This window comes from Phalacrocorax carbo, chromosome 26, assembly GCF_963921805.1.
Source record: "Phalacrocorax carbo chromosome 26, bPhaCar2.1, whole genome shotgun sequence".
Taxonomy (NCBI): domain Eukaryota; kingdom Metazoa; phylum Chordata; class Aves; order Suliformes; family Phalacrocoracidae; genus Phalacrocorax; species Phalacrocorax carbo.
The window spans coordinates 2809473-2879501 of record NC_087538.1 but is presented as its reverse complement, the minus strand read 5'-3'; the positions used below and the strand labels follow the sequence as shown (position 1 = coordinate 2879501).

The 70029-nt window shown below is 48.4% G+C and overlaps 1 protein-coding gene across 1 annotated transcript; it reads left to right on the top strand.

Annotated features, from left to right (window-relative positions):
- Nucleotides 1–34961: 34961 nt before the first annotated feature.
- On the top strand, nt 34962–60351 carry LOC135317488 (protein ELYS-like). Its single transcript, XM_064473781.1, has 25 exons — nt 34962–35082; nt 36289–36542; nt 39111–39291; nt 40079–40286; nt 41557–41673; nt 42611–42695; nt 44676–44826; nt 47266–47398; nt 47486–47667; nt 48142–48197; nt 50347–50437; nt 50525–50614; nt 50777–50921; nt 51422–51426; nt 51692–51787; nt 52554–52647; nt 54128–54251; nt 54378–54434; nt 55648–55794; nt 56546–56733; nt 56905–57049; nt 57144–57257; nt 58905–59052; nt 59138–59269; nt 60239–60351. The coding sequence occupies exons 1-25, from the start codon at nt 34962–34964 to the stop codon at nt 60349–60351; spliced, it is 3177 nt and encodes a 1058-aa protein (XP_064329851.1).
- The last annotated feature ends 9678 nt before the right edge of the window (nt 60352–70029 follow it).

Below are 70029 nucleotides of genomic sequence, written 5' to 3'. Positions count from 1 at the left end.
CCTTGGAACATCGAGCGTGGTTACAGCAGTAGTTCTGCCAGGAAGGGTAGGTGCTTTTTAATGGGGGAAACGTTGTCAGGTGCTGCATAACGCTGTTTCAGGAGCAGCTTTGGAGCGTCTCTTTGCTAGGACGTCCATTTCCTCTATTGTGTCATCATCCTGTCAGTGCAGAGTGTCCAGTCGAGAGCACCTTGATGTGAAATTATGGGGTTAACGGTACCGTTATCCTTTGAGTTTGCTGAGAGAGTCAAACAAGTTTTCTGGTTTTACAGTAGAGCACGTAGTTACCTCATTCTCCACTTTGACAAAAAGGCCTTGAAAACTACCTTTTTTTTTTAGCCAGAGTGACAAAGAACTCGTCCTCACCCTGCCTTTCAAGTGTTGGTAACATACATGTCCTGAATGGTTCATTATGTCAGAAATACTGTCTTTAAAACATCTCAGACTTCCATGGCTGTGCTGTAGCTGACTTCGGCACATTCCCAGGAGTCTTGGACTAGCAAGCAGGTGACTTTAGAGCAAAGCACATTTTTCTGTTGACTTAGGATGGGAAAAAACAGGCTTCACTGCGTTACCTGGCAGGTGGTTACAGACTGACTTTCAGCCTGAAGCCCTTGAACCTCTGCTTATTGCATATGGTGCTTGTGCCGGTGGGATACTCTGGTGTAATGTTGCTAATTTTCCCTGCCTTCTCTAACCCATAAACTCAAATGACGTCCTTTCCCCTCGGCTCCTTATCTGAGTGTAGACAAGAGTCACCTTAAGGTAATGGAACATCAAGGTTCCCTCTGTCTTTACCACCTTAGAATCTGCGACAGATAAATACTTCCGTATTACTCAGCTTTCCAGAGCGTGGTTTGGTTTGACTTGCTAGAATCCAGGCGGGGTTTGTTTGTCTGTAGCGCTACAGTGTGATTGCTGACAGTGAGCATTTGTGTGGTGGTGATTTCTAACGAGCTGAGCTGGGTTGGTGCTCCGCTGTGTGGGTTTGCTGATCATCCTGATAAATCTCAGCGTTTGAGATGGAAAGGCAAGCTGTGTGCTGGCATAGACGTGCAGTCATTCAGACTTGTAAAAGCAAATCTGAATTGAAAACATTAACGGTATTAAATTGGTTTATAAGGGTTGCATGTTTCAGAGCTCTGGAATGGTATTTTCCCCACTCTTGCTGGTTTGTGTGAGGCAGAAGGGCAGCATGCAGAGTCAGGGAGCTGAGACAGGATTTCTGCGTTCGTTCCCAGAAGGAGCTGGCAGCAGTGTAGGAGAGCGTGCAAAGCCCAGCAACAGCCTAAGCATCTGTGTGTTATCTCAACAGGTTTTTTTCCATGCTAATTTCAAAGCACAGCACTATACCAGCTAGAGTGAAGAAAATTAACTCTATCCCAGCTGAAACCATGACAGAAACAATATAAATTTGTCTCAAATACTGCGGGCACTTCTAGGAGTAGAATTCTTGTGGCCCAGGGGAAAGGTAAATTCTGTAGCAGATTGCCAGGCAGCGCAGTCACAGCAAGTGCTTGACACGGGAGAGGAGAGAACTTTGGGGCTTCGAGGTTTGGTCAATTTTTCCCCACCTCTGGGGAGAAAACCCAATATATTAAAAAAAAGGACTCCTTGTGGTGCTCACTGCTCTGTTCCGTTGTCGTGTAACAGGTTGCTGTTGATGTAAAGCTCCCTGGTGTCACTGTGTGACATTATGCAAGGAGGCTGAAGGGCAGCCCGTGTTCTTTTGTTGTGGAGCCTTAGTGCAGGAGCCCTCACGTGCTGGTGTCTCTGCTGGAGCCGTCAGGGCTGTCCCGGGAGGGGCTGCAGGTGCGGAAAGGTCTGTCTTCATCAGGGCCTTGTACTAAAGCTGCTGGCAGGCGGCTCCACGTGTTACAGAGCAGCGTGCGCTTCTCCTCAGCCGGAGCTGGCTTTTGGCGAACCAGCTGCTGGGCTTTTTGCCGCTGTTTCGGCACTGAAAACTTTTCTGCTTTCCCTGGTTGCTCTGTTGATTCTAAATGAGGACTGGTGTAACTTTCCCTAAGCTGGTATCTCCCTTCCGCTCTCTGTAACAAGACTCCCTTGCCATGGCAGCGGTGTGTCTCCCCTGCAACTTGGCCGCTGCCGCGTCTGACTGAGAGCCGAGATTTGCCCTAGTACCTGTTTGGCAAAGAAGGCGTGGGCTGTATCCCAGTGCTGACGGGCTGGGGGCCGTGGGAGAGCGAGAGTGAGTTTGGCCTTTCTTACTCCAGTCCCTTAAATACGGTCAAGTTTCTTGCATTTAACGCATTTTCTGTGTTGTCTTTGAGTTAATGGTTTCTAAGTAGAAAACGGAACTTGGTAAGCTGTGATAATAGACTGCACCATTGCAGTTGGAGTGAGCTCAGCGAAATCCCTGCAGGAAACCCCGTAAACGGAAGGCAGTAACGGATGTTTGTACAGGACATTTTTGGGGGTTGGTTGGTTTGTTTGTTTTGTCTGGATATAATTGGGATCAATGCTGTGTTTTTAAGTCTGAGAAACCTGTATTTACTTTCTTGCTTCTGATGGGCTGATTCTGGCTTCACTTTTGAGTGATTTCTATTTAGCTTGTCAAAGAGCTTAAATACTAACTTGTAGTTTTCCTGTAGGTAACTGCTGTAGAGCCCATAACTAACCCCGGAGGAGCCAGCGCGAGGCCTTGGCACCTGCACCGGGCTCTGCAAGGGTTTTGTGGCGTGGCAGCGGTGGCGACAGATGTTGGTCATCTGCTTGTGGTGGACCTTGGTTTGGATGATCTCTCTTGCAGTCAGAGGGAGAATGAACCATCGGGTGAGCTTGCGGTTTCTAAACTTGAACAGAAAAGTAAGAAAACTTGTGTCTTTTAAATCAACAACACGCATCCCACTTTGAAGCTACTGCTGTGCAGACGTTTATGACTGCTGATGACAGGTGGCGGTTTGACATCGTCTGGCCCTGAAAGGATTAAAAATGGGAGTGGCTTCATACTCCTCCTAAGGTTACAAATACCCCCTCCCACCAGGGTCCCTCTGTCACGGTGATTCTCACCAGTGAGGGGTAGGAATCTGACCATCTGAGTCGGTGCAGCTGCCTGACAGGAAGGTGTGTCGGACGTGCCCTGTTTCCTGGGAATGTTCTTCTGCTTCTGTTCATTGACTTGGGGCAAAGTTGAGGCTTGTTTTTTAAAGTAAATATGCCTTACCAAAATCCCTGCATTTCACCAAACGGAACCTGTACTTGGTGTACTCGGATTGCATACGCTGTTTTTGCTCTTACAAGAGTGGCCTTGGGAGCTGGTGTCACTTCAAGTAGCTTCACCATGAGGCCCAAACTGCTGATGTGCAGAGCCCAGGAAGAATTTGTCTATGGAGGTTTCGCTTTCACCTGGTTTTGAAATAGGAGCGAGGATACCTGTCCAGTCAGAGAGTTCCTATGTGCTCTGAATGCGTACAAAATGGGAAGAGCAGACAAAGTATTGCATCAATGGGTATTTTGCCGGGGACGGTAGAATTAAATCTTACATGTTGTCACGTCAGTGTTTCAAATGCAACCTGAATGGCATAACACATTCCTTTATTGTGTGGTTTTGTGCGTGCAGGTCTAACAGTTGTCACTAGAGCTGCTGCTGGCGTTTCACAAGGAAGAGCAACCGTGACCAGAGCAGGGAGACATCTCTGCCTTCAGTTACAGTGTCCTTCAGGAACAGCAATATCGACCCTGTGCTACATCAGCAGAAGCAACCAGCTCGCCGTGGGTTTTTCCGACGGCTCCCTGTCACTGTGGAATATGAAAACTCTGCAGTGGGAGTAAGTCGGCCTTTGCACTTGGTCACGCCTGGAGGTGCAGGGCTCTCAAGGCTCTGCTTGAGGAGGAAGTCTGTTAATTTAAAGAGCCCTTTTTCAGGGAGGGAAATGTGGAGTGTAATCTTGGCCTGTTTAGGAATCCCCTTCTGAAGTAACCATTGAGCCATACCTGGATTCAGTGGGCCGCCTTCTGCCCAGCGGGCTGGGATTGTTCTCCTTATTGTGCCCGTGGGCTGAGGAACTGCGGAAAGCTCCCTTCTCTGGGTCCTGTCAAGCAGTCAGGGTGTGAGAGAGCTGCTTTCCATAAGGCAGTTTGTTCCACCAGCAGTATTCAGTGACAGCAGGAGTTGTGTGTGTTTCAATGAAAGAGATTGTAGACATTATTTCTCAGAACCAGCTCCTGCAATGAGGGCACCCATTGAAAGGCTGAAGTATGTTAATGATGGGATTGTGGTGATCATATTCTTCAAAGCGTCCCGGTTGAAAGGAGTGAGACGTGAAGGATCAAGAGCTGATCTGTGGCTGAAAAGACATTCTCTCCCACATTTCAGCCTCGACCAAAAGAGGGGACTGACCCATGCCAAGGCAGCGATGCATGGGAATGAAAGTCTGCTTGGAACACTTGGAGGGGGAATAAGGGTCATGTCAAGGGATAAGCAACAGAGAAATGAGGGAGATGATTTCAGCTCTGCCAAAGAGCAATCCCCCCTGGAATATCTGACCCAGTTCAGATCGGGATTCACTTAAGCAAATCTGCAGTGACTCACCGGGAACTATTGGCGGCATGAATAGAGAGTGGAGGGATAGTGAGGTGGCAAGAATAGATTGTGAAGGTGCAAAGAAGGTTGAGAAGTCTGGAGGAGAAAGGCTTTAGATAGTCCAAGTAAAGAAACAAGACACTACTGGTGTTTGGCGCTGTTTTCAGCTTGTGCAGAAGAGAGGCTGCATTTTCAGTTCAATATTGAAGCAGGCGACAAGAGTAGGAAGAATCTTTTGCCTGGCAGCTGAAGGAATCTTTCATGTTCCTGCTCCGCAGGCAGAGGAGGAGATAAAGCCAGGTTATTGCCCGTGCTGGACAGTAATTTCCTCACCTCGTGGCTGTTGCATCAAAAGCAGTCGCTCCCGTGACTCCCTTGTTTGAGACGGGAGTGTGACCTTCTGTGCCTTGAGGAGAAGCACGTCAGGGGCTCTTTGCTCAGAAGATGCTTCTCCCCTTCTACAAACAGGCAGGGCCACCAGGCTCACCTGCTTTCTGTTTTTGTTAACCCTGCAGGCACCACTGTCAGCTTGAAGGAGGAAGGATTCCTGTCTGCGCCGTTACTTTTCAAGAGCCTGAGCACGATCCTCGCAACTGCTGCTACTTGTGGGCTGTTCAGTCGACGCAAGAAAGGTGAATAAAAGCTTACTATCGGCCACTGATTTTTTTTTTTTTTTTGAGTATTTGTTCACCTAGAGTTGACCCACGTGTATTTGTTTTGTTGAATTAGCCGTGCAGGAGATTCTCTCCGGTATGGAAGGGGCTGACGGTGCGATTTGTACAGGATGTAACAGGGATGGAGAGGGACCTACTAGTTCCTCCCTGCTGAAAGGCAGCAAAGCGACAGTGGCTCGATTTCTGTGCTGGCATTCTTCAATGGCTTCCTTTGTTTCCTGATGACTGCTTCATGATTTGCCTGATATTCACACCGTGGTATGAAAATACCATGGAGCGCAGTGGAGGCTGCAGCTCCAGAGCACTAAAGGTGCGGATCCACCAGCCTGCTGCCCCTAAAGGAGGAGGTGACAGCATGGCCGGTTCCCTGGTGCCAGCCTGAGCCTTGGTGAGCCAGCTCAGCTCGGCTGGCAGGGAAGGTGCTCAGCAGCCAAGTCGGTGGTTTCCTGCTGGGCTAATGACTGAAAGGAGGGTGTGGAAGGTGCCGTGTGTGCAGGGGAGGGACTGGAGCTTTGGTGGGAAGGGAAGGGGAGAAAGATCTGCCCCTCTCGGCATCAGCAAGCTATTTACTCAGCTCGGCTGCTCATGGAGTGGCAATCTTTTTCAGTTTGACTGTAAAGCAGTTTTGATTGCGAGCTCTTCAATGCCAAGAACTGTTCCCAACCATTTTTAGTCCATAGAACATCTTGAAGCTTCCAGATTGTATGGGTAGCCTTTGCCCCAGAAGCTGTTAGTGTCCATATTTCCTCCTTTGTGGTTTAGCAGCTAAATGTGACCAATTCTTAGGTTTTGGGAAGGGCTGTTTTTCTTTTCAGTGAGACAGTGCTATTCAGGAAACCTCAGCCTAGACCTAAGGAAAGGGTAACGAGGACTATAAAGCAGCTTTGTAACCAAATGTCACCATTTGTACCTTTTCCAGTGAAGGCGATGCCGTGAGTTTACATCTGTTGCAGTTAGCGTTCGCAGACAGGAGGCGCTCGGCTTCAGGACAAGCCATGTACGAGGTAAGACGTGCACGTCCGTGAAAGGATGGAAAGAGTCCTTTTCCCTAAGGGAGTATCAGTGAAGTTGGCAGGGGGAATATTGACCATGACAATTCAGAGATGACTTAAAAAGAAAGAATCTTTTGCTGAGTCTTCCTGGGCACGGCCTTTGTCCATACTTTTTGAAAAGAAGTCGTACAATTTCATACCGCCGTGTCGTGTGTTCCAGGCAGGGCCGTCTGCAAAGAGCCCGTATAAATTCAGTTCCTGAAGAGGCAGCAGCTTTTACAAAGAAAATGATTCTTCATTTAAACACCAAGTGAATGGCCTGTAGGAAGAGAAGACAGGGCTTTGAGTAGCTCTGTTTAACCAAACTGCAGAGTTGAATAAGGTTCTGTCTGTCTCCCTTCCTTAAAACACGGGCGTACAGCTTTATTCTGTTCCGGTCTTCAGGTTTAAATTCTTGTTTTCCCTTTGAGCTCTGTCAGCAGGACTTCACATGACGCTCACCTGCAGGGTCTCTTCGGTGCTGGTCCTGAAACTTCGTAGCTCTAAAGAGAACTCTTTCTACTTTTTGGCTGCGTTACCTACGAACTCTGCTCTTGAAGCCAGCAAAATACGCAAATACAGTAAAGAGTGGTCTGATTTGGTCAAAAAAGTATATGTAAATTTTTAGAAGTGGCTCCAAAGAGGTTGTGTTTAAAATAGAGGTGAACTAGCCTTACCTCTCTGTTATCTAACAGATAGAAGACGCGTTTTTAGAACGTATAGTTTTATTCAGTGTTACGCCTGAAACCCTTGCAAAATCTTTTTGATGGGAAAGTAATCTTAATTCAGAGCATGTCTTTCCTGTTGAGGTGCGGTAGGAGAGGATCTGTGCTCTACAGCCTTGATATTTATTAGTAGTATTTCCTAGAATGGTTAAGAGAAAGCTTGCCTGTTCTCAGAGTAGGTGAGTTAAATGTAACATATCAGGTCATACGAGAATGGATTGTCTCATGCCAGTTCCTTCTAGAGCTGTGAAACTTTAGGAAACTTGGGTAGAATGAGGTACAAGCAATTTTTTTATTCTCTGGTAGGTTTTTGGAGATTTTTAGCTGCTTAGCTTTCGGTTTTGTTTGGTTGGTTTTTAATTGTAGAGCTGCTCTTTGTCCACAATCCACACACCCATGTGTTGTAGGGTAGAGCATTTGACCAAGTGCTGTATTTGGAAAGACAGTATTTCAGTCAATGCTTGCTTAGCAAATGGTGGTCTCAGAGGTTCCACACAATCCTGCTGGAGTTTCTGTAGGTCTCAAAGTAGTTGGCTGACTCTGTAGGAATTCGTGCCCCTACACGCCTTGCCCACGTGCATGCCATGTCCGCTGGGTTGTTTTGCTGTTGGCTGCACTTGGTGAAGGCAGGGAGGCATATTTCACCCTTTAGTCCCTGAGGAGGTGAGAGGAGGAGCTGGCAGGAGCTGACGTGGTTTGAGAGAAGAGTGTGACTCAGTAAGACGTTCTCATGGCTACTCCCGAGGGATGGGCTTTCACTCTAGCGGTGTGTGCCTATAGATAATGCCTCGCAAGAGAGCTTTGGCTGCTGGAAGGCCGTGACTCCTCTAACTTCATCAGTTCTGTGATCAAGTCATGGAGCAAAGCGCTTTGCATGCCTATGTATGGCATTATTTCAGATCTCCCTTTCTAGATAAATAAGTAGGTTTGTGAAGAAACCGGGATGGTGCAAGGAATTCTGCAAAACACATTTAGAACCAGTAATGCGAGGGAAATGCTCAGTTCTGAAAATGTGCAAAGCTTTTACGACCAAACTTACCCGTTACGGTTTGACACTCAGTTCTCTTGCTTGTCAGCTGTAGTTTCTCTTTACCATCAGATTAAGCGCCTGGGAGAGATACAGTACAATATGCAGGTTCTATTAGACATAGACATTCTTTCCTACTGAGGTATAATGTCTGCTTTTCTCTCAGAATGACCTTTCTCTCGCCTGTGATTTTTTCCGCAGGGTTTGGCATCCTGTGTTGAAAAGTACAGTTTGGATCTGACGGGTGGAGCCTTTCCCTTGAGAGGGCAGGGCAGCAAGGCCAAACTACTCAGCTGTCAGGCTGTAGAAATCTTTCCCAACTGCATTGACAGAGAAGGCAGCGTTGATGAAGGTTTGTTCCTGATGCCCGTGTTTGGTTGTTCTAAACTAAATGGCTTTGGCATCCAAGCAGTGAATGCTGTTCCATACCCACAGCCTGAAAGTCTTCAGTATCTGTATAGACTAACTTCTTGGGCTTATTTCAAAGGAAAAACTGGGTGCTTAGGTTCTGTGGGACTTGTTAAAATAAACCCTATTTTTCCCTTCAATGCTTGCTGACATGCTGTAGCGATGTATGGTGGGGTCACCTCTATAACACCTGTCAGTCATTTTATTCCTCCAGCTCTCGTCTTTGAACAGTAGGATCATCCCCTCCATTGCTTAGGAATGTTCCCTCAACTTTCTTTTTTCCCCTCTTCCAACCTATGCCTGCACCTGCATCCAGCTGGCGGCCGGTCACGAGTGCTGTTCCCCAGGGCTCGGTCCTGGAGCCAGATCTGTTTGATACCTTCCCCAAGCACCTGGATGAGCCGGCAGTGTGCCCGCGTGGCCAGGAAGGCCACCAGCATCCTGGCTTGTATGAGAGATAGTGTGGCCAGCAGGAGTAGGGCAGTGATCGTCCCCCCCTACTCGGCGGTGGTGAGGCTGCACCTCGAATCCTGTGTTCAGTTTTGGGCCCCTCACTACGAGAAAGATACTGAGGTGCTGAGTGTGTCCAAAGAAGGGCAGCGAAGCTGGTGAAGGGTCTAGAGCACAAGGTTTAGTTGGGATCTTAGGGAAAATTTCTTCACAGAAAGGGTTGCGAAGCAGTGGAACAGGCTGCCCAGGGAAGTGGTGGCGTCACCATCCCTGGAGGGAGTTAAAAGATGTGCAGACGTGGCGCTGTGGGACAGGGTTTAGTGGTGGACTTGGCAGTATGAGGTCTACAGTTGGGCTCGATGATCTTAAGGGCCTTTTCCAACCTAAATGATTCTACGAGTCTATGATCTGCCTGTGCACTTTGCCCTCTCTGTGTCTAATAGGTTCCTACACCTACAAGCTCTTAAAGCAATAGCTTCTGGCTTCCCTTGTCCGGATCGACAGTTAAAACTCCTCTGGTGTCTTTCATTACCTTGCAATAATGAGATGTGCATCTCTGGGTTTGCACATCCAGTGATGCTCTGAGCACATCTCTGAGCCGGCTGCAGTGATAACTTTCACAGCCTTTTGTTTGGGTGTGTGAATGCCCTTCCCTCTCTTCTTACTGGCCTTAACTTATGTCTGCTGTTACAAAGACGACAGTGGCATGACTTTCTAGGCTATTTGTGTTTATTAGCTTTGTCTTAGTCCTGAAGAGGCAGCTTCCACCTCTTTTGGGGTGCCATCCTCTAACAACAGCGTGTCAAAATCTAATGAAAACCCCTTTGGATTTTCTCCACCTGTGGCATGATTCTGAGGAGAGGGCCTTCTAAAACCTTGTCAAAAACAACCAACAGGCGCACCCACCAAAAAAACCAAACCCAAACCAACAAAAAAGGCCCTTTCGGTCCCCTTTTCATGAAGTCTGAGGCATGGAAAAATGCTTGTCATTTTTCTGATGGCTCCTCATTAGCTTTTATCCAGAAACTATTCAAGTTGTAGGCCCACATGAGCTTCTGTTGGATGTGGGTTGAGGTTAGAAAGGAAGCTGGCTTCTGATTTATGAAACTACTTGACATCTTCAAAGGCAGTTTCAGCGGCTCACACAAGTGAAAGGGCACAGAAGTTCACGATGACACACAGTAAAGCGTGGGAGGCTCCCTGAGCAGCCCTGATGAACTCAGCAGAGAACAGAGACCCATTTTGCCAAACGACCTGTCTCCTGGTTCCCTGCTCTGTCAGGGTAAAGGATGCACCCCCCACTTTGCTCACATCTGGAGAATGCCTTCTCCCCAGAGACGACAGACCATGCCACTTCTTGAGAGAACCCGAGTGTAACATGGTCAATGTTTGATGTTAAACTCTTTGTTCCAACCTCCTGTTTGTTGGGGTTGGGTTTTGGTGTTTGTTTTGTGTGATAATTGTGTTCTTTCATTCTGACTGTGCTGGAAAGGAGCTATTCGTAACACTCGTAATCGAGTCGAATCTGGAAATTAATAATGCCAGCTGAGTGATCAAGTGTATACGACAAGAATTTGTATGCTTTCTAAAAGCAGCAATGTATGTTTTCCTAGGGTGGTGGGTTGTTTTTTGGTTTTTGTTTTTTTCTAACCATCTTGATGCACTCTTACTGTATGGGAGACTTGATTACCTGACAATTGTGTATTGGATTTGTCTTAGGACGGATACAGGTTGAACTCGCAAAGGGGGGCAGCATGACTGAAACCTATCACAGAGGTGATGCTATGGTGTACATTTTTAAAATTCTTCTTAGTCAAGTGTTGTGTTTCATGAGTGACGTAACAGAATGAAGCCAAACTAGAAAGTGATGTTTTGAAAATGTCAGATAGATTGTATTTTCTCCCAATAAGAAACAATGTCTTGTCTTTTCCAGTCATATCTCCTGACACCAGTGTCTCCGTCTTCAGCTGGCAAGTGAACACACGCGGCCAGGGAAAACCATCTACTTATTTGGGTGTATTTGACTTTGACTGCTGGTATGAGGCTCAAAAGCCAGGCTCACTAAGGTAGGTTTTTATGAAGCTGGTTTCAGTATCCCTCCCCATAATTCACTGGAAACTCGGCGTTTAGCTTCTGCACTTGTTTTCTTTCAGGCCAGAAGAATCCCTTCAGGACTGCCCCTATTTTGCACTGTGGTCACTGGACGCTGTGACAAGCACGACTGCTCCAAACCTCCTTCTGGATGTTGTGGTGCAGGAGCGCAGCCTAAGCTGGAGAGTTCCTCCTTCTTACCCACAACCTGAGCTGTGTTTTCATCCAAGCACCTATAATTTTGGTAGGTATTACACGGCTTTGAGTAGTGATAAGCTTAAACCGAGCTCAAATGCCATTTATTGGTTCTCCTGGTCACTGTTTGTCACGCAAAAACCCAACCAAACCGAAACACCCCAACCCCGCACCCACCCAACTGTGATGACGTTGTACTGACCAAGTGTGTGCTGTTGTGACACCTGCCTGACAGGCGGCTGGGTCTGGGGGTTGGGTGCTTCTGTAACGCAGCCCGTGAGGTGGTGCTGGTGATCAAATGAAAGGACTCTGGGCTGAAGCTCAAAGCGCAGCACCTCGATAGCCCCGGAGGTAAAATTTCTACACTCAGCCATTATTTTTCTAAAAAAGGCTGTAAGTGATGTCATGAGGAAAACGGGTACTCAGTTGTACCTTTCCAGAGGTTGCTGTGACAAAAATGTAAACTGGTGCTACCATCACGGTGAGAGTATGGAATGTTGTCCAACGTTCGTTGTCTCTGCAGATGGCACGTGCCTGCTGAGCTCTGGAGTTGTTCATGTGACGTGCAGCGGCTTCCAGAAGGAGGTGAGCTTTTACTGTGTCTTTATGGAGAATGTCAAGAGATGGACCTTTCCTAAGCTTTCCATGGCGCTGCTTTCGGTGTCAGGGACCATTTAATGCTCCTCCTGCCCATCCACACGCGTAACTGCAATTGTACCCTGCCAGTTTTATCAAATGTAATGTTTGAGGTCCCCTCTTGGGAGTATAAACCCACCGTTGCCTCCCGTTGAAGCACGATCAGGGCCTGAATGTCTAGAAAGGAAGAGAGCGCTGCTCTAGGAGCAGGAAGAGAAAGTCGGGGAAAGCTGTTCCTTCTCTCTCATCAATGAGTGCAACTGCCTGCGTGGTCCTGAGTTCGGGTTTTGATCCCTGATGAGCTGGGAAAAGAGGACAGAATGGAGAAAAGGAAGCATCGTTCCCTCAGAGCAACCTTCAGGCAGAGGAGCACTTGGTAGGAAGGGGAGAGCAGTCTTTCCCTGCCCTCATCTTCCTCTCTACTGGATTCCTCACCAGATCTGTGGGGGTGCGTTGGGGCAAAGAGCCCTTGTGCACAGTGTGGTAGCTAACATGAACGTCTTGGCAGGTTGGCCTGGCCCATAGGCTGTTTCTTTTGCAAGCCTGATGTAGGCTCTTCCATTCAGATTGGGTGATCTGATGTCAGCTCCACGTTGGAAATAATTGGGAAATGCAGAAATTTGTCATACCCTTTGCTGAATTGAGACTAGATCATTCAGAGGCTTGTTAGGGATTTGAGCAGGAATTGCTTGTGAATGTGAGTAAGACAAATCTCAGAATTAGGGGCAAGAAGCTTGGTTTGGGGTTTTGTTTGCCACCGTAAGTCGTACTCGGTGTGTTTCCTTGTCTGAGACTGGTTTTCAGAAAAAGATGGAAATCTGATGTGTGTATTTGAACGTGTAGAAATGGCTTTGAATGTGATGATTTTATTTAGAAGGGAAAGATACTTGTGAATGAGCTTAAAAAGCCAAAGAAAGAAGCAAACAAAAAGCAAAAGCCCTAAAAAGGACAATTTGATGAGGGCTCAGTCTTGGGCCCCTCGGGACAAGAAGGACATAGAGTTGCCGGTGCATGTCCAAAGAAGGGCAACAAAGCTGGGGAAGGGTCTGGAGAACAGGTCTCATGAGGAGAGGTTGAGGGACCTGGGGTTGTTTGGCCTGGAGGAGAGGAGGCTGAGGGGAGACCTTATCGCTCCCTGCAGCTGCCTGACAGGAGGCTGTTGTGAGGTGGGGGTTGGCCTCTTCTCCCAGGTCACTAGCGATAGAACGAGAGGAAACGGCTTCAAGCTGCACCGGGGGAGGTTTAGGTTGGATATTAGGGAAAATGCCTTCACTGCAAGAGTGGTCAGGCCTTGGAAGAGGCTGCCCAGAGAGGTGGGGGACTCACCATCCCTGGAGGTATTGAAAAGACATGTAGACATGGCACTTGAGGCCTGATTTAGGAGACATGGTAGTGTTGGGTTGACAGTTGCACTCATTGATCCTAGAGGGCTTTTCCAACCTTAAGGATTCTATGATTCTATGTTTCTATGTTCATTTCACCTGGAAGAAGTACCACAACACCAGCTGCACTAAGCTACTCCTTAACAGTGCACGTCTGTGCCTGCCTGTGCTTTGCCCTTCTGAAGGATCGCCACGGCATTAGAACACAGTGTTTGAAGTGCCTAAAACTGAAACCTATTAGAACATCAATGTTTCACTTCTTTTCTGTCATTTTGGGAAATGACAACTTAATGTTTGGGGTGTCGTAACTGCTTCATGTCTTCATAGCCTGGAAAGCTGCTTGATCTTGGCTTCACTGCTTCCATGCAAACGTTGCAGAGTTCTGTTTGTTCTGTCCCCTTCGCGCATTCCTGATGGCAAACTTCTCTGCACCCCATGTGCCATGGGTATAAGCAGGGCACGTTGCTGGGAATAGTTAATTGGAACGCAGTAAATTGAGAGGATAATGCAGAGGCATGCAAATAAAGATTAGAATTAGCCTTTGGGAAGTTGATGTGTCAGGGGAAAAATTCCATGTGCTCCTCACAGCAACAAGCAGCCCAGCCTGTGATGCCTGAGTGAGTGTAGGGTTAGAAACAAGCACTTACTGTTGGTGGTTGGGATGTTGACAGCAGGTGGGATTCTCCTTTGATTTCGCCTGTTACTTTTAGGAGGAGCAGTTAGACGCGGTCTTGTCAGCTGCTGCCCAGACAGGTTCTGTAGGGCTTCTGACTGGCTGCATTAAGCTTTGGACATCTAAAGGTAAGACTTGTTATGTTTTTTTTATGTTGCATGGTTTCTTCGTTTGGAATTCTTGATTCATTTCTTTTTTGTTCTCTCTTTTTAAAGAGCAGCCAAGTTCTGCTGCTAATTTACAGTTTGCCCTTGACTGGACATGGAGCAGGGTGATCTATACACAACACGAATTTGATGACATATGTGAGTACTAGTGCAGCCATGCTGCAAACCTAGAATCAGTCTTTCCAGTTGAGCTCATTCAGTGATCTGCTGGTAGATGGTCTTGCCCGCAGATCTGGAAGTGCACTTTGAAACTCTGCAATGGCTCTGTAGGCTAACGATTTCATACCTGTTCTTGAAAAGGTGTTGCGCTGTTTGACGGCTCCTGCAGCTCCACTGACCCGCAGAGGTTACAGGCTCTGCAGCACCGCCAGTTGCTTTTGAGCAACCTTAGCACAGTCTTGAACTGTTTTCTAACAGAGGCACAAGAGCTCGCCGGAGAAGGTTTGTCACAGTATTTCTAACTCTCTGGTATGTCTTATGAAGATTTGGAACGATGCTGGGGCTGTAATTGTGGAAAGAGGAGCTTCTGTTGGTTTTGCTGATTGGCAGAAAGTCAGATGTAGCGGGGAGAAGGGGCTTAAATGGAGGGGTTGGGGCTGCCACTTACCGCGCGTTGAGCTCAGGGCAAGAGTTTGTTGGGGAGCTGGTGCGAGTGGGTGGGGAGGCTGCGGTCAGCAAGGAGCTGTGCAAGCACCCGGCTTGAAATTACAGCAACGGGATGTGGCACTGTGACAAATACTCCCTTTGATTGTCAGCCAGCAGTGCGTGATTGCATGCAAATATTGGATTGGAAATGACTAAAATCAGAGAGGAAGCCTAAATGAGTAACATGTAAAGTGAGTTGCATGAGTTTCTGTAGCTGTTTCTATTACAACTTGTTCCTGGCATATTGAGGAGAAAAGAGAAAATCCCTTTGCTAGAGTAAACGTCTCTGCTACGTGAAGAACAGGTGCCTTATCCATGAGTGGATTTAGTAGTTCCAACTTCACTTTTTTTTATTAAACCTTCAGTGAATCTTCTTCTTTGTAAGGGTTGCTTGTGATTGTGGGCTTTTACTTCAGAGAAGGACGTGATACAGAGTGCAAAATGCACAGGCAAAGATTTCTACCGTGTTATTTTTCTACTTTCTCTTTAGTGCAATGAGGGGAGCTTTATAAAAAACAAAAGAAATTGCACACCAACAGTCCTCTTAAGCTTCTTTTCATGTTTTGCAGACTTGACAAATAAGCTGGCGGTGACCAGCCTCGCAGCTTTGTATGCACGAGTGGTCCTCTGGTTCTGTGGGTCCCGCCTCCTGCCCGAGGGCTCAGGTAAGCCTAAACTGTCACGCGTCTGTAGCAGTCAGTGCTTCCTATGAACACCTGCTTCCCCATGGTTTTGTCAAGGCTTCATCAATACCAAGTCGTGCCCGTTCAGTGACAGCAGATGCTGAAGTTCTGCTGCTGAAATTGAGATTTCACTGTTTTTTCAACTGCGTCGTGTAGAATGATGGAAGCAGTTTCTTTCCGGGGTGTTTCTCAGAACCAGCACTAAGCCTCTGAGGGAGGGAGTTGCTCGTGCCCACAGCTTGAAATCTTTGGGATTGTAAACAAGTAACTCCTAAAGCACCAACACGGGAATGCTTGATTTTACAGTAAAAGCCTGACGTGCGTGTTTTGAACTTTTTACGGATTGTTTGAGGAAAAAATACACCTTGGAAATAGTTCATCATTTGGATGGGTTATAAATCCTATTGTCAGCCTTAACTGTCTTACGCATGTTCACATGACATGTTTAAAAACCCATTCCCTTTGAGAACTGGGGTTTTTTTTTTTAGAGTGAACTTCAGCTGACACTACATGTTCTGGATGCTACATCACCTGTAAGCTTGAAATGGCACTTAGGACAAGGAGGAATTGAGTCCTGTGTCGTAGGTCTCTTTTAGCAAAGGCAGAAGGAGGCTGGGCTTCTTTCAAAGTCGGAGGCTTGCCTGTGCTTTTGATGCTTAGCTTGTGTGTTCTTCTGTCTTTTTAGTCAAAAACTGTAGGTTGAAAATGGGATATGACTTCTTTAACTTACTTCTTATTTATTGCCTGTAGGTGATGAGATGCGTTTCTCTAGACCTTTCTACAATTATCCTCTGATTCGGAGCTACTACGCTGGTCATCGACAGCAGCTGGAGCGTTTATCAAGGTAGGATGTGCAGGAAAGCTCTAGAGCAGTTCCACTGCAAATTCAGAAGCGGCAGCAAGTGGCTTTTCCATCAGCAGCTGTATTTGCTACGCTTCATGCATTTGCTGGCAACACTCTTGACTGGAGTGATGCGTGTGTCCTGCTGAACAGAGAGGTTCCTTTCCCGTGTTGAAATGTTGATATATACCTCTGCTTAGTGCCCTTTGTTGGTATCATCATTGTTTTGAGGCGCACGTAATTCATTGGCAATTCTGTGTCATTTGTTACCACTGGAAAAGGTCGTGTGGTGAGGACAGGATCCGTCACGGCCAGGTCAGCAAGGCACGGCCTTTGCAGAACAATTGTTCTGGGCACAGAAGAAAGCGTGTTTTAGGAAAAAAAAAACAAAAAAAAACAAAACCAAAAAACAAAGCAAAAATAATCTCTCTCAATGACCAGTGATAGATGGCGATAAGGGGATTGGCCCAAATCTCCCACTCCCAAGCACCGCGGTGTCGTTGAAGGAGATGGGCAGAGTCACATGCAGCTGGCACGGCCAGCGCTCTCCTGGCTACTGGATAAAAGCCCCTTCCTCACGGGAACTCCCTTTCCTGGGCTGGCTCACGAGCATAATGGTGATGCGCCTTGGGTTAGGTGAGAACAGATTTTTCTTTGGCAACTGTTCTGTAACCTAAAGAAAGTCCTCAAGTAGCCGTGGCTGTGGCACCGTGAGCAAGGTGCAGCAGGAGGAGTCCAGGTGGAAGCTGCTCTATGTCAGGCGCTGGCTTTCAAGCTCCTCTTCCTGCGCGTCCTTCTCAGGTAACTCTCGTACAGGCTCACGGGCTCCTTAGAAGCACCACCTCCAGCGTGCTGCTTCTGCTCGTCCTCCTCGGGAAATGAAAGGCTGGCGTCGCAGCCCGCAGGAGCCTGCGATGGGCTTCTGAGGAATGCAGTGTTTCACAGGCCAGCCCTCCGTCACTGTGATGGCACGTGCAGAGGCGCAAACGTGCTGCTTCAGGGGATACCAGAATTCAGCTGCGGGCTCAGCTTTCTGACCGTGACTGTTTTTCAGTAACAGAAGCGAGGTGCTGAGACCAAAGCCTGACATTGCCGTGCTGGGGTCTCACCGCTGTGCGTGGGAACACTCCCGCTGGGGGCGTGAGGTTTGGGGTAGCTTTGCTCACACTGCCCTTGTATTACAAGTAATGCGGCACAAAAGAAAAACTGAAAACTAAAAGGTCGCTGCAACTTTCCCCTTAATAAGGGAGCTTTTTGGATTCCTATTTGGAGCTCCTTTAATAATTCACTAGGATCTAATGAGCACCTTTCACCTGACTCCGAAATTTCTTTCCAGTCTACTTCAAGTCATGATCATGCCTTTGTCTGTTTGTTCCTTTCTTGGAGTCGTGGGAGCTTTAGCTGGGTTTGTTCTGGCTGGAGGAAATCTGTGACACCGAGAGGCTGCAATTAGTGTTTTCCTCTGTCAAATCCTCGCTACGTTTTGTTCCAGAGGCAAATGGGACTCTGACTGCCTGATGATCGATGGGATGGTTTCCCAGTTGGGAGACCAAGTTGAGGAGATGTGGCAGAGAGAGGAAGGAGGAACTGGGAAATACCCACCTCCTAGTTTACAGGTGAGTGTTGTGTTCCCTGAAAACAACCACCACCACCACCACAAACCCCAGCCCCAGCCCAGCCCTCCCCCAAAGCCAATGATTTCTCAAAGAGAGGAGTTTTAAAAAGCTTCTACCTTTTCATTCCAGGCACTGCTGGAGCTCTATTTGCTAGAAGGCGTTGAAGAAAGCCACAAACATGCAATCGTATCCCTTGGAGTTATTTCTGTCACACCTCCAGTATACGCACATCAGGGGTCTGAAATGTCTGTCACCTACGCGTTCGATGCATTTTCTAATTTGTGCTTCAAACACACTGCGGATGAACACGTGTAGTTAAGAATTAAGTCGCAGACAGAAGCATTGTTTGATTTCTTTGTACTGTGGATTGTTTAGGAATTTTTAAAATGTTTTGTTGCAAAGTCTTTTCTGATGTGAGAAAACAGGTTTACTAAGCAATGTTAAAGGTAGAAAGCTCCCCTAGATTGTCTCAAAATGTAAACTGTTTTTCATTTTTGAAGCACCCACAGCTGTAGCAAACAGCTGCTTCCTCGAGCGATGCACTAGAATGTGCTGCTTCAGAGCAAAAGGATTTCTGACAGCGGTGTACCAGGACCTGATGTTGCTGAAATCATCCATTTTCCAGCACAGCTAAGAGGGCTTGCTTTTGTGCTGTTACAAGTGCGGGCACACAGAATAATAGAGAGAGAGAAGGGAAAAGTCATTGGGCAGAAACTGAACTTTTAAGCTGCCGAAATACACTGTGTTGCTTTGGTTGTGTGTTGTCTGACCCGAGAGGGGAGCCTAGAGAGCAGGGGCTTTAAAGCTGTTGCACCCCGGAGCTCTCTGATGAGAACAGACCCCCCAAAACAGCTGTCAGAAAGAGAGAGTGACACTGCCAATGAGTGATCCACATACTGGTTTAAATCCAGTTTTAATCATGCAGAGCTAAGCTGTGCTGTAAGGACACCCTAATTTCAGTTGTTTTATATACGCTGGAAAGGAGGGAAGAAACCAGCTGTAGAATTTGTTTGCTTTAATAATCAAGCATTGGCCGTTCTCGTGTTTTGAATGTCCAGCTGGTGGCTCCAGTGACTAAAGAGGGAGCCTGTGTTTCCAACGGAACTGTTTAAATATCGAAAGGCAACCTTTCTGAATGCCTTAGAGAAATCAAAGAGTCTGTCTTTCTGGTTATTTATTCAGAATGCAATTTTGTTGTTAGGGCCTGACTATCTTCAGTTTTCAACAGAATAAAATGGCAAGACTAATACATGAGTATTTTCTGCGTCCTACCACTATGATATTCTTATTTCCTTTTATTATCTATTAATATTCTATTAACAATAGTAATAATGTTATTTCATGTGATAAATTGTTGGTCTTGCAAATCTATTAGCCTTAATTAGATACTTGATATCAGACAATTTACTTGCTGCTAGACATCACGCATCCCTTTCCGAACAAAACAGAACCTTCCGTCGACTCCTTCGCAGCTGCCTTTGCCATCCCTTCGGGCCTTGTTAAGCTTATTCGAGGTTTTTGGCTTCTAGACCACAAGGACTATGAAGTAAGCATGTGACAGTTTAGTTGGGCACACATTGCAATACAATGCTATGATCTATCAAATGATGTAAAAACCCTGGTGCTTAGCTGATACCAGGTGATAAAACATGGGAAGCTTCTTTTTTGTAATGCTGCTTCAGCAGCACCTTCAGCAATACGTGATGATCTGCAGTTTGGTTTTAATTACGTTGAGAGGAAATGGATTAAGACAATGAAGAAGTCAGCGTTAATGCTTGACGTGTGACTTGCCAAAGCCGTCTGTTCAGGTTGTTCTCAGCAGAGCAGTCGAGCACTTTCTCAAAAGCGGTGGTTTGGGCACTTTAACTATTCAAACTGCCATCCTGGCAGCAAGACTTGAGACAGAAGACCGCAAAAGTGACTTTTCAATCTAATTCATGTTCCCTCTGATGCTGAAGGTTGTTCTTTGCCCGTCACAATGTTAATATAACCTGTTTGCCTGGGAGAATGACTTGTCTTTATGAGAGGTGATGTTTGCCTACGGAGATTTGGTTATCCTGGCCAGGTGTGAATCCCTCCTGTCAAAGGACTCCCTTTGTTCTGTACGGCTCACGGAATATCTTTTTTCTGCAGACACTTCAGCATTTATATTTACCTGTCCGGTACCAAGCCCTTCATTAGTCACCATCTAAGTTTATTCAACAGAGATTCACCCTCACTGAAGACACTTTTGAATCGTTTTGTTGTGCGCGTGTGTGTCTCTATATCTTAAGAAACCTGATCTCTACCTTCTGCAGAGCTCCCTGGCCCTGCTGCTTGAACCAACTGCAACCAAACCTGTGTCGTGGCAAGGCGTGCGAATTCTTCAGTCCCTCATGTGCCAAGGAGAGCATAGGCGAGCCCTCAGATACACGCAGGTGATGAAGCTCTCGGCCTCCAGCTGTAGCGAAGTGCGGCTTTTCCTCACTGTGCTGTTGTCCAATAGGTAAAGAAATATCTGCCACCGTTTTGGCACTCAAATACTGTGAGAGGTGGAGAACAAACACTAGAAATCACAATCCCCTACACTTCCTTTGAACTTTGAGCACAATATCTGGGGGGCATCTTTTTGGTGATACCATTAATACGCCTTTACGTCTCACAAAATTAACTGCAGGTGCATGGTGGAGGCTTGGGCTCTGCTGCAGGAGCACACCACTCAGTTAAAGGAGGAAGAGCTATTAAAAGACATGTATGACATCTGTCGGGAGATGGGACTAGTGGAAGACTTCCTGAGGCTGCCTTTCACAGACTCTGAACAAGTAAGTGTGGGCAAGAGGAAAATCTGAACCCCGTCTTTGCCAAGAGAAGAGGCAGGGTCATCATATATGTTTTCAAATGTGTTATTTCTCATAGAAGTGTTTGGAGAAATTTTTACGGACTCATGAGATTCTTTTAGTCCGGCACCTGCAGCGTGCCAACTGTACGGCAGCCCCACAGCTGAACCAGGCGATGAACGTTCATCTCATGGTAAGCGTAAAAGTTCTGCCAAGTGTGCAAGGTTCTCTTAGGGGTTACTAACTAGATTTAACAGTGCTCAATAAGAATCCTGCTTTCTTTATCACACCCTTCTTTGAAATACTTGCAATAAGCATCTGCACCTTTCGTTACAGCTGAACCTAAAAGTTGAACAAAAAATTTCACTTCTCCAAAGCGACCCTGTGAAGTTGGAAATTCTGTGTTCCAGGCTGTTGTTGGCTCCACGTCAAATAGTTTGTTTGTGTCTGAGGATTAAATAAGTGTCGTGGTTTAGCCGGCAGCTCAGCCCCACACAGTCGCTCGCTCACTGCCCCACTGTTAGATGGGGGAGAGAATCAGAAGGGTAACGCTCGTGGGGTGGGATAAGAACAGTTTAATAATTAAAATTAAAAGAAACAACAGTAGAAATGCAATGTAAAGGAGAACAACGAGAGGCGCAAAGCCCCGCGGGAGGGGGGAAGGGAGGGGAGAGGGGGAACGAACCGCCGAAACAAACCACACGCGCCGCAGCCGCCCACCGACCCGACGCCGCGCCACCTCTGCGCTGCCACTGCCCGCCCTCAATATACTCGTCATGGTGTCACATGGTATGGAATGAACCTGCCATTGGCCAGTCAGGGTCAGCCGCCCCACCATGGCCCCGCCCCTCCCAGCCCCGCCCCCCCGCCACGCGGCAGAGCGCGGGAAGCCGGAAAGGCAGCCGCCCCCCACGGTGAGGAGAATTAACCCCTTCTCATCCAAAACCAGCACAATAAGTATCTTTCCTGTCAGCCACTCTTACCATTCAGATATTCAGGCACGTACGTTATGTAGGAACGTTCGGATGATTGGAAGTTGTTTGGGTCACTGTGGAAGGAAGAGTGTGTTGTATGTCATCTTCTGTATCTCACACGCAGCTCTGGGTGCCAACCCACAGGCAACATTTGCATCATGGGTTGTTCTTTTTATTATTTCCTCAAGCTATAGCGTGAGGTCTGCAATTCCACAGCTTTCGTTTTACCACTTTTTGGACAGAAATTCTTACCTAACTTCTGAGTCTCAAAATAGGCAGGTCAAATTCTGTGTTATGGGAACTTCTGTTGTGGTTCTGTGATCCATCTGCTGCTTTCCAGAACCATAGTTTCCCAGGGAAGCAAACTTGTGGGGTGGTTCTGGAAGGCTGAGGTCCTGCGTTTGAAAGCTTTCATCCAGGGGGAAGGGGTGTGTAGGCAGCTTTCTCTTCCTCATTTTAATCCTCACTTCCTCTTGTCCAACGTAACCCACCGCTGCCCTGGAGATTCAGTCACCTCGGGCAGTGGCGTTTCAGGAAAAACAAGGGAAAGGCACTATTTTGTCAGCCATGTGAAGCTTGTGGGTGCTGACAAGCGTGTCAGAATGAGGTTCTGCAGGGTGCCGGCATGGTTTTAGCTTAAAGTTGTAGGTTCTGCTATTATTCTAGTCTTCCTTCCGCTTGGCTAAAAATTCCGGGTGAAGCTGGTGTGCGCTGATGGGCAGAACTGGCTGCCGCTCTGTGCAGGGGGTGTATTTTACTGCACCTGTAGAGGAAACATATTCCCTAATTCGAAATAGCACCGACAGCTCCGTGCAATGAACTTCTTGTAACATTTAACTTCTTGCTTTACGCTTCTCGTTCATCAGAACGACTGTGCTCCTCGCTGGAGACAGAGAGCAGTTGCCAGAAATTCTCTCTCAGCCCAGCACGGCAAGACCCTTCCTAGAGGTCAGAGGCAGCTGGCTGTAGAGAGAGCCAAGCCTTACCATCTGCCTTCGTCCGGACCAAGAGAAGGTAATTTTTAGGGGGGGAATATAACGCACAACTAACCATCGCTTTGATTGCACAAGGCTGATCGTTTTTCCCTCGTGCTTTACAGCTGCAAGACCAAAGCCAATCTCGACAGTAACAAAACCAGCTAATGCAGGAAATGTGGATCCAAGGGCACCTTTCAGCAGTCGTGTGTTGGCCAAAGTTAGAGAGTTATGGGTAGGAAACGAGCAGAAACCCAGTTGAGAGAGAGTTTTTCTGTTATGATAATGTTTGCTATGCAAAATACATGTGTTTATATTATGGTAAATGTGTTCAGAGAATTTAAGATGGCTAAAACTAAAACCCTGATTACCATCAAGCTATTGGTGTACACATCTTGCTAGACTTGATTGTGTGATCAAATAGTGATCTCTTCCCACTTGCTGACACATTTCTGCTTTGTTTCTGCCTCTTTTACTTAAAAATAGGCAGAACGATAAAGAGCAGGAAAGAGGCCTGTAGCTGTCAGATGAGTTTCCTACAGGTGCTGTGGCCAAATCAACCCCAGTTCTGGTATATTTGGCCTTGAGGGCAATGAAGGTCAATTACTGCCCTTCTCTGCTGTCCTTTTGCCATGAGAAAAGACCAAGGCCTTGGGCAGATCGTACTATAAGGACATGCCCGGCGTGCAAATAAGGCTGCAGATAACTAAGTAGTTTAATCCCCCATCAGAACCCCTTCTCATGGAAGATGACTCTCAGGGTTGTCAGCGCACTCCATTTATTTGCTGCAATTCATCCCTTCCCATGTAACCAACCATAAATAGCTTCTGGTGGGGAAGAAGCAAGCTCCAGGCAGAAGCCAGCCCATAGCCTCTTGTGAGTTGTTAGGCAATGCTTGTAACGTCTTAGCCTAGGCCAGTCGGAAAATGCTATGAAATAATAGAATTTCTCGTAGTAAGTTTGCATTTGTTTCTTATGTTGTTGGTACTTTTGTCTTCTGTGCAAAACTTGCAGGTTTCCATCGCAGGAATGCTGTTCTCACCAAAGCAGTCGCGATAATGAGTGCCTTTGAGATGCTCAGAGAGAAATGTTCTGCGGTTCCTTCTGAATTACAGCTGTTCCTCAAATAAAAAGCGTTTTCCAATGCACTGAGCTGTGTGGGTGACCCATACGTGAGGCAGAGGGAAAAATGCAGGTGACGGTGCCTGATGTGCCTGTTGGTTCAGGTCACTCACTCCTGGGCCGTGCATCACCCGGCGTGGTTCAAGAGCAGACTCACCCCACAGCAGCCATCGGTGTGGTGTGCCTTGCTCTTGAACTTGGTTTAAACCCAGACTAGACCATGAGTTATTAGCGAAAGCCTGATTGCTGGTAGTTTGACGCTGCAATTGTAATGTTAATGGACAGAGAGAGAAGGATGCAGGAGGGAGGTGTGTGATTTCTGTGAACACCGACAGCACAAGCGTAGATGACCCTAGGAATCCAGGGCACAGGAAAAGCTTCGCTTCTGATCTAGCCTATTGGTCTCATAGCAGCTTCCTGAAGGACGAGAACGGCACGCTCATCTCCACAGGATCCAACAGTGATGTGGGCCAGGTAAGCCTTGAGTCAAAGAACCAACTGGAAGCAGCTGTCAGTAATACACAGTTGTGGGTCAGTCAGTTAGTTTATCTCCCATTATTAACATTCATGTAAATGTAACAAACAGGGGATGATTCCTCCAAGCGTGCACACCTGCCATAGTTCCTTTCTGACATTCACACATGGAAGTTAACACACCGCACCTCTCTAATACATAATCATTGACCTGGCTGGGCACCCCCTTCTTCCATGGGTCTCTATCTCCGCCGCTTAAGTTTAAAGGTACAGTGTGATTTTAATTCACTGCGCATGCTCAAGAGGAGTGGGATGGGGGTCAGCCCTTTCATCCCTCAGTTGAGTCGGGGGTCACTATCTCCCGCTGTTGGAATTACCTTTCCCCCAGTGACTCTGCGTGGGCAAATGTGCAGTTTTTCAGGGCCTTCTGGGGCCAGAAGTTCCCTTTGATCACTGCTGACTGAGTTGGGGCCTTCCCTTCACACCCTTCTTTGTAGCAGGATGTTCCCACTGTCAGTCCTTGAAGTTCTACTGATTTGTATTCTTTTAGGAGGTTCCTGTCAATGGGGCAGTCATTGCTAATAGCCTCCTCTCTGGCCCAAGCATTGTTTATTATCTTGTTAAAATTCTCAGGTGTTACCTTCTCCTCCTGACTCACTCGCTCTCACTGCTATTCTCACTTGCATAGCAAAGGCTATTAAAGACCAAGGGAACAAGCTCAGCCAAGACCTGCTGAGCAGACGCCCAAGCTGCCCACTTCTCGGAGGTCTCCTCTTGTGCCCGCAGTGGTTGTGTCTGCTGGCGCTCGCAAGGTTCCTGCCAAGACAATGCTGCCTGTAAAACCTTCAGGCTTTACCTGTTGCTCCTCTGATCTGGAAGACTGACTCAGCAAACAACACAACCATCCAGGACATCAGTATATGCAGCGCCTGGTCCCTCCTGCCTCTCTTTCTGCAAAAAACAGTCACAGGAGAAAGTGCTGGAAAGCAGGCTCACATTCAACCTGTGCAGCAGCAAATCCCCCGCGGGCTAGAGGGGAACTTCTTCCTCGACGTACCCGTTTTCTTTTGGCTAAGTCTGAAAAGCAAGTCTCTTGTGACTGGCCAGACTAAGCCTTTCCTGCTGCCTTAGCACGCCCTGATCTCCAAACACAGTAACAACGGATAATAAAAGCTTGCCTTTTCTCCTTACTGCCGGTTGGGACCATCCACTGCCTGCTTGGAAATCAGGGGTGCACGTGTGCTACTGCTTCGGTTATAAGGTAGGAAGATGCTTGTTTGTATTTCAGAGCCTTGCAAGTATTCATTTAGGGAGTTGTCACCATGAGCATGGCTAAGCTGGCTGCTTGGCTTACAGCTGTACGGGGCACAGACAAAAATTGCTCTCAGGCTTGTCCTCTTGCTCAGACATCTAATGAGGCAAAGTCACCGCAGCATGACTGCTTCTAGGGCAGCAGTCTTCTGCCTTGCTTTTGCCTCAGAAACTGGCTGCAGATAGGGGTGGGGTTGTTTTGCCACAGGGTTTGTGAGCCCAGCTTTGCCTCATCCCCCTCCTTCTTCAGCTTGCCTGGCTGTGGCTCCTCCTCCCCCTGCCAGGCTGGAGAGCAACGAGGGTGGTAACATCTGAAATGCGGGCACTTGTTCTCCATTGTACCTGTCTCCTACGGGAGAGCTGAGAGACCTTGCTCACAGAAGACGGGCTAGGGAGAACACAAGGCAATCTACATTAGTCAGGTGGTAAGGGGCCAAAATTTCCACCACAGACCACCTCCTCCTGGGTGAAATGCTATTGCCAATGGCGAAAAGCCTCAGGTTTTTTTAAAGGCAAAACCAACAAGGAGACCAACAAAAAAAAAGCTGGATGATTTTTTTCCCCCTCAGCTGGGCTTGTTTTCCCCAGCCCTGGCCACTCTGCAAGGCGATGCTTGTCACCAATATGAGGGTGCAGGAGAGGGCCCAGAACAGGGATGTTGCAGGCAGCACATTTCTTGAGGCTCCCAGTAATGCAGTCGCTGGGGATTGATCAAGAAATCGGGCAGTCGCCCAGAATTTCTATTTTTGCTCTCTCCCCAATTCCCATGACTCTTTTTTCCCTTTCTCTTTCTTCTCTGCCTGACTCCCCGCCTGTATTTCCTGACTCCTGTCTGTCTGTCCTGCAGCCTGTTGCTATGTTTTCCTTTCCCCACACCTCTCTCCCCCGCTCCCTGGCCTTCTCCTTCCTCTGTCACCGCGTCCTGGCCGCCTGGTTCCCCTCTGTGCTGCCGCCTGTCCCCTCTCTCCCGCCTGTATCCCCCGCTCGGCCGGCCCTGCTGCTCTCGGGGCCTGCGGGGGGGCGGTTCCCGCCCAGGGTCGGGAGGCAGGAGGGCGCGCCCCGGGGCATGCTGGGAGCTGTAGGCCTGGGGCAGGGGCTGGGGCCGGGGCAACATGGCCGCCCGGCAAGCTCACAAGCTGTGAGGCACCCGTGGATTCCCTGAGGTGGAAGGCAGTCGAGTGAGCGGGGCTGCAGCAGAGGGAGGGAGGCAGCGAGGGAGGGAGGGATGGACAGACCGAGAGAGACAGAAGTGCCTGAGCTGTGCCATGTGCGTGGCAGTGCAGAGAGCAGGAACTGCGGTGAGTCCTGGGCCCCTGGGGTCATGTCACCCCTCTTCCGCACCCCAGTCCCTCCTGACACCCCTCTTCCCTTTCCCTCTGTGGATTCTGTGGTGGGATATGTAGGTACATATGTATTTATGTGTATGTACGTAATTTATATTATACATAGACATAATACAAATCTTATAACATGAAATACTTGTTTATACATACTTTAATATTTATAAGTATAGAATAGTAGTATTTTACAGAAAAAATACACTGTTCTGTATGTAAGCTATGCCCGGCCCAGCTCAGCCACCCACGGGGTGGGCAGGGGCTGCATTAACAACCCCACACTCCCTCCCGCTGAGCAAATGCCCGCAGGCAGAGAGAGGTGCTGCAAAGGCAACACCCAACTCTTTTAATGAATTTTAATTAGTATTTTCTCCCCCGGAGTGCCCCAGGTCCTCTGCACAAGCCTCTAACAGGGTCACTTGGTCCTGCAGTCTGTGTCTTCCCAGTCAGTGTGAAAACTGTCAGCGTGGCACGGAAGCAGAGTGGGAAAGGTGCCTGCAGAGGTCCAGGGCGTGAGGTCGCGGGGGCCCTTAGGGAGCACAAGAACCTGAGGAGCAGGGAACGCTCCTGGGACAGTTCAATTTCTGGGCAGTGCTGAATCACAGTCAGACCTTCCAGGTGTAGGTACATGGATATAGAGGGAGGGGAATTGTAGGAGAGGAGAAGAAATGTGCTTAGCTGGGGAGCAGCTTCCCTGCCAAAGGGCTATAGGCAGCCCTGTCCTTGAGCGCGTGCCACGCCGGCCTTTCTTCTGCTTTAACTTCCAAACAGCATATGCCTGGGCAGCTGTTCTTTTTCTCCTTCCTTTTGGATTTAAGTTTCAGCGGCTACAACCGCCGCAGTTGAAGCTAAAACCAGCTTGAGTGTCTGGACTGCAAGTGCATACAATGGCCACATCCTGTAGTAGGCACTACTCCTGGCCTGCTGGTGAAAGACTCGAAATCCTGGTCCGTCTGAGGACTCTGTTGTTGCTGGTAGCGAGTAGTGACAGGGAGGCCGTTCTGTTTCAGTGGCTTTCTAGAGAAGGCAACAAGACGTAATACCAACACAACTGGGTCTTGTGACTGTGGAAGCAGGCTAGAAGACCTGGCCCAACTCTTTGCTGAAGCTTCTGGTAGCTGATTCTTCCTTTCCTTTACTTGCAGCCAAATGAGGTAGAGCAGGGTAAGACTGTCTTGACCACGATAGGTCTAAAGACCTCGCAGGGCAGCCAGAAGGAAGCTGTTGAATGAGGCCTTCGCTGTGGCACTACTCTGTCAGTAGTCAAATGCTAGAGAGGAGAAGGCAGCTCACAAGCAGGGGATGGTGCTGGGCCGGTGGGTCATGGGCAGCCGTAGTCGTTGGCTATGTCCATGTTGGCCTCCCTCTGCACAAAAACCTGCAGCTGGCCCAGTGACCCCTGCAGGGCCGCCCACTCCCGCTCCTCCTGGGCCCCACCCAGGGGCCCCCCAAAAAAGCAAAAATCCTGTAGTGGGAGGGAAGACTTAGTTTTAGTTAGAAGGAATTAAAGTCAATGAAAGGCAAAGCAAACGCATCCCCTTCTCGTTTGCTCTGCGTGTACCTGCTTTGGGCTGTGGGTAGGCGTAGGGAGGGTGGAAGCCTTGCCTCTCTCTTGACAAGCCCCTCTCTCCCCCTGGAAAAGCACTGCAGCCTCAGGTGCTTCTGGTGTTGGAGGCACCATTAGCTTTCTTCTGAAAGCCAACTCAGCTCTTGGTCTTAAGTGTGGGGTTTGTGTTTTGGCTTTTGTTTTGTTTTTGAAGACAGATATTTCTGTATGCTTTTCAAAGCAGAACGTGGGTCATGGTGTGGTAGGAATAAATCACTGGAAAGCTTGCCAATTATTGTTGAGCCGTAAAGCAGCAAAACCAAATTTAATTAAGGGTTTTTGTAAAAAGGATGCACAAAAGCTTCCCTTTGAATATTTCTTCATTGTCTTGCTCTCATGTTAGCTGTCAAGTTAGACTCTTGCCTGCAGGCCATATAATAACTGCTTCCTGAGAAAATACAAGAAGTAATTAATAGTTCATGAACGGTTGTGCCTCAGTACTGGTCGATGCTAGACTGTATAATGCCAGACTCCAAGAGGGAGCTTCCCTAGTTTCTTGATTGCTTCTGAAAAACCACAAAATGAGAGTGGCTGTGCCTGCCGTGAGAGAACATAGGCCTGTTTTGCCATGTGCCAGAAAGGGTGGCATATGGAGCATGAAGCTTCCAAATACTTGATCAGGCTTCCTTTTTAACAGAACTAGGTACAAAAAGTACCTAGGGAAGGGAAGCTGAATCTTCTGGTAAGACTTGCAATGGAACGAAGGTGTCTTTCTCAGCTCTGGGTGTTCCTCTCCAAAGGCACATTTTCAAGAGCTTTTGAGTCAGTAATGCGGTCATGTTGTATGTGCTTTCCTAAACATATAGAGCAGGAACGATTCACTGGCGTGAGGAATCAGCTTCTGCATGTAGATGGTTTTTCCTCAGCATCTGATACAACTGCGCCTTTGAATTCTTCGACTACGTTAGGGCCTAAAGCACAAGAGCATTTTGCAAGGAAGAGTTTTAATCTCCCTTCTGAGCAATTTAGTGACGTCTTGCGGAGAGCTGTTCCGCTGACATTGTGAAATTTGGTTCTACGCTTTTGAACAACTGAAGACATAATAGGCAGTGAGTCGCGTGTCTCTCTGAGAATGTTTTCCTAGTGTCAGCTTAACTGGGGCTTGGGGCATAATATCATTCAATCGGCTGGAAAAGGAACAAGGTGAGAGTTACCCTTTCTCCTTGTGGAACAACTGCCCTTGAGTCTGCATCCTCAATAAACACTGCTGAGTGTATTTCAGTACATCTGAAATCGAGAGTGTATTTCAGTACATCTGAAATCGAGAGTGTATTTCAGTACATCTGAAATCGAGAGTGTATTTCAGTACATCTGAAATCGAGAGTGTATTTTAGTACATCTGAAATCGAGAGTGTATTTCAGTACATCTGAAATCGAGAGTGTATTTCAGTACATCTGAAATCGAGAGTGTATTTTAGTACATCTGAAATCGAGAGGTTTTAAGGCAATGTTGCAAAGCCCTTCAAAATTCAAGGGACACCTGGAATAATAAATGGGAAATGTTCTTTTTTTCCAGGTCATAGACATTAAATATGTTCATCAATCTTTCTCTGTGAACTTGCATGCATATTTTTATATATTTCAATACTACTGGAAATTTTTCCGTTTTCAACTCTTTTTAATGGCAGTTCACAGTTATTTTGTATAAAACCAAGATGTTTCTGTTGACCCCACCTATTGAATATTTGCGTGATGTAATTATCACAGAATCACAGAATCACAGCTTGGAAGAGACCTCAGGGATCACCTAGTCCAGCCTTTCTAGGAAGAGCGTTACACAAGCCTCTGGTTGACTATTCATGCCATTTAACGTCACTCGTTGAAAGTGTGTGCGTGAGGTCTGAATCCAACCTTCGTACACAGGTGGTGAATAGAAGTTTCCCCAGTGACTGATTCAGAGCACGGAATTAAGCTCTCACTCTGCACTGCGCTTTGGAGGAGGAGCGGGTTTGTGCCCCTTCTCTGAGTGGAAGGTGCGCTGAGGGATATTTCGCCCTTAGGGAACCTGAAGTTAAGCCAAAGAATGTCGAGCGAGTCCAAAACACTGCTTAAGCCTTTGGAACATCCCGGCTATAGTCACTGAGGCAAATGAGTACTTTAGTTGAGAAACACTTATGCTGGGTAAAATGAGAGGGTGAGAGGCTTTTGCTGCTTCAAATAATCATGGAAATGTAATTTTAAATGTGGTTCTTAAGATGAGCTAAGTCTGCATTTCTTTTCTTAACAGGACCAAAATTTTGAGCCTGTTCCCAGAGTGAAAAAGAGCACAGGAATTCCATGGAGTTTCATGGTGGAGGTGAAAGATCCCAGCACAAAGGGTGCTGTGCTGACAAGCAGTGGGAAATACGCAATGCCAACTCTTGCTGCGTGAGTATGGAATGAATTGGACCGATCAAGAAGTGAACAAGAGAAACCATGCGCAGAAGCGTGAGTGGCAATGCAACCGAACTGGCCAGCGTCTGTAGTTACAGGGGAGGAAGCATTGTCATTGCGGCTTAACCTGAAAATCTGTGATGCTTTCTAATGCTACAGTAGGGTGGTCCTCCTGTTCGTGCCCCTGGAAGTTGGTGAAACTTGTGCTGTGCTAAGAAGCTGTATTTCTGCAAAAGATTTCAGTGGTGTTTGCAGTGGAGTTGCTCTCTTGGAAAGGCTGTTTTGGTTCTGTTTGATGTTGCAAAGGCTCCTTGCAAAATTTAACAGATTGCCACTGGACTGAGATTTCCTCCCTCTGACTTTTATGAAATCCCATGTGTGGAACACACAGAAGTTTTCCCGTGGCTGTAAATTAAGAAAATACTACTGTGTGCTGAGAGGAGTGGCTGTTTTAAAATGCACTTGGTAGCACTTCTGTTGTGCTGCCATGGATCCCCTTTTGTAGAAGGTGTAACATAGACTTCTTCCATTTCTAAAATGTAATTACTCAGCGACTAACTTGATTGGAGACTAACTTGGTGCTGAGCCTGCCATTTACATTTACCGTCTGGTGAAGGAGAGGTGGGATTAATTTCACCTCATTTCTAGCTGTCAAAAAATTATTTTTCTAGTTTGAGCTGGTTTCTTGGTTGATCGAACGAATGCAGAAGGAAAATTCTTCCCCCCTCCCTCTTCTAGGGTTGTGGCTGTAGACAGGTAGTTTAAACCAAAGGCTTACGTTGCAGAAGGCTAATGTGGAGTGAGAGAATTCCATCTGTTCTCTTCCTTTGATAAAATCCAAAGCTTGGAAAAGTTTTCTTTGAGCCATCTTTAAACTTTTCTCTCCCACCAGGCCCTCTCCCCCTCCAGGGAAGCTCCTGTGCGAGGAAAGGAGGAAAAGCCTCCCTTTTTGCCAGAGGAGCCATCGCCCTCTTCTTCCTCCTCATCCTGCTCTGGTGATCCTAGTCCAGATGAGTTGTTGTGTCTCATTTGTGAAGATGCAATGTCCGATGCCGCTGTTAGTGCCTGCTGTGGAAACAGTTCCTGTGACGGATGTAAGTGCAGCTCCCATGGTTGTTACTTCAAAACATCACATCTGATCTTCTGAAAGCAGAAAGAGGAGATCAGGGAATTACTTTGTCACCAGTTCTATTTAAGACTTAAGCAGAGCCTGAACAGGAAAGGACTCTTCTCACTTAAAGGGAAAAAAGGCAGGAAGCTTTTTTCCCTTTTTACTTATGTAGTTAAATCCTCTTGACAGGCGGAAGGAGGAGTTTGAGAAGAGAGCCTAACTGCGCAGGTGATTACAGTATTAGATATCGAACGCGTTTGGTTTGTCCGCAGCCCTTTCCCTCACACAAAATTATAGAGCCATCTCTGGTGCCTTCCTGTGGTCTGCAGCCAACGGGGAGCTGGGCATTTAATCCACACTCCTCTCCACGGGAGAGGTGGTTAAAAACTTCAGAGCTGTGCCGGTTGTAGCTGGGATAGAGTTAATGTCCTTCAGCGTCGCTGGCAGAGTGCTGAGGGCACACTGATGTTTCAGCTGCTGTTAAGTAGCGGCTCCGTGTCGCTAAGTAGCGCCTCTGCTAGTCAGGGGCCTCTCCAGCTTCCCGAGCTCTGCCCGACAGGTATGAGTGGCCGCGCCAGGGACCCCTCTGCCCGCCCAGCTCCATCAGGGGTGATGCCCAGGTGCGAGGGCAGAAGGAGGCCCCGAGCCGTGCGTCAGTCGGCCAGAGTGAGTCGGCCAGCGTCAGTCGGCCAGCATCGCCTGCCCGCACTCAGCTGGCTGGCGTCAGTCAGCGTCAGCGTCTGTTGTCGGGAGTCAGTCAGGACTTAATCCTGTCGGCACCACTGACCCCCCGTCTGGGGTGTGGGGCTGAGCGCGGTGGTTCAAGTGCCGCCTTAGGCCCGTCAGTCAGGGTGGCTGTGTCAGCCTTGGCTGGCAGCTGTCACCTGCCTTTGGGCACACGGTGCCGTGTCCTGCTCTGCTGAGGGCGGCTCCTCATTCCCTGCCTGCTTCAGCTCGTTTTCCTGCTTCCACGTGCCTGGGCTTTGCTGGTTTAAGGCAGTGAAACGAACTTAATCAGGCTTCCCTTAACTTTGTGTCTTCTGCCTAGTGAGCCGTCGGACAGAGCTTTGGAGGAAGAATGGTGACAAGCCCCTGCTGGTGGGGTGGTGTTTTACTGGTGTGGAGGAGAGGATACTTCAGTTGGTGGGAGCGAGTGCCCAAACCCCGGGGCCTGTCGCGTGGGCTGCCAACGTTTCCGCAGCTCCCCTCGTCGGGCGGCTGTTTGCAAGGGGTGTGTTTGAGCACTGGGGGTTCAGCAGCCGCCGGGCCCTGGCCCTGGGCAGCCTGCTCTGGGGGACCCTGCCTGCGCAGGGGCTGGACCAGCTGCCCCCAGGGATTCCGGAAGGCCTTTCTCTCCCTTGTGACTCCGTGACTCTGGAACTGGTGCTGCGAGGGGTCAGCGCTGTGGGAGCGCTGGGAACGTTGTCTTCCCTGGGCTCTGCCTCTGTCGGGACGGCTGCGTGTGCGCTCTGCCCTGAGACACTCGGCGCCTGCGCCCGCCTGTCCAGGTACGCCAAGCAGTGTGCAACAGAGCACACTTTCAGGAGTGACCTGAGGAGCTTTTGCTAGCTTGGCCGCGTTGGAGAGGGACTGCAGCTCCTGCATGCAGGAATAGTCGTGTTGGAGAATAACCCTAGGAGGCAGCTGGGTAAAGGGGCTCTAGTGTCAAACGCTGATGTGCCTCGGGTTTGGGTTTGTTCATGTAAAGGGAAATGAAATCTGTGGTCTGCATCAGATACGGGATCGGGGCTGTTGGGGGCTGTATTTCTGGGGAAAATGTCACTGAGCCAGTCATGAATAGTAATTCAAAAAGCTCTATAATTGTGATCTTTCCCTGCTGTTGAACAAAGCGGATGCTGTTTTTCTCAACAGAGCATAGTTTTTCTTCCATTTCTTCTTCTTTGGCTTCTTCCCACTCTTTGTCCTCTTTCCTTAGACAATGTGACCCGAGCAGTGTCAGGCAATGGTGTCCCTTCTCTGACCACCAAGTAACGCTTCCCTGAGATCACTTTAGCTTCCACATCTGGCTGAGTGAAAGAGTGACACCCGTCAGCCTCAGCCTCCCTCCGTGCGAGAGTGAGCCTCTACGTGCACGAGGGAGTCCAGAGTTGCCTGAGAGTGCCTTGGGTGCTGCCCTTTCTAAAAGCGAAGGGGTTTCTTGCAGCTCTCCTTGCAAAGTGAGTGTGTGGTTTCACACGTGCATGAGCTAGCAGGACGGCTTACGGCCACAGAATGGAGATGGGCAAATCCCCTCTCCTTCTCCCCGGTGCAGTGTCCTGCCTCCTTCCTTGTGCCGGCTTTTATGCTTGCTGGCTCTCTCTGCAACCCCGTTTCACTCTCTAAGCTGGTGGAAAACTCTCTGCTCTTGTGGGTGCGTTCCCTGTCTGCCTGGGCAGTTAATGTGGCTCCTAAGGAGCTCTAAAACGTGTGCAGGTCAGGGCAAGGGAAGGCACAGGGATACAGGAGCAGAAGGAAGGAGCAGATGGAGAGATGGGGGCAGCAGCAAGGCCTCTCTTTTGGTGGCACTGAAGTGAACCTGGTTTGTGACATCACGTCTGCAGCTGCGACTGACCGTATCTGTAGCTTTTCCTTCAGTAAGCCCGTAACATTGTTGGCCTTTGAATCTGACTCTCATGTACTACATGTCAGTCAACGGTGACATCCCAGAACACTGACTTGGCTGGATGTGATTCTGCTCAAACATGTAATTTCTCAACTTGTTCTTTCTTATTTATTTTCTGGAGCTTTTTAATGCAAAGCTCACTCTCTGACTCGTGCCGCCTTGCTTGACTTGACTCCAGTGTCTTGGGCTTTTTCCCCGTGTTGTTTATCCTGTCAGTACCCCTGCGTGCCTTTTTGTTGGTGATCTCGTAGGCATCAGAAAAGCAAAGGATTCTGCTTTTGCTCTGCTGTGAGATCCAAACCTGTCCTGAGTGCCCTTTTGTTAAGGAAAAGAGCCGCAGGAGGTGGCCGGGAGATTATTCACGGCAAAGGGATGAAAGTTCTGTCAATCTCAAAAATGTCGATGGCTGTCAGGAGCCTCTTTTTGCATTTTCTTCTCTATTCACAGTGAAGAATGCGAGACCTCGCGGCTCAGGTAACGAGCAGCCTGCTGCAGTTTCCCGAGGTGACCATTCAGGCTCTTGGGGAAGATGAGCTCACCCGAGGGTCTGTGCTGCGCGGGCGGTTTTCCAGAGGTGAGCCTTTTCCTTGAAATTGGGTCTTGCTGTGAAGTTGTTACTGCCTGGAGGTGACCTGAGGCACAGGGTCACAGTATCAGCTGTGTCAGGTTGGTGCTGCTCAGGTGCGTCAGGTTTTGAGAGAACAGAAAGGATGAACTATGACAAAATGATGAAAAATGTTAACATTAAAACATTAGTAGAGTTAAACTTTGAAAGGACAACAGCCTGCGCCAGTCTTGAGCTATTAAAATAACACGGGCAAGTCAGTGAGCCCTCCTCAACTTCTAATGGAATGAAAGGCAGTTTTCAAAAAAGTCCTGGTGTGGTTTTGGGCTGTATTTATTGGTACCATCATAACATCCCGTGCAGAACTAGTTTTTCCACAGTGTTAGAGAGGCAGCCTCCCCTGCTTTTTCTTTCCTAGCCTGACTGAAAACAGAAGGAAGAGGAAAGCCCTGTTAGGCGCTGCAGCCGGGTTTGCAGAGTATTTAGCAGGACGCAGAGGAGTGTCCCGGGAGAGCTGCTGAGAGCGGCTGAGCAGATGAGGTAGCTGACTTTGTCGGTGATCTGAAGGTAGAGCCGGGGGCCTGCCTGGGTGTCCGGGCTTCTGCTGAGACCATGTAGAATCTCTCTGTGTGACTGTAAGTGCAGTAGTTGAGTTAATACTCCCTTTGTGTTGGAAGTAGTTCAGTGAAACTAAATGTGCTAACTTCTCTCTGTGATCAGCGCGTGTAAAAGTTGAAATTGGCTCCCGCAGTGCCCATTTTGAGGTAATTCCTTGTTGAAGTCCAAATCCCTGCCCAAAGTGGGCGTGTGTCGAGCAAAGTTAGTCAACTAGAAAAGAATTGGCTGAGATTTTGCCATATTTGAATTATGCTTTAGGAGTTGTATTCTCATATGTATTTAGATGATTTCTAGCAAAACCAAGCTGAATATGGTATAAAGACTAGAGACCAATCTATTGTAATCTTTATCCCAAACAAGCAGAATTCTTCAGTGCAGGAATGCCAAGTCCAAATGCAAAATAATAAGGTGGTTCATTTTACGATGCATTGGTTGAGGATTCAGTGGGTGATTTTCAATAATCGACCCGAATTCGGTAAGCCTCTCTTGCTCTGTGAGGTACTTCTGTTGAAGCAAAGGGGCAGTGATTGTGATTTTCCCGTTGTTTTCAACCCTCTCCTGGGAGTTTGCTTTAGCCAGCCTTTTCTCTTCTTCCAGGGAGAGATGGGCTGGCCTGGCTGGCGTGTGGCCCTCAGCTGGAGGTCGTGAGCGCTGTGACGGGAGAGCGGCTCTCTGCACACCGTTTCAGTGGAGCCCGTGAGCAGCCTCCCACCATCCGCGTGGTGAAGGAGGTTTCCTGGCAGACGGGAACGGGGCTGCTGGTTGGCTTGAGAGAAGCAGAGGGAAGTGTTCTCTGCCTGTACGACCTTGGAACATCAAGCGTGGTTACAGCAGTAGTTCTGCCAGGAAGGGTAGGTGCTTTTTAATGGGGGAAACGTTGTCAGGTGCTGCATAACGCTGTTTCAGGAGCAGCTTTGGAGCGTCTCTTTGCTAGGACGTCCATTTTCTCTATTGTGTCATCATACTGTCACTGCAGAGTGTCCAGTCGAGAGCACCTTGATGTGAAATCGTGGGGTTAACGGTACCGTTATCCTTTGAGTTTGCTGAGAGAGTCAAACAAGTTTTCTGGTTTTACAGTAGAGCACGTAGTTACCTCATTCTCCACTTTGACAAAAAGGCCTGGAAAACTACCTTTTTTTTTTAGCCAGAGTGACAAAGAACTCGTCCTCACCCTGCCTTTCAAGTGTTGGTAACATACATGTCCTGAATGGTTCATTATGTCAGAAATACTGTCTTTAAAACATCTCAGACTTCCATGGCTGTGCTGTAGCTGACTTCGGCACATTCCCAGGAGTCTCGGACTAGCAAGCAGGTGACTTTAGAGCAAAGCACATTTTTCTGTTGACTGAGGATGGGAAAAAACAGGCTTCACTGCGTTACCTGGCAGGTGGTTACAGACTGACTTTCAGCCTGAAGCCCTTGAACCTCTGCTTATTGCATATGGTGCTTGTGCCGGTGGGATACTCTGGTGTAACGTTGCTAATTTTCCCTGCCTTCTCTAACCCATAAACTCAAATGACGTCCTTTCCCCTCGGCTCCTTATCTGAGTGTAGACAAGAGTCACCTTAAGGTAATGGAACATCAAGGTTCCCTCTGTCTTTACCACCTTAGAATCTGCGACAGATAAATACTTCCGTATTACTCAGCTTTCCAGAGCGTGGTTTGGTTTGACTTGCTAGAATCCAGGCGGGGTTTGTTTGTCTGTAGCGCTACAGTGTGACTGCTGGCAGTGAGCATTTGTGGGGTGGTGATTTCTAACGAGCTGAGCTGGGTTGGTGCTCCGCTGTGTGGGTTTGCTGATCGTCCTGATAAATCTCAGCGTTTGAGATGGAAAGGCAAGCTGTGCGCTGACATAGACGTGCAGTCATTCAGACTTGTAAAAGCAAATCTGAATTGAAAATATTAATGGTATTAAATTGGTTTATAACGGTTGCATGTTTCAGAGCTCTGGAATGGTATTTTCCCCACTCTTCCTGGTTTGTGTGAGGCAGAAGGGCAGCATGCAGAGTCAGGGAGCTGAGACAGGATTTCTGCGTTCGTTCCCAGAAGGAGCTGGCAGCAGTGTAGGAGAGCGTGCAAAGCCCAGCAACAGCCTAAGCATCTGTGTGTTATCTCAACAGGTTTTTTTCCATGCTAATTTCAAAGCACAGCACTATACCAGCTAGAGTGAAGAACATTAACTCTATCCCAGCTGAAACCATGACAGAAACAATATAAAGTTGTCTCAAATACTGCGGGCACTTCTAGGAGTAGAATTCTTGTGGCCCAGGGGAAAGGTAAATTCTGTAGCAGATTGCCAGGCAGCGCAGTCACAGCAAGTGCTTGACACGGGAGAGGAGAGAACTTTGGGGCTTCGAGGTTTGGTCAATTTTTCCCCACCTCTGGGGAGAAAAACCCAATATATTAAAAAAAAGGACTCCTTGTGGTGCTCACTGCTCTGTTCCGTTGTCGTGTAACAGGTTGCTGTTGATGTAAAGCTCCCTGGTGTCACTGTGTGACATTATGCAAGGAGGCTGAAGGGCAGCCCGTGTTCTTTTGTTGTGGAGCCTTAGTGCAGGAGCCCTCACGTGCTGGTGTCTCTGCTGGAGCAGTCAGGGCTGTCCCGGGAGGGGCTGCAGGTGCGGAAAGGTCTGTCTTCATCAGGGCCTTGTACTAAAGCTGCTGGCAGGCGGCTCCGCGTGTTACAGAGCAGCGTGCGCTTCTCCTCAGCCGGAGCTGGCTTTTGGCGAACCAGCTGCTGGGCTTTTTGCCGCTGTTTCGGCACTGAAAACTTTTCTGCTTTCCCTGGTTGCTCTGTTGATTCTAAATGAGGACTGGTGTAGCTTTCCCTAAGCTGGTATCTCCCTTCCGCTCTCTGTAACAATACTCCCTTGCCGTGGCAGCGGTGTGTCTCCCCTGCAACTTGGCCGCTGCCGCGTCTGACTGAGAGCCGAGATTTGCCCTAGTACCTGTTTGGCAAAGAAGGCGTGGGCTGTATCCCAGTGCTGACGGGCTGGGGGCCGTGGGAGAGCGAGAGTGAGTTTGGCCTTTCTTACTCCAGTCCCTTAAATACGGTCAAGTTTCTTGCATTTAACGCATTTTCTGTGTTGTCTTTGAGTTAATGGTTTCTAAGTAGAAAATGGAACTTGGTAAGCTGTGATAATAGACTGCACCATTGCAGTTGGAGTGAGCTCAGCGAAATCCCTGCAGGAAACCCCGTAAACGGAAGGCAGTAACGGATGTTTGTACAGGACATTTTTGGGGGTTGGTTGGTTTGTTTGTTTTGTCTGGATATAATTGGGATCAATGCTGTGTTTTTAAGTCTGAGAACCCTGTATTTACTTTCTTGCTTCTGATGGGCTGATTCTGGCTTCACTTTTGAGTGATTTCTATCAAAGCTCGTCAAAGAGCTTAAATACTAACTTGTAGTTTTCCTGTAGGTAACTGCTGTAGAGCCCATAACTAACCCCGGAGGAGCCAGCGCGAGGCCTTGGCACCTGCACCGGGCTCTGCAAGGGTTTTGTGGCGTGGCAGCGGTGGCGACAGATGTTGGTCATCTGCTTGTGGTGGACCTTGGTTTGGATGATCTCTCTTGCAGTCAGAGGGAGAATGAACCATCAGGTGAGCTTGCGGTTTCTAAACTTGAACGGAAAAGTAAGAAAACTTGTGTCTTTTAAATCAACAACACGCATCCCACTTTGAAGCTACTGCTGTGCAGACGTTTATGGCTGCTGATGACAGGTGGCGGTTTGACATCGTCTGGCCCTGAAAGGATTAAAAATGGGAGTGGCTTCATACTCCTCCTAAGGTTACAAATACCCCCTCCCACCAGGGTCCCTCTGTCACGGTGATTCTCACCAGTGAGGGGTAGGAATCTGACCATCTGAGTCGGTGCAGCTGCCTGACAGGAAGGTGTGTCGGACGTGCCCTGTTTCCTGGGAATGTTCTTCTGCTTCTGTTCATTGACTTGGGGCAAAGTTGAGGCTTGTTTTTTAAAGTAAATATGCCTTACCAAAATCCCTGCATTTCACCAAACGGAACCTGTACTTGGTGTACTCGGATTGCATATGCTGTTTTTGCTCTTACAAGAGTGGCCTCGGGAGCTGGTGTCACTTCAAGTAGCTTCACCATGAGGCCCAAACTGCTGATGTGCAGAGCCCAGGAAGAATTTGTCTATGGAGGTTTCGCTTTCACCTGGTTTTGAAATAGGAGCGAGGATACCTGTCCAGTCAGAGAGTTCCTATGTGCTCTGAATGCGTACAAAATGGGAAGAGCAGACAAAGTATTGCATCAATGGGTATTTTGCCGGGGACGGTAGAATTAAATCTTACATGTTGTCACGTCAGTGTTTCAAATGCAACCTGAATGGCATAACACATTCCTTTATTGTGTGGTTTTGTGCGTGCAGGTCTAACAGTTGTCACTAGAGCTGCTGCTGGCGTTTCACAAGGAAGAGCAACCGTGAGCAGAGCAGGGAGACATCTCTGCCTTCAGTTACAGTGTCCTTCAGGAACAGCAATATCGACCCTGTGCTACATCAGCAGAAGCAACCAGCTCGCCGTGGGTTTTTCCAACGGCTCCCTGTCACTGTGGAATATGAAAACTCTGCAGTGGGAGTAAGTCGGCCTTTGCACTTGGTCACGCCTGGAGGTGCAGGGCTCTCAAGGCTCTGCTTGAGGAGGAAGTCTGTTAATTTAAAGAGCCCTTTTTCAGGGAGGGAAATGTGGAGTGTAATCTTGGCCTGTTTAGGAATCCCCTTCTGAAGTAACCATTGAGCCATACCTGGATTCAGTGGGCCGCCTTCTGCCCAGCGGGCTGGGATTGTTCTCCTTATTGTGCCCGTGGGCTGAGGAACTGCGGAAAGCTCCCTTCTCTGGGTTCTGTCAAGCAGTTAGGGTGTGAGAGAGCTGCTTTCCATAAGGCAGTTTGTTCCACCAGCAGTATTCAGTGACAGCAGGAGTTGTGTGTGTTTCAATGAAAGAGACTGTAGACATTATTTCTCAGAAGCAGCTCCTGCAATGAGGGCACCCATTGAAAGGCTGAAGTATGTTAATGATGGGATTGTGGTGATCATATTCTTCAAAGCGTCCCGGTTGAAAGGAGTGAGACATGAAGGATCAAGAGCTGATCTGTGGCTGAAAAGACATTCTCTCCCACATTTCAGCCTCGACCAAAAGAGGGGACTGACCCATGCCAAGGCAGCGATGCATGGGAATGAAAGTCTGCTTGGAACACTTGGAGGGGGAATAAGGGTCATGTCAAGGGATAAGCAACAGAGAAATTAGGGAGATGATTTCAGCTCTGCCAAAGAGCAATCCCCCCTGGAATATCTGACCCAATTCAGATCGGGATTCACGTAAGCAAATCTGCAGTGACTCAACGGGAACTATTGGCTGTATAAATAGAGAGTGGAGGGACAGTGAGGTGGCAAGAATAGATTGTGAAGGTGCAAGGAAGGTTCAGAAGTCTGGAGGAGAAAGGCTTTAGATAGTCCAAGTAAAGAAACAAGACACTACTGGTGTTTGGCGCTGTTTTCAGCTTGTGCAGAAGAGAGGCTGCATTTTCAGTTCAATATTGAAGCAGGCGACAAGAGTAGGAAGAATCTTTTGCCTGGCAGCTGAAGGAATCTTTCATGTTCCTGCTCCGCAGGCAGAGGAGGAGATAAAGCCAGGTTATTGCCCGTGCTGGACAGTAATTTCCTCACCTCGTGGCTGTTGCATCAAAAGCAGTCGCTCCCGTGACTCCCTTGTTTGAGACGGGAGTGTGACCTTCTGTGCCTTGAGGAGAAGCACGTCAGGGGCTCTTTGCTCAGAAGATGCTTCTCCCCTTCTACAAACAGGCAGGGCCACCAGGCTCACCTGCTTTCTGTTTTTGTTAACCCTGCAGGCACCACTGTCAGCTTGAAGGAGGAAGGATTCCTGTCTGCGCCGTTACTTTTCAAGAGCCTGAGCACGATCCTCGCAACTGTTGCTACTTGTGGGCTGTTCAGTCGACGCAAGAAAGGTGAATAAAAGCTTACTATCGGCCACTGATTTTTTCTAGAGTTGACCCACGTGTATTTGTTTTGTTGAATTAGCCGTGCAGGAGATTCTCTCCGGTATGGAAGGGGCTGACGGTGCGATTTGTACAGGATGTAACAGGGATGGAGAGGGACCTACTAGTTCCTCCCTGCTGAAAGGCAGCAAAGCGACAGTGGCTCTATTTCTGTGCTGGCATTCTTAAATGGCTTCCTTTGTTTCCTGATGACTGCTTCACGATTTGCTTGATATTCACACCGTGGTATTAAAATACCATGGAGCGCAGTGGAGGCTGCAGCTCCAGAGCACTAAAGGTGCGGATCCACCAGCCTGCTGCCCCTAAAGGAGGAGGTGACAGCATGGCCGGTTCCCTGGTGCCAGCCTGAGCCTTGGTGAGCCAGCTCAGCTCGGCTGGCAGGGAAGGTGCTCAGCAGCCAAGTCGGTGGTTTCCTGCTGGGCTAATGACTGAAAGGAGGGTGTGGAAGGTGCCGTGTGTGCAGGGGAGGGACTGGAGCTTTGGTGGGAAGGGAAGGGGAGAAAGATCTGCCCCTCTCGGCATCAGCAAGCTATTTACTCAGCTCGGCTGCTCATGGAGTGGCAATCTTTTTCAGTTTGACTGTAAAGCAGTTTTGATTGCGAGCTCTTCAATGCCAAGAACTGTTCCCAACCATTTTTAGTCCATAGAACATCTTGAAGCTTCCAGATTGTATGGGTAGCCTTTGCCCCAGAAGCTGTTAGTGTCCAAATTTCCTCCTTTGTGGTTTAGCGGCTAAATGTGACCAATTCTTAGGTTTTGGGAAGGGCTGTTTTTCTTTTCAGCAAGACAGTGCTATTCAGGAAACCTCAGCCTAGACCTAAGGAAAGGGTAACGAGGACTATAAAGCAGCTTTGTAACCAAATGTCACCATTTGTACCTTTTCCAGTGAAGGCGATGCCGTGAGTTTACATCTGTTGCAGTTAGCGTTCGCAGACAGGAGGCGCTTGGCTTCAGGACAAGTCATGTACGAGGTAAGACGTGCACGTCTGTGAAAGGATGGAAAGAGTCCTTTTCCCTAAGGGAGTATCAGTGAAGTTGGCAGGGGGAATATTGACCATGACAATTCAGAGATGACTTAAAAAGAAAGAATCTTTTGCTGAGTCTTCCTGGGCACGGCCTTTGTCCATACTTTTTGAAAAGAAGTCGTACAATTTCATACCGCCGTGTCGTGTGTTCCAGCCAGGGCCGTCTGCAAAGAGCCCGTATAAATTCAGTTCCTGAAGAGGCAGCAGCTTTTACAAAGAAAATGATTCTTCATTTAAACACCAAGTGAATGGCCTGTAGGAAGAGAAGACAGGGCTTTGAGTAGCTCTGTTTAACCAAACTGCAGAGTTGAATAAGGTTCTGTCTGTCTCCCTTCCTTAAAACACGGGCGTACAGCTTTATTCTGTTCCGGTCTTCAGGTTTAAATTCTTGTTTTCCCTTTGAGCTCTGTCAGCAGGACTTCACATGACGCTCACCGGCAGGGTCTCTTCGGTGCTGGTCCTGAAACTTCGTAGCTCTAAAGAGAACTCTTTCTACTTTTTGGCTGCGTTACCTACGAACTCTGCTCTTGAAGCCAGCAAAATACGCAAATACAGTAAAGAGTGGTCTGATTTGGTCAAAAAAGTATATGTAAATTTTTAGAAGTGGCTCCAAAGAGGTTGTGTTTAAAATAGAGGTGAACTAGCCTTACCTCTCTGTTATCTAACAGATAGAAGACATATTTTTAGAACGTATCATTTTATTCAGTGTTACGCCTGAAACCCTTGCAAAATCTTTTTGATGGGAAAGTAATCTTAATTCAGAGCATGTCTTTCCTGTTGAGGTGCGGTAGGAGAGGATCTGTGCTCTACAGCCTTGATATTTATTAGTAGTATTTCCTAGAATGGTTAAGAGAAAGCTTGCCTGTTCTCAGAGTAGGTGAGTTAAATGTAACATATCAGGTCATACGAGAATGGATTGTCTCATGCCAGTTCCTTCTAGAGCTGTGAAACTTTAGGAAACTTGGGTAGAATGAGGTACAAGCAATTTTTTTATTCTCTGGTAGGTTTTTGGAGATTTTTAGCTGCTTAGCTTTTGGTTTTGTTTGGTTGGTTTTTAATTGTAGAGCTGCTCTTTGTCCACAATCCACACACCCATGTGTTGTAGGGTAGAGCATTTGACCAAGTGCTGTATTTGGAAAGACAGTATTTCAGTCAATGCTTGCTTAGCAATTGGTGGTCTCAGAGGTTCCACACAATCCTGCTGGAGTTTCTGTAGGTCTCAAAGTAGTTGGCTGACTCTGTAGGAATTCGTGCCCCTAAACGCCTTGCCCACGTGCATGCCATGTCCGCCGGGTTGTTTTGCTGTTGGCTGCACTTGGTGAAGGCAGGGAGGCATATTTCACCCTTTAGTCCCTGAGGAGGTGAGAGGAGGAGCTGGCAGGAGCTGACGTGGTTTGAGAGAAGAGTGTGACTCAGTAAGACGTTCTCATGGCTACTCCCGAGGGATGGGCTTTCACTCTAGCGGTGTGTGCCTATAGATAATGCCTCGCAAGAGAGCTTTGGCTGCTGGAAGGCCGTGACTCCTCTAACTTCATCAGTTCTGTGATCAAGTCATGGAGCAAAGCGCTTTGCATGCCTATGTATGGCATTATTTCAGATCTCTCTTTCTAGATAAATACGTAGGTTTGTGAAGAAACCGGGATGGTGCAAGGAATTCTGCAAAACACATTTAGAACCAGTAATGCGAGGGAAATGCTCAGTTCTGAAAATGTGCAAAGCTTTTACGGCCAAACTTACCCGTTACGGTTTGACACTCAGTTCTCTTGCTTGTCAGCTGTAGTTTCTCTTTGCCATCAGATTAAGCGCCTGGGAGAGATACAGTACAATATGCAGGTTCTATTAGACATAGACATTCTTTCCTACTGAGGTATAATGTCTGCTTTTCTCTCAGAATGACCTTTCTCTCGCCTGTGATTTTTTCCGCAGGGTTTGGCATCCTGTGTTGAAAAGTACAGTTTGGATCTGACGGGTGGAGCCTTTCCCTTGAGAGGGCAGGGCAGCAAGGCCAAACTACTCAGCTGTCAGGCTGTAGAAATCTTTCCCAACTGCATTGACAGAGAAGGCAGCGTTGATGAAGGTTTGTTCCTGATGCCCGTGTTTGGTTGTTCTAAACTAAATGGCTTTGGCATCCAAGCAGTGAATGCTGTTCCATACCCACAGCCTGAAAGTCTTCAGTATCTGTATAGACTAACTTCTTGGGCTTATTTCAAAGGAAAAACTGGGTGCTTAGGTTCTGTGGGACTTGTTAAAATAAACCCTATTTTTCCCTTCAATGCTTGCTGACATGCTGTAGCGATGTATGGTGGGGTCACCTCTATAACACCTGTCAGTCATTTTATTCCTCCAGCTCTCGTCTTTGAACAGTAGGATCATCCCCTCCATTGCTTAGGAATGTTCCCTCAACTTTCTTTTTTCCCCTCTTCCAACCTATGCCTGCACCTGCATCCAGCTGGCGGCCGGTCACGAGTGCTGTTCCCCAGGGCTCGGTCCTGGGGCCAGGTCTGTTTGATACCTTCCCCAAGCACCTGGATGAGCCGGCAGCGTGCCCGCGTGGCCAGGAAGGCCACCAGCATCCTGGCTTGTATGAGAGATAGTGTGGCCAGCAGGAGTAGGGCAGTGATCGTGCCCCCCTACTCGGCAGTGGTGAGGCTGCACCTCGAATCCTGTGTTCAGTTTTGGGCCCCTCACTACGAGAAAGATACTGAGGTGCTGAGTGTGTCCAAAGAAGGGCAGCGAAGCTGGTGAAGGGTCTAGAGCACAAGGTTTATTTGGGATCTTAGGGAAAATTTCTTCACAGAAAGGGTTGCGAAGCATTGGAACAGGCTGCCCAGGGAAGTGGTGGCGTCACCATCCCTGGAGGGAGTTAAAAGACGTGCAGACGTGGCGCTTTGGGACAGGGTTTAGTGGTGGGCTTGGCAGTATGAGGTTTACAGTTGGGCTTGATGGTCTTAAGGGCCTTTTCCAACCTAAATGATTCTACGAGTCTATGATCTGCCTGTGCACTTTGCCCTCTCTGTGTCTAATAGGTTCCTACACCTACAAGCTCTTAAAGCAATAGCTTCTGGCTTCCCTTGTCCGGATCGACAGTTAAAACTCCTCTGGTGTCTTTCATTACCTTGCAATAATGAGATGTGCATCTCTGGGTTTGCACATCCAGTGATGCTCTGAGCACATCTCTGAGCCGGCTGCAGTGATAACTTTCACAGCCTTTTGTTTGGGTGTGTGAATGCCCTTCCCTCTCTTCTTACTGGCCTTAACTTATGTCTGCTGTTACAAAGACGACACTGGCGTGACTTTCTAGGCTATTTGTGTTTATTAGCTTTGTCTTAGTCCTGAAGAGGCAGCTTCCACCTCTTTTGGGGTGCCATCCTCTAACAACAGCGTGTCAAAATCTAATGAAAACCCCTTTGGATTTTCTCCACCTGTGGCATGATTCTGAGGAGAGGGCCTTCTAAAACCTTGTCAAAAACAACCAACAGGCGCACCCACCAAAAAACCCAAACCCAAACCAACAAAAAAAGCCCTTTCGGTCCCCTTTTCATGAAGTCTGAGGCATGGAAAAATGCCTGTCATTTTTCTGATGGCTCCTCATTAGCTTTTATCCAGAAACTATTCAAGTTGTATGCCCACATGAGCTTCTGTTGGATGTGGGTTGAGGTTAGAAAGGAAGCTGGCTTCTGATTTATGAAACTACTTGACATCTTCAAAGGCAGTTTCAGCGGCTCACACAAGTGAAAGGGCACAGAAGTTCACGATGACACACAGTAAAGCGTGGGAGGCTCCCTGAGCAGCCCTGATGAACTCAGCAGAGAACAGAGACCCATTTTGCCAAACGACCTGTCTCCTGGTTCCCTGCTCTGTCAGGGTAAAGGATGCACCCCCCACTTTGCTCACATCTGGAGAATGCCTTCTCCCCAGAGACGACAGACCATGCCACTTCTTGAGAGAACCCGAGTGTAACATGGTCAATGTTTGATGTTAAACTCTTTGTTCCAACCTCCTGTTTGTTGGGGTTGGGTTTTGGTGTTTGTTTTGTGTGATAATTGTGTTCTTTCATTCTGACTGTGCTGGAAAGGAGCTATTCGTAACACCCGTAATCGAGTCGAATCTGGAAATTAATAATGCCAGCTGAGTGATCAAGTGTATACGACAAGAATTTGTATGCTTTCTAAAAGCAGCAATGTATGTTTTCCTAGGGTGGTGGGTTGTTTTTTGGTTTTTGTTTTTTTCTAACCATCTTGATGCACTCTTACTGTATGGGAGACTTGATTACCTGACAATTGTGTATTGGATTTGTCTTAGGACGGATACAGGTTGAACTCGCAAAGGGGGGCAGCATGACTGAAACCTATCACAGAGGTGATGCTATGGTGTACATTTTTAAAATTCTTCTTAGTCAAGTGTTGTGTTTCATGAGTGACGTAACAGAATGAAGCCAAAATAGAAAGTGATGTTTTGAAAATGTCAGATAGATTGTATTTTCTCCCAATAAGAAACAATGTCTTGTCTTTTACAGTCATATCTCCTGACACCAGTGTCTCCGTCTTCAGCTGGCAAGTGAACACACGCGGCCAGGGAAAACCATCTACTTATTTGGGTGTATTTGACTTTGACTGCTGGTATGAGGCTCAAAAGCCAGGCTCACTAAGGTAGGTTTTTATGAAGCTGGTTTCAGTATCCCTCCCCATAATTCACTGGAAACTCGGCGTTTAGCTTCTGCACTTGTTTTCTTTCAGGCCAGAAGAATCCCTTCAGGACTGCCCCTATTTTGCACTGTGGTCACTGGACGCTGTGACAAGCACGACTGCTCCAAACCTCCTTCTGGATGTTGTGGTGCAGGAGCGCAGCCTAAGCTGGAGAGTTCCTCCTTCTTACCCACAACCTGAGCTGTGTTTTCATCCAAGCACCTATAATTTTGGTAGGTATTACACGGCTTTGAGTAGTGATAAGCTTAAACCGAGCTCAAATGCCATTTATTGGTTCTCCTGGTCACTGTTTGTCACGCAAAAACCCAACCAAACCGAAACACCCCAACCCCGCACCCACCCAACTGTGATGACGTTGTACTGACCAAGTGTGTGCTGTTGTGACACCTGCCTGACAGGCGGCTGGGTCTGGGGGTTGGGTGCTTCTGTAACGCAGCCCGTGAGGTGGTGCTGGTGATCAGATGAAATGACTCTGGGCTGAAGCTCAAAGCGCAGCACCTCGATAGCCCCGGAGGTAAAATTTCTACACTCAGCCATTATTTTTCTAAAAAAGGCTGTAAGTGATGTCATGAGGAAAACGGGTACTCAGTTGTACCTTTCCAGAGGTTGCTGTGACAAAAATGTAAACTGGTGCTACCATCACGGTGAGAGTATGGAATGTTGTCCAACGTTCGTTGTCTCTGCAGATGGCACGTGCCTGCTGAGCTCTGGAGTTGTTCATGTGACGTGCAGCGGCTTCCAGAAGGAGGTGAGCTTTTACTGTGTCTTTATGGAGAATGTCAAGAGATGGACCTTTCCTAAGCTTTCCATGGCGCTGCTTTCGGTGTCAGGGACCATTTAATGCTCCTCCTGCCCATCCACACGCGTAACTGCAATTGTACCCTGCCAGTTTTATCAAATGTAATGTTTGAGGTCCCCTCTTGGGAGTATAAACCCACCGTTGCCTCCCGTTGAAGCACGATCAGGGACTGAATGTCTAGAAAGGAAGAGAGCGCTGCTCTAGGAGCAGGAAGAGAAAGTCGGGGAAAGCTGTTCCTTCTCTCTCATCAATGAGTGCAACTGCCTGCGTGGTCCTGAGTTCGGGTTTTGATCCCTGATGAGCTGGGAAAAGAGGACAGAATGGAGAAAAGGAAGCATCGTTCCCTCAGAACAACCTTCAGGCAGAGGAGCACTTGGTAGGAAGGGGAGAGCAGTCTTTCCCTGCCCTCATCTTCCTCTCTACTGGATTCCTCACCAGATCTGTGGGGGTGCGTTGGGGCAAAGCGCACTTGTGCACAGTGTGGTAGCTAACATGAACATCTTGGCAGGCTGGCCTGGCCCATAGGCTGTTTCTTTTGCAAGCCTGATGTAGGCTCTTCCATTCAGATTGGGTGATCTGATGTCAGCTCCACGTTGGGAATAATTGGGAAATGCAGAAATTTGTCATACCCTTTGCTGAATTGAGACTAGATCATTCAGAGGCTTGTTAGGGATTTGAGCAGGAATTGCTTGTGAATGTGAGTAAGACAAATCTCAGAATTAGGGGCAAGAAGCTTGGTTTGGGGTTTTGTTTGCCACCGTAAGTCGTACTCGGTGTGTTTCCTTGTCTGAGACTGGTTTTCAGAAAAAGATGGAAATCTGATGTGTGTATTTGAACGTGTAGAAATGGCTTTGAATGTGATGATTTTATTTAGAAGGGAAAGATACTTGTGAATGTGCTTAAAAAGCCAAAGAAAGAAGCAAACAAAAAGCAAAAGCCCTAAAAAGGACAATTTGATGAGGGTTCAGTCTTGGGCCCCTCGGGACAAGAAGGACATAGAGTTGCCGGTGCGTGTCCAAAGAAGGGCAACAAAGCTGGGGAAGGGTCTGGAGAACAGGTCTCATGAGGAGAGGTTGAGGGACCTGGGGTTGTTTGGCCTGGAGGAGAGGAGGCTGAGGGGAGACCTTATCGCTCCCTGCAGCTGCCTGACAGGAGGCTGTTGTGAGGTGGGGGTTGGTCTCTTCTCCCAGGTCACTAGCGATAGAACGAGAGGAAACGGCTTCAAGCTGCATCAGGGGAGGTTTAGGTTGGATATTAGGGAAAATGCCTTCACTGCAAGAGTGGTCAGGCCTTGGAAGAGGCTGCCCAGAGAGGTGGGGGACTCACCATCCCTGGAGGTATTGAAAAGACATGTAGACATGGCACTTGAGGCCTGATTTAGGAGACATGGTAGTGTTGGGTTGACAGTTGCACTCATTGATCCTGGAGGGCTTTTCCAACCTTAAGGGTTCTATGATTCTATGTTTCTATGTTCATTTCACCTGGAAGAAGTACCAGAACACCAGCTGCACTAAGCTACTCCTTAACAGTGCACGTCTGTGCCTGCCTGTGCTTTGCCCTTCTGAAGGATCGCCACGGCATTAGAACACAGTGTTTGAAGCGCCTAAAACTGAAACCTATTAGAACATCAATGTTTCACTTCTTTTCTGTCATTTTGGGAAATGACAACTTAATGTTTGGGGTGTCGTAACTGCTTCATGTCTTCATAGCCTGGAAAGCTGCTTGATCTTGGCTTCACTGCTTCCATGCAAACGTTGCAGAGTTCTGTTTGTTCTGTCCCCTTCGCGCATTCCTGATGGCAAACTTCTCTGCACCCCATGTGCCATGGGTATAAGCAGGGCACGTTGCTGGGAATAGTTAATTGGAACGCAGTAAATTGAGAGGATAATGCAGAGGCATGCAAATAAAGATTAGAATTAGCCTTTGGGAAGTTGATGTGTCAGGGGAAAAATTCCATGTGCTCCTCACAGCAACAAGCAGCCCAGCCTGTGATGCCTGAGTGAGTGTAGGGTTAGAAACAAGCACTTACTGTTGGTGGTTTGGATGTTGACAGCAGGTGGGATTCTCCTTTGATTTCGCCTGTTACTTTTAGGAGGAGCAGTTAGACGCGGTCTTGTCAGCTGCTGCCCAGACAGGTTCTGTAGGGCTTCTGACTGGCTGCATTAAGCTTTGGACATCTAAAGGTAAGACTTGTTATGTTTTTTTTATGTTGCATGGTTTCTTCGTTTGGAATTCTTGATTCATTTCTTTTTTGTTCTCTCTTTTTAAAGAGCAGCCAAGTTCTGCTGCTAATTTACAGTTTGCCCTTGACTGGACATGGAGCAGGGTGATCTATACACAACACGAATTTGATGACATATGTGAGTACTAGTGCAGCCATGCTGCAAACCTAGAATCAGTCTTTCCAGTTGAGCTCATTCAGTGATCTGCTGGTAGATGGTCTTGCCCGCAGATCTGGAAGTGCACTTTGAAACTCTGCAATGGCTCTGTAGGCTAACGATTTCATACCTGTTCTTGAAAAGGTGTTGCGCTGTTTGACGGCTCCTGCAGCTCCACTGACCCGCAGAGGTTACAGGCTCTGCAGCACCGCCAGTTGCTTTTGAGCAACCTTAGCACAGTCTTGAACTGTTTTCTAACAGAGGCACAAGAGCTCGCCGGAGAAGGTTTGTCACAGTATTTCTAACTCTCTGGTATGTCTTATGAAGATTTGGAACGATGCTGGGGCTGTAATTGTGGAAAGAGGAGCTTCTGTTGGTTTTGCTGATTGGCAGAAAGTCAGATGTAGCGGGGAGAAGGGGCTTAAATGGGAGGGGTTGGGGCTGCCACTTACCGCGCGTTGAGTTCAGGGCAAGAGTTTGTTGGGGAGCTGGTGCGAGTGGGTGGGGAGGCTGCGGTCAGCAAGGAGCTGTGCAAGCACCCGGCTTGAAATTACAGCAACGGGATGTGGCACTGTGACAAATACTCCCTTTGATTGTCAGCTAGCAGTGCGTGATTGCATGCAAATATTGGATTGGCAATTACTAAAATCAGAGAGGAAGCCTAAATAAGTAACATGTAAAGTGAGTTGCCTGAGTTTCTGTAGCTGTTTCTATTAGAACTTGTTCCTGGCATATTGAGGAGAAAAGAGAAAATCCCTTTGCTAGAGTAAACGTCTCTGCTACGTGAAGAACAGGTGCCTTATCCATGAGTGGATTTAGTAGTTCCAACTTCACTTTTTTTTATTAAACCTTTAGTGAATCTTCTTCTTTGTAAGGGTTGCTTGTGATTGTGGGCTTTTACTTCAGAGAAGGACGTGATACGGAGTGAAAAATGCACAGGCAAAGATTTCTACCGTGTTATTTTTCTACTTTCTCTTTAGTGCAATGAGGGGAGCTTTATAAAAAACAAAAGAAATTGCACACCAACAGTCCTCTTAAGCTTCTTTTCATGTTTTGCAGACTTGACAAATAAGCTGGCGGTGACCAGCCTCGCAGCTTTGTATGCACGAGTGGTCCTCTGGTTCTGTGGGTCCCGCCTCCTGCCCGAGGGCTCAGGTAAGCCTAAACTGTCACGCGTCTGTAGCAGTCAGTGCTTCCTATGAACACCTGCTTCCCCATGGTTTTGTCAAGGCTTCATCGATACCAAGTCGTGCCCGTTCAGTGACAGCAGATGCTGAAGTTCTGCTGCTGAAATTGAGATTTCACTGTTTTTTCAACTGCGTCGTGTAGAATGATGGAAGCAGTTTCTTTCCGGGGTGTTTCTCAGAACCAGCACTAAGCCTCTGAGGGAGGGAGTTGCTCGTGCCCACAGCTTGAAATCTTTGGATTGTAAACAAGTAACTCCTAAAGCACCAACACGGGAATGCTTGATTTTACAGTAAAAGCCTGACGTGCGTGTTTTGAACTTTTTAGGGATTGTTTGAGGAAAAAATACACCTTGGAAATAGTTCATCATTTGGATGGGTTATAAATCCTATTGTCAGCCTTAACTGTCTTACGCATGTTCACGTGACATGTTTAAAAACCCATTCCCTTTGAGAACTGGGGGTTTTTTTTTAGAGTGAACTTCAGCTGACACTACATGTTCTGGATGCTACATCACCTGTAAGCTTGAAATGGCACTTAGGACAAGGAGGAATTGACTCCTGTGTCGTAGGTCTCTTTTAGCAAAGGCAGAAGGAGGCTGGGCTTCTTTCAAAGTCGGAGGCTGGCCTGTGCTTTTGATGCTTAGCTTGTGTGTTCTTCTGTCTTTTTAGTCAAAAACTGTAGGTTGAAAATGTGATATGACTTCTTTAACTTACTTCTTATTTATTGCCTGTAGGTGATGAGATGCGTTTCTCTAGACCTTTCTACAATTATCCTCTGATTCGGAGCTACTACGCTGGTCATCGACAGCAACTGGAGCGTTTATCAAGGTAGGACGTGCAGGAAAGCTCTAGAGCAGTTCCACTGCAAATTCAGAAGCGGCAGCGAGTGGCTTTTCCATCAGCAGCTGTATTTGCTACGCTTCATGCATTTGCTGGCAACACTCTTGACTGGAGTGATGCGTGTGTCCTGCTGAACAGAGAGGTTCCTTTCCCGTGTTGAAATGTTGATATATACCTCTGCTTAGTGCCCTTTGTTGGTACCATCATTGTTTTGACGTGCACGTAATTCATTGGCAATTCTGTGTCATTTGTTACCACTGGAAAAGGTCGTGTGGTGAGGACAGGATCAGTCACGGCCAGGTCAGCAAGGCACGGCCTTTGCAGAGCAATTGTTCTGGGCACAGAAGAAAGCGTGTTTTAGGAAAAAAATAAAACAAAACAAAAAACAAAGCAAAAATAATCTCTCTCAATGACCAGTGATAGATGGCGATAAGGGGATTGGCCCAAATCTCCTACTCCCAAGCACCGCGGTGTCGTTGAAGGAGATGGGCAGAGTCACATGCAGCTGGCACGGCCAGCGCTCTCCTGGCTACTGGATAAAAGCCCCTTCCTCACGGGAGCTCCCTTTCCTGGGCTGGCTCACGAGCATAATGGTGATGCGCCTTGGGTTAGGTGAGAACAGATTTTTCTTTGGCAACTGTTCTGTAACCTAAAGAAAGTCCTCAAGTAGCCGTGGCTGTGGCACCGTGAGCAAGGTGCAGCAGGAGGAGTCCAGGTGGAAGCTGCTCTATGTCAGGCGCTGGCTTTCAAGCTCCTCTTCCTGCGCGTCCTTCTCAGGTAACTCTCGTACAGGCTCACGGGCTCCTTAGAAGCACCACCTCCAGCGTGCTGCTTCTGCTCGTCCTCCTCGGGAAATGAAAGGCTGGCGTCGCAGCCCGCAGGAGCCTGCGATGGGCTTCTGAGGAATGCAGTGTTTCACAGGCCAGCCCTCCGTCACTGTGATGGCACGTGCAGAGGCGCAAACGTGCTGCTTCAGGGGATACCAGAATTCAGCTGCAGGCTCAGCTTTCTGACCGTGACTGTTTTTCAGTAACAAAAGCGAGGTGCTGAGACCAAAGCCTGACATTGCCGTGCTGGGGTCTCACCGCTGTGTGTGGGAACACTCCCGCTGGGGGCGTGAGGTTTGGGGTAGCTTTGCTCACACTGCCCTTGTATTACAAGTAATGCGGCACAAAAGAAAAACTGAAAACTAAAAGGTCGCTGCAACTTTCCCCTTAATAAGGGAGCTTTTTGGATTCCTATTTGGAGCTCCTTTAATAATTCACTAGGATCTAATGAGCACCTTTCACCTGACTCCGAAATTTCTTTCCAGTCTACTTCAAGTCATGATCATGCCTTTGTCTGTTTGTTCCTTTCCTGGAGTCGTGGGAGCTTTAGCTGGTTTTGTTTTGGCTGGAGGAAATCTGTGACACCGAGAGGCTGGAATTAGTGTTTTCCTCTGTCAAATCCTCGCTACGTTTTGTTCCAGAGGCAAATGGGACTCTGACTGCCTGATGATCGATGGGATGGTTTCCCAGTTGGGAGACCAAGTTGAGGAGATGTGGCAGAGAGAGGAAGGAGGAACTGGGAAATACCCACCTCCTAGTTTACAGGTGAGTGTTGTGTTCCCTGAAAACAACCACCACCACCACAAACCCCAGCCCCAGCCCAGCCCTCCCCCAAAGCCAATGATTTCTCAAAGAGAGGAGTTTTAAAAAGCTTCTACCTTTTCATTCCAGGCACTGCTGGAGCTCTATTTGCTAGAAGGCGTTGAAGAAAGCCACAAACATGCAATCGTATCCCTTGGAGTTATTTCTGTTACACCTCCAGTATACGCGCATCAGGGGTCTGAAATGTCTGTCACCTACGCGTTCGATGCATTTTCTAATTTGTGCTTCAAACGCACTGCGGATGAAGACGTGTAGTTAAGAATTAAGTCGCAGACAGAAGCATTGTTTGATTTCTTTGTACTGTGGATTGTTTAGGAATTTTTAAAATGTTTTGTTGCAAAGTCTTTTCTGATGTGAGAAAACAGGTTTACTAAGCAATGTTAAAGGTAGAAAGCTCCCCTAGATTGTCTCAAAATGTAAACTGTTTTTCATTTTTGAAGCACCCACAGCTGTAGCAAACAGCTGCTTCCTCGAGCGATGCACTAGAATGTGCTGCTTCAGAGCAAAAGGATTTCTGACAGTGGTGTACCAGGACCTGATGTTGCTGAAATCATCCATTTTCCAGCACAGCTAAGAGGGCTTGCTTTTGTGCTGTTACAAGTGCGGGCACACAGAATAATAGAGAGAGAGAAGGGAAAAGTCATTGGGCAGAAACTGAACTTTTAAGCTGCCGAAATACACTGTGTTGCTTTGGTTGTGTGTTGCCTGACCCGAGAGGGGAGCCTAGAGAGCAGGGGCTTTAAAGCTGTTGCACCCCGGAGCTCTCTGATGAGAATAGACCCCCCAAAACAGCTGTCAGAAAGAGAGAGTGACACTGCCGATGAGTGATCCACATACTGGTTTAAATCCAGTTTTAATCATGCAGAGCTAAGCTGTGCTGTAAGGACACCCTAATTTCAGTTGTTTCATATATGCTGGAAAGGAGGGAAGAAACCAGCTGTAGAATTTGTTTGCTTTAATAATCAAGCATTGGCCGTTCTCGTGTTTTGAATGTCCAGCTGGTGGCTCCAGTGAGTAAAGAGGGAGCCTGTGTTTCCAACGGAACTGTTTAAATATCGAAAGGCAACCTTTCTGAATGCCTTAGAGAAATCAGAGAGTCTGTCTTTCTGGTTATTTATTCAGAATGCAATTTTGTTGTTAGGGCCTGACTATCTTCAGGTTGCAACAGCATAAAATGGCAAGACTAATACATGAGTATTTTCTGCGTCCTACCACTATGATATTCTTATTTCCTTTTATTATCTATTAATATTCTATTAACAATAGTAATAATGTTATTTCATGTGATAAATTGTTGGTCTTGCAAATCTATTAGCCTTAATTAGATACTTGATATCAGACAATTTACTTGCTGCTAGACATCACGCATCCCTTTCCGAACAAAACAGAACCTTCCGTCGACTCCTTCGCAGCTGCCTTTGCCATCCCTTCGGGCCTTGTTAAGCTTATTCGAGGTTTTTGGCTTCTAGACCACAAGGACTATGAAGTAAGCATGTGACAGTTTAGTTGGGCACACATTGCAATACAATGCTATGATCTATCAAATGATGTAAAAACCCTGGTGCTTAGCTGATACCAGGTGATAAAACATGGGAAGCTTCTTTTTTGTAATGCTGCTTCAGCAGCACCTTCAGCAATACGTGATGGTCTGCAGTTTGGTTTTAATTACGTTGAGAGGAAATGGATTAAGACAATGAAGAAGTCAGCGTTAATGCTTGACGTGTGACTTGCCAAAGCCGTCTGTTCAGGTTGTTCTCAGCAGAGCAGTCGAGCACTTTCTCAACAGCAGTGGTTTGGGGACTTTAACTATTCAAACTGCCATCCTGGCAGCAAGACTTGAGACAGAAGACCGCCAAAGTGACTCTTCAATCTAATTCATGTTCCCTCTGATGCTGAAGGTTGTTCTTTGCCCGTCACAATGTTAATATAACCTGTTTGCCTGGGAGAATGACTTGTCTTTATGAGAGGTGATGTTTGCCTACGGAGATTTGGTTATCCTGGCCAGGTGTGAATCCCTCCTGTCAAAGGACTCCCTTTGTTCTGTATGGCTCACGGAATATCTTTTTTCTGCAGACACTTCAGCATTTATATTTACCTGTCCGGTACCAAGCCCTTCATTAGTCACCATCTAAGTTTATTCAACAGAGATTCACCCTTACTGAAGACACTTTTGAATCGTTTTGTTGTGCGCGTGTGTGTCTCTATATCTTAAGAAACCTGATCTCTACCTTCTGCAGAGCTCCCTGGCCCTGCTGCTTGAACCAACTGCAACCAAACCTGTGTCGTGGCAAGACGTGCGAATTCTTCAGTCCCTCATGTGCCAAGGAGAGCATAGGCGAGCCCTCAGATACACGCAGGTGATGAAGCTCTCGGCCTCCAGCTGTAGCGAAGTGCAGCTTTTCCTCACTGTGCTGTTGTCCAATAGGTAAAGAAATATCTGCCACCATTTTGGCACTCAAATACTGTGAGAGGTGGAGAACAAACACTAGAAATCACAATCCCCTACACTTCCTTTGAACTTTGAGCACAATATCTGGGGGGCATCTTTTTGGTGATACCATTAATATGCCTTTACGTCTCACAAAATTAACTGCAGGTGCATGGTGGAGGCTTGGGCTCTGCTGCAGGAGCACACCACTCAGTTAAAGGAGGAAGAGCTATTAAAAGACATGTATGACATCTGTCGGGAGATGGGACTAGTGGAAGACTTCCTGAGGCTGCCTTTCACAGACTCTGAACAAGTAAGTGTGGGCAAGAGGAAAATCTGAACCCCGTCTTTGCCAAGAGAAGAGGCAGGGTCATCATATATGTTTTCAAATGTGTTATTTCTCATAGAAGTGTTTGGAGAAATTTTTACGGACTCATGAGATTCTTTTAGTCCGGCACCTGCAGCGTGCCAACTGTACGGCAGCCCCACAGCTGAACCAGGCGATGAACGTTCATCTCATGGTAAGCGTAAAAGTTCTGCCAAGTGTGCAAGGTTCTCTTAGGGGTTACTAACTAGATTTAACAGTGCTCAATAAGAATCCTGCTTTCTTTATCACACCCTTCTTTGAAATACTTGCAATAAGCATCTGCACCTTTCGTTACAGCTGAACCTAAAAGTTGAACAAAAGATTTCACTTCTCCAAAGCGACCCTGTGAAGTTGGAAATTCTGTGTTCCAGGCTGTTGTTGGCTCCACGTCAAATAGTTTGTTTGTGTCTGAGGATTAAATAAGTGTCGTGGTTTAGCCGGCAGCTCAGCCCCACACAGTCGCTCGCTCACTGCCCCACTGTTAGATGGGGGAGAGAATCAGAAGGGTAACGCTCGTGGGGTGGGATAAGAACAGTTTAATAATTAAAATTAAAAGAAACAACAGTAGAAATGCAATGTAAAGGAGAACAACGAGAGGCGCAAAGCCCTGCGGGAGGGGGGAAGGGAGGGGAGAGGGGGAACGAACCGCCGAAACAAACCACACGCGCCGCAGCCGCCCGCCGACCCGATGCCGCGCCGCCTCTGCGCTGCCACTGCCCACCCTCAATATACTGGTCATGGTGTCACATGGTATGGAATGAACGTGCCATTGGCCAGTCGGGGTCAGCCGCCCCACCATGGCCCCGCCCCTCCCAGCCCCGCCCCCCCGCCACGCGGCAGAGCGCAGGAAGCCGGAAAGGCAGCCGCCCCCCACGGTGAGGAGAATTAACCCCTTCTCATCCAAAACCAGCACAATAAGTATCTTTCCTGTCAGCCACTCTTACCATTCAGATATTCAGGCACGTACGTTATGTAGGAACGTTCGGATGATTGGAAGTTGTTTGGGTCACTGTGGAAGGAAGAGTGTGTTGTATGTCATCTTCTGTATCTCACACGCAGCTCTGGGTGCCAACCCACAGGCAACGTTTGCATCATGGGTTGTTCTTTTTATTATTTCCTCAAGCTATAGCGTGAGGTCTGAAATTCCACAGCTTTCGTTTTACCACTTTTTGGACAGAAAGTCTTACCTAACTTCTGAGTCTCAAAATAGGCAGGTCAAATTCTGTGTTATGGGAACTTCTGTTGTGGTTCTGTGATCCATCTGCTGCTTTCCAGAACCATAGTTTCCCAGGGAAGCAAACTTGTGGGGTGGTTCTGGAAGGTTGAGGTCCTGCGTTTGAAAGCTTTCATCCCGGGGGAAGGGGTGTGTAGGCAGCTTTCTCTTCCTCATTTTAATCCTCACTTCCTCTTGTCCAACGTAACCCACCGCTGCCCTGGAGATTCAGTCACCTGGGGCAGCGGCGTTTCAGGAAAAACAAGGGAAAGGCACTATTTTGTCAGCCATGTGAAGCTTGTGGGTGCTGACAAGCGTGTCAGAATGAGGTTCTGCAGGGTGCCGGCATGGTTTTAGCTTAAAGTTGTAGGTTCTGCTATTATTCTAGTCTTCCTTCCGCTTGGCTAAAAATTCCGGGTGAAGCTGGTGTGCGCTGATGGGCAGAACTGGCTGCTGCTCTGTGCAGGGGGTGTATTTTACTGCACCTGAAGAGGAAACATATTCCCTAATTCGAAATAGCACCGACAGCTCCGTGCAATGAACTTCTTGTAACATTTAACTTCTTGCTTTACGCTTCTCGTTCATCAGAACGACTGTGCTCCTCGCTGGAGACAGAGAGCAGTTGCCAGAAATTCTCTCTCAGCCCAGCACGGCAAGACCCTTCCTAGAGGTCAGAGGCAGCTGGCTGTAGAGAGAGCCAAGCCTTACCATCTGCCTTCGTCCGGACCAAGAGAAGGTAATTTTTAGGGGGGGAATATAACGCACAACTAACCATCGCTTTGATTGCACAAGGCTGATCGTTTTTCCCTCGTGCTTTACAGCTGCAAGACCAAAGCCAAACTCGACAGTAACAAAACCAGCTAATGCAGGAAATGTGCATCCAAGGGCACCTTTCAGCAGTCGTGTGTTGGCCAAAGTTAGAGAGTTATGGGTAGGAAACGAGCAGAAACCCAGTTGAGAGAGAGTTTTTCTGTTATGATAATGTTTGCTATGCAAAATACATGTGTTTATATTATGGTAAATGTGTTCAGAGAATTTAAGATGGCTAAAACTAAAACCCTGTTTACCATCAAGCTATTGGTGTACACATCTTGCTAGACTTGATTGTGTGATCAAATAGTGATCTCTTCCCACTTGCTGACACATTTCTGCTTTGTTTCTGCCTCTTTTACTTAAAAATAGGCAGAACGATAAAGAGCAGGAAAGAGGCCAGTAGCTGTCAGATGAGTTTCCTACAGGTGGTGTGGCCAAATCAACCCCAGTTCTGGTATATTTGGCCTTGAGGGCAATGAAGGTCAGTTACTGCCCTTCTCTGCTGTCCTTTTGCCATGAGAAAAGACCAAGGCCTTGGGCAGATCGTACTATAAGGACATGCCCGGCGTGCAAATAAGGCCGCAGATAACTAAGTAGTTTAATCCCCCATCAGAACCCCTTCTCATGGAAGATGACTCTCAGGGTTGTCAGCGCACTCCATTTATTTGCTGCAATTCATCCCTTCCCATGTAACCAACCATAAATAGCTTCTGGTGGGGAAGAAGCAAGCTCCAGGCAGAAGCCAGCCCATAGCCTCTTGTGAGTTGTTAGGCAATGCTTGTAACGTCTTAGCCTAGGCCAGTCGGAAAATGCTATGAAATAATAGAATTTCTCGTAGTAAGTTTGCATTTGTTTCTTATGTTGTTGGTACTTTTGTCTTCTGTGCAAAACTTGCAGGTTTCCATCGCAGGAATGCTGTTCTCACCAAAGCAGTCACGATAACGAGTGCCTTTGAGATGCTCGGAGAGAAATGTTCTGCAGTTCCTTCTGAATTACAGCTGTTCCTCAAATAAAAAGCGTTTTCCAATGCACTGAGCTGTGTGGGTGACCCATACGTGAGGCAGAGGGAAAAATGCAGGTGACGGTGCCTGATGTGCCTGTTGGTTCAGGTCACTCACTCCTGGGCCGTGCATCACCTGGCGTGGTTCAAGAGCAGGCTCACCCCACAGCAGCCATCGGTGTGGTGTGCCTTGCTCTTGAACTTGGTTTAAACCCAGACTAGGCCATGAGTTATTAGCGAAAGCCTGATTGCTGGTAGTGTGACGCTGCAATTGTAATGTTAATGGACAGAGAGAGAAGGATGCAGGAGGGAGGTGTGTGACAGGCTCAGGGAAGAGCCCATGAGCGACGATCGGGTATGGCGCGAACAGAGGCTGGGTGCCCGTTGTGCGCCAAGAGCTCTTCAAAGCCCCCCGCACTTGGGAGAACCACAAGCAGTGCCAGGTGGGATTAGCAGAAAGTGATGCTACATGGAGTAAATGGGTGGCACTGATCACCCAGCGGGCTTGAATAGGAAACCCCAGTGGCCCAGGAGTCTTGGAAGTGACCATGGGCTGGCCAGAAGGCAAAGACTTTGGAATATCCCCAGAGGAGGGGGTGCCACGTGCTGAAGAGGCCCCACTGTATAACAAACTGTTGGAAGGTGAAAAGCAATAGGCCCTGTTCATTGTAAGCGCCATGTGATTACAGTGGTGGATGCAACGACCGGCTGGCTGGAAACATATCCCATCCCCCCCGCCCCTGCCCAGACACCATCCTGGGTCTGGGAAAACAAGTCCTGAGGCGACATGGCACCCCAGAGAGATCTGAGTCAGGCAACGGACTCATTTCCGAAACACCCTCATAGACACCTGGGCCAAAGAGCGCGGCACTGAGTGGGTGTATCACACCCCCTGTCCCGCACCAGCCTCTGGGGAAATGGAGCGGTACGATGGACTGTTAAAAACTACCCTGAGAGCAAGGCGGGGTGGGACATTCAGGCCCTGGGGTGCACATTTGGCAAAAGCCACGTGGTTAGTCAACAGGAGGGGATCTGCCAGGCGAGCTGGCCCTGCCCAGTCAGAAATCCTACATACTGTGGAAGGGTATGGAGCCCCTGTAGCGCACGCAAAAAGTACGCTGGGCAACACAGTCTGGGTCCTCCCTGCCTCCGGCAAAGGCAAAGCCATTCGTGGGATTGCTTTTGCTCGAGGGCCTGGGTGCACTTGGTGGGTGATGCGGGAGGACGGAGAAGTCCGATGTGTGCCTCAAGGGGGTTTGATTTTGGGCGAAAACAGGCAATGAACTGAATGGGGCAATGCGAACTGCTATATAATATTGTGTGTCACCTCTGTGTTGTACCCACGATAGCAGAGTACGAGCCTCCCAAGCCATGGAGGATAAACTGCGACACAAGCAGAGTGCAGCAGCGACGGAGCGATGGCTGACTCGGCGGGCAGCAGCCCAGGTGTGGGACCTGGGCACGGCGTGAGCGGTGCGGAATAGGGGGAGGGGGCTGTGCTGGTTTTGGCTGAGAAGGGGTTAATTCTCCTCAGCGCGGGGGGCGGCTGCCTTTCCGGCTTCCCGCGCTCTGCCGCGGGGGTGGGGCGGGGCTGGGAGGGGCGGGGCCGCGGTGGGGGCGGCTGACCCCGACTGGCCGGTGGCAGGGTCACTCCATACCACGTGACACCACGACCAGGATATTAAGGGGGGCCGGGGGTGGGGGGGGCAGTGGCGGCTCGGGAGCGGCACGGCGGCGGGTCGGCGGTGGGTGAGCGGCTGCGGCGCGGGCGGTTTGTTCCGGCGGTTCGTTCCCCCTCTCCCGCCCCCCCCCCCTTCCCACCCCTTTCCCCCCACCCCACGGAGCTTTGCGCCTCTCGTTGTTCTCCTTTCCATTGCATTTCTGTTGTTGTTTCTTTTAATTTCATTTATGAAACTGTTCTTATCCCAACCCACGAGTGTTACCCTTCTGATTCCCTCCCCCATCTACCGGTGGGGAGGGGGCGAGCGACTGTGTGGGGCTGAGCTGCCGGCCAAACCACCACAGGCCCTAGAAGTGAAGTTTTGGAATTTAAAACGGAGGCTTTTAGCTTTAAAAGTGGGGTTTGTACCCTGAAAGTGAGGGTTTCGTACCTAAAGATGAGGCTTTTAGCCTTATACGAGGGGTTTGGATTCTAAAAGGCACGGTTTTGAAAGAAAAAACGCTGGTTAGAGCATGAAAGGACCGGAGTCGATGCTAAAACTGAGGGTTTGGGAGCTAAAGAGGAGGCACTGAGCGTTACAGGTGGGGTTTGGATGCTGGAAGTGCGGCTTTGGGTGTTAAAACTGAGGCTTTGACTTTTAAAAGAGGAATTTGAACCCTTAAAGGGAGGGTTTGGCTGTTACAAATGAGGCTTTGAGCGTTAAAAGAGGGGTTTGGACCCTAAAAGTGAGGTTTGCAGTCCTAGCTATAAGGCTTTGATGTTAAAAGAGGAGTTTGGGTGCTTTAAAGTGAGTCTTTGGGACCTGGAAATGAGGCTTTGAGCGTTAAAAGAAAGGTTTGGACAACGAAAGGGAGGGTTTGGAATTTTAAAACGAGGGTTAGTCCATGGAAAGGATGGGTTTGGGACTTCTGAATGAGGCTTTGTGCCTGAAAAGTGGGGTTTGGACGCTTGAAGTGAAGGTTTGGACCTAAAAACTGAGGCTTTGAGAGTTAAAAGAAGGATTTGAACCCTGAAAGTGAGGGTTTGGCTGTTAAAAATGAGCCTTTGAGCTTTAAAAGAGGGGTTTGGACAATAAAATGGAGGCTTTTGAACTTAAAAATGAGGGGGTGTCCCTAAAAAGGAGGGGTTTGGGTCCTAAAAGTGAGGGTTTGGGACCAAAAAATGATGCTTTGAGCCCTAAACAATGATTTAGACCCTAAATGTGAGGCTTTGCAAGATATAAATGAGGTTTTGACAGTAAAAAAGACAGGTCTGGACCCTAACGGTGAGGGTTTGGGAGCTCTAAATGCGGCCTTGAGCCTTAAAAGTGGGCTTTGGACCTTGAGAGTGAAGGTTTGGAACTGAAAACTGAGGCTTTGAGAGTTAAAGAGGGATTTGAACCCTGAAAGTGAGGATTTGAGTGTTAAGAATGAGGCTTTGAGCCTTAAAACATGGGTTTGGACTCTGAAACTCACGGTTTGGAATGAAAAAGTGACAGTTTGAGCACTAGAAGACCAGATTCGATGCTAGAAGTGAGGGTTTGGGACTTAAAAGTGAGGGTTTGGACCCTAAAACTGAAGATTTGGAATTAAAAACTGAGGTTTTATTCCTTAACAGAGGGGTTTGGACCCTGAAAGTGAGGGTCTGGGACCAAAAGATGAGGCTTTTAGCCTTAAACGAGGGGTTTGGACTCTAAAACGTGAGGCTTTGGAAAGAAAAAATGATGGTTTGAGCATAAAAGGACTGGGGCCGCTGCTAAAAGTGAGGGTTGGGACCTAAAGAGGAGGCACTGAGCATTAAAAGAGGGGTTTGGACGTTGGAAGTGTGGCTTTGGGTGTTAAAAATGAGGCTTTGAGTGTTAAAAGGGCGCTGCTGCAGGGACAGGGCTTGTGTCCACCGGAACAGAGGCTGCTGTCAACCCAGCGGCAGCCGCCAAACCCAAAATAACCCTTACACCTGGCAGCATTGCCCCAGTCCAGGAACAAACCCTAAATCCAGAGGCACCCCACACCTGGCTGCACCCACCAGACCTAGCAGCATGCACCTGACACAGCAACGCCCCCAAATCCTCAAGTTTCCCCCAAAATTGGCAGCAACCAGCAGACCCAGGCACACCCCCCAAAAACTGTCAGCGACCTGTCAGCACAATCAATATTTATACAGCTAAATAACAGAAGGATTAGACAATACTTTGTCTTCACTGCCCCCCAATCCATTTTCTTTCTCTTATTTCATTTTTTTTTTCCATTTTAATTTCACCTTGTTTTGCTTGTGGTTTTTATATAAGACCTGCTTTTGTACAAGTGTGAAATGTCTCTGTGGTCCCTCTGCTCATGAATCCATTTGCTAAAATAATGTTTTTGAAATCCTCTTTTTTGAAAACCTCTTTTTTAGGTATCTTACTGACCAGTTCATTCATGGCTAATATTGAAAGCTTTTGAAAAGCAGGAACGGGTTCGGTTCTATACAGGACAGCGCTGCTCAGAAATGGACCCCAGTCCCTGCTGGCCTCAGCGACCCAGTGGCACACACTCCTGTTACCGGCTCATCTGGTGGCTGGCTGTACAGAAATGTGACCTTTTTTGCCGTGGCTGGGGGTGGTGATGGTGGTGTTGCTGGTGTTCTGTCTCAGCTCTATAATCCATAAAGGAACAGAGACTTTAAGGTGTATCATGTTACTGGTTTGACAGGACTTGCATGCTAGAGAAGAGTTGCTCAAGTGACTTGCTACTGTTACAGCCTCTTGCTAGAAGGAGCAAGAGGGAACAGGGAAGGGTGTAGAGGATGACCGGAGCAGCCCCGTAGCTGGTGTGTGCCGCCAGCATCGCCCTCGTACAGCCGTCTCGCCAGCAAAACGCAGGAGGAGCAGAGCAGCTTATGGCCACTGCACGAAGCAGCTGCAGCGCAGGAAGGGGAATTTAACTGCGAGGCTGTGAGGCACAGCACGCGTGGTAGCCGAAGCCTCGCGGGAATCACGCGGAGATGTCAAGCTCTCTAAAGGACCCTGAGATATGAACAGCAAGAACTTAGCAATTGTTGACCTGGTATTTCTTGCAGATGGAAGCAGCTGACGGCTTCCTCTTTATTTGCTCCTAGTCCAGTCCTTGGGCAGATAGGCCAGACCTTGCAGCAGGGCATGCCTGCTGGAGAAAAACTGCTAAAGCCGCCTCTTTGTTGCTGCTCCTGTAACCAGAGCGATAGAATTAACCAACCACAGATGTTGCTATACTCCTCGTACAGCCTTATCCAACTGGACATTAAGTCTGGGGACATGGAGTATACCAATCAGTGTATTCTCTGATCTGCATTTTAGTCCCTCGGTAATCAGTAATGTGAACGAAACAATAGACAATGTGCTGCTGTCAGAAAAGGATGACAAAATGTGGTTTCGTGTAGTGGGCTGAGAAAACTGGCCAGGACTGCCAAGATTAAGAGCCGAGTAGGTAAAAGGTAATTCCGACAGGGGCAGATCGCGACCACCGACTCACGGACCACCACCGACCCAAGTAACACCACCTACTCAAAAGAGAACAACAGAAGAGGATAACTGAGCCTGCGCAGTAATTTACATACGGAACGAGCAAGTTTGTACCGATCGGTAGAAAGGACAATAATGAATATCTATGAATATGTAACTTTTTGATCTATAAATTGTACGGGAAAGGTGCGTAAGGTAGGCACGTTAGGAGGAGCGATCCCGCGTGCATCCGGCGCTGTGAATAAAGAATGCCTGCTCTTTAATACTAAATTGGTGTTAGAGAGCTGTTTCTGATTTTACCGCGTTTTTCGGTAACACTCCTACCAGTCTGTCACGATCCACTGTCGGGCTGAACAATTTGGCAGAGGTTAAACCCCCTTGCTTTCCAACCGACCTCAGGTAATTCTGGGAGGTTGGGGGCGGCTGGGCTTAACTTCTGACTGACTCCAACGTGTTGCCGTGGCCAGGTTCCTTCTACATTCTCGGGAACAGAACTAAGACTCAAAACGGCATCAAAGTGCCAAGTCCCTTCATTTGGCCAGCGACGGAGACGCGAGAGAAAAGCAGAGAAAGAGAGAAAAAAGGGAGAAAGGGGGGAGAGAGAAAACGAGAGCGACACGAGAGTGTTACAATAGCTACCGCCGCGGGTCTGGGGCGGTCCGTCCCTCTGTGCGGTCTGTCCTCCTGTGCGGTCCCTCCCTCCGTGCGGTCCGTCCTTCCCCGCGGTCCGTCCTTCCGTGCGGTCCGTCCCTCCGTGCGGTCCGTCCTTCCACACGGTCCGTCCCTCCGTGCGGTCCGTCCCTCCGTGCGGTCCGTCCTTCCGTGCGGTCCGTCCCTCCGCACTGTCCGTCCGTCCGCGTGGTCCCTCCCTCCGTGCGGTCCGTCCCTCCGCGCGGTCCCTCCCTCCGCGTGGTCCCTCCCTCCGTGCGGTCCGTCCCTCCGTGCGGTCCGTCCCTCCGTGCGGTCCGTCCTTCCCCGCGGTCCGTCCCTCCGCGCGGTCCGTCCCTCCGTGCGGTCCGTCCTTCCCCGCGGTCCGTCCCTCCGCGCGGTCCCTCCCTCCGCGCGGTCCGTCCCTCCGTGCGGTCCGTCCTTCCCCGCGGTCCGTCCCTCCGCGCGGTCCCTCCCTCCGCGCGGTCCGTCCCTCCGTGCGGTCCCTCCCTCCGCGCCGACTGTGAGATTTAATTCTGCGCTTTTGAACAACTGAGGAGACGATAAGCAGTGAGTCACGTGTCTCTCTGATAATGTTTTCCTAGCGTAAGCTTACCTGGGGCTTGGGGCATGATATAATTCGATAAGCTGGAAAAGGAGAAAGAGGACAGTTACCCTTTTTCCTTGTGGTAAAGCTGCGCTTGAGCCTGAGCTCTCAAGAAACACTGCTGAGTTTATTTCAGTAAAACTGAAATTGAGGGGTTCTAAGGCAGTGTTGCAAAGCCCTTCAGAATTCAAGGGACACCTGGAATTATAAACGTGAAACGTTCTTTTCTCCAGGTCATAGACGTTAAATAAGTCCATCAATCGCTCTCTGAGAGCTTGCTTGCATCTTTTTCTATATTTCAATATTGCTGGAAATTTTTTCAGTTTTCAAGTCCTTTAATGACGGTTCACGGTTTTTAGTATTTCGTATAAAACCAAGATGTTGCTGCTGACCCCACCTATTGAATAGCTGCGTGTTTTAATTGCCCAAGCCTCTGGCTGAGTATTCATGCCATTGAACGTTACTCACTGAAGGTGTGTGCGTGAGGCGTGAATCCAACCTTCGTACCCAGGTGGCGAATAGGAGTTTCCCCAGGGACGGATCCAGAGCAGGGAATTAAGCTCTCACTCCGCACTGCGCTTTGGAGGAGGAGCGGGTTTGTGCCCCTTCTCCGAGTGGATGGTGAGCTGAGGGGTATTTCGCCCTTAGGGAACCTGAAGTTAAGCCAAAGAATGTCGAGTGAGTTCAAAACCCTGCCCAAGCCTTTGGAACATCCCGGCTCTATTCACTGAGGCAAAGGAGTATTTTAGTTGAGCAACACTTATGCTGGGTAAAATGAGAGGGTGAGAGGCTTTTGCTGCTTCAAATACTCATGGAAATGTCATTTTAAACGTGGTTCTTCAGACGAGATAAGTCTGCACCTCTTTTCTTAGCAGGACAAAAGTTCTGAGCCTGTTCCCAGAGATAGAAAGAGCAGAGGAATTCCGTGGAGTTCCATGGTGGAGGGGAAAGATCCCAACCCAAAGGGTGCCGTGCTGACAAGCAGTGGGAAATACGCCATGCCAGCTCTTCCTGCGTAAGTATGGAATGAATTGGACTGACCGAGCAGTGAACAAGAGAAACCATGCGCAGAAGTGTGAGTGGCAATGCAACCGCACTGGCCAGCGCCTGTAGTGACGGGGGAGGAAGCACTGTCATTGCGTCTTAATCTTAAAATCTGTGATACTGTCTCATGTTGCAGTAGGGTGGTCCCCGTGTTCATGCCCCTGGAAGCTGGTTAAACCTGTGCTGTGCTAAGAACGTGTATTTCTGCAGAGCATTTTGGTGGTGTTTGTAGCGGAGTCGTTCTCTTGGAGAGGTCGTTTTGGTTCTGTTTGATGTGGCAAAGGCTCCTTGCAAAACGTAAGAAATTGCCGCTGGGCTGAGATGTCCCCCCCCTCTGACTTCTATGAACTCCCGTGTGTGGAAGAGACGGAACTTTTCCTGTTGCTGTAAATTAAGAAAACACTCCTGTGTGCTGAGAGGAGCGGCTGTTTTAAACTGCGCTTGGTAGCACTTCTCTTTTGCTGCCATGGATCTCCTTCTGGAGAAGCTGTAACACAGGCTCCTTCCCTTTCTAAAATGTAATCACTCAGAGACGAACTTGGTCGGAGACTAACTTGGTGCTGCGCCTGCAAGTTACATTTGCCGTCTGGCAAAGGAGAGGTGGGATTCATTTCACCTGATTTCTAGCTGTCCAAAAGTTATTTTTCTGGTCTGAGCTAATTTCTTGCTTGGTCAAAGGAAAGGGAGAGTTCTGCAGCAGGAAAATTGTTCCCCCCTCCCTCTTCTGGTCTTGTGGCTCTAGAAGAGTAGTTTAATCTGAAGGCCTATGTTTTAGAAGGCGAATGTGGAGTGAGAAGAATTCCACCTGTTCTCTTCCTTTGATAAAATCCAAAGCTTGGAAAAGTTTTCTTTGAGCCATCTTTAAACTTTTCTCTCCCACCAGGCCCTCTCCCCCTCCAGGGAAGCTCCTGTGCGAGGAAAGAAGGAAAAGCCTCCCTTTTTGCCAGAGGAGCCATCGCCCTCTTCTTCCTCCTCATCCTGCTCTGGTGATCCTAGTCCAGATGAGTTGTTGTGTCTCATTTGTGAAGATGCAATGTCCGATGCCGCTGTTAGTGCCTGCTGTGGAAACAGTTCCTGTGACGGATGTAAGTGCAGCTCCCATGGTTGTTACTTCAAAACATCACACCTGATCTTCTGAAAGCAGAAAGAGGAGATCAGGGAATTACTTTGTCACCAGCTCTATTTAAGACTGAAGCAGAGCCTGAACAGGAAAGGACTCTTCTCACTTAAAGGGAAAAAAGGCAGGAAGCTTTTTTCCCTTTTTACTTATGTAGTTAAATCCTCTTGACAGGTGGAAGGAGGAGTTTGAGAAGAGAGCCTAACTGCGCAGGTGATCACAGTATTAGATATCGAACGCGTTTGGTTTGTCCCCAGCCCTTTCCCTCACACAAAATTATAGAGCCATCTCTGGTGCCTTCCTGTGGTCTGCAGCCAACGGGGAGCTGGGCATTTAATCCACACTCCTCTCCACGGGAGAGGTGGTTAAAAACTTCAGAGCTGTGCCGGTTGTAGCTGGGATAGAGTTAATGTCCTTCAGCGTCGCTGGCAGAGTGCTGAGGGCACACTGATGTTTCAGCTGCTGTTAAGTAGCGGCTCCGTGTCGCTAAGTAGCGCCTCTGCTAGTCAGGGGCCTCTCCAGCTTCCCGAGCTCTGCCCGACAGGTATGAGTGGCCGCGCCAGGGACCCCTCTGCCCGCCCAGCTCCATCAGGGGTGATGCCCAGGTGCGAGGGCAGAAGGAGGCCCCGAGCCGGGCGTCAGTCGGCCAGAGTGAGTCGGCCAGCGTCAGTCGGCCAGCATCGCCTGCCCGCACTCAGCTGGCTGGCGTCAGTCAGCGTCAGCGTCTGTTGTCGGGAGTCAGTCAGGACTTAATCCTGTCGGCACCGCTGACCCCCCGTCTGGGGTGTGGGGCTGAGCGCGGTGGTTCAAGTGCCGCCTTAGGCCCGTCAGTCAGGGTGGCTGTGTCAGCCTTGGCTGGCAGCTGTCACCTGCCTTTGGGCACACGGTGCCGTGTCCTGCTCTGCTGAGGGCGGCTCCTCATTCCCTGCCTGCTTCAGCTCGTTTTCCTGCTTCCACGTGCCTGGGCTTTGCTGGTTTAAGGCAGTGAAACGAACTTAATCAGGCTTCCCTTAACTTTGTGTCTTCTGCCTAGTGAGCCGTCGGACAGAGCTTTGGAGGAAGAATGGTGACAAGCCCCTGCTGGTGTGGTGGTGTTTTACTGGTGTGGAGGAGAGGATACTTCAGTTGGTGGGAGCGAGTCCCCAGACCCCTGGGCCTGTCGCGTGGGCTGCCAACGTTTCCGCAGCTCCCCTCGTCGGGCGGCTGTTTGCAAGGGGTGTGTTTGAGCACTGGGGGTTCAGCAGCCGCCGGGCCCTGGCCCTGGGCAGCCTGCTCTGGGGGACCCTGCCTGCGCAGGGGCTGGACCAGCTGCCCCCAGGGATTCCGGAAGGCCTTTCTCTCCCTTG

Coding starts and splice junctions, on each gene's coding strand:
- LOC135317488 (XM_064473781.1), top strand. CDS start 34,962: ATGCGAGACCTCGCGGCTCAGGTAACGAGCAGCCTGCTGCAGTTTCCC. Junction 50,615..50,776: donor ACACGAATTTGATGACATAT/GTGAGTACTAGT, acceptor GTTCTTGAAAAG/GTGTTGCGCTGTTTGACGGC. Junction 59,270..60,238: donor AGGAAACGAGCAGAAACCCA/GTTGAGAGAGAG, acceptor CTGTTGGTTCAG/GTCACTCACTCCTGGGCCGT.